The sequence below is a fragment of the Vicugna pacos genome, unplaced genomic scaffold, assembly GCF_048564905.1.
Source record: "Vicugna pacos unplaced genomic scaffold, VicPac4 scaffold_68, whole genome shotgun sequence".
NCBI lineage: Eukaryota > Metazoa > Chordata > Mammalia > Artiodactyla > Camelidae > Vicugna > Vicugna pacos.
In genome coordinates, this window is record NW_027328749.1 from 159471 (window position 1) to 231351 (window position 71881).

The 71881-nt window shown below is 42.3% G+C and overlaps 1 protein-coding gene across 2 annotated transcripts; it reads right to left on the reverse strand.

Moving 5' to 3' along the window:
• Positions 1 to 15449: 15449 nt before the first annotated feature.
• LOC140694632 (trafficking protein particle complex subunit 9-like) lies at positions 15450 to 50926 on the reverse strand. Of its 2 annotated transcripts, none has more exons than XR_012070210.1 (5): positions 50660 to 50926; positions 47952 to 48176; positions 41241 to 41364; positions 17769 to 17982; positions 15450 to 15643 (listed from the first exon to the last, which is right to left on the reverse strand). XR_012070210.1 is itself a non-coding variant. In XM_072957771.1 (5 exons), the coding sequence occupies exons 4-5, from the start codon at positions 41355 to 41357 to the stop codon at positions 17830 to 17832; spliced, it is 270 nt and encodes an 89-aa protein (XP_072813872.1). In that variant the 5' UTR covers positions 41358 to 41364; positions 41716 to 41860; positions 47952 to 48176; positions 50660 to 50926; the 3' UTR covers positions 17562 to 17829. The 2 variants fall into 2 exon arrangements, 1 of the variants encoding a protein (XP_072813872.1); XM_072957771.1 differs by lacking the exon at positions 15450 to 15643 and adding an exon at positions 41716 to 41860 and having other exon boundaries at positions 17562 to 17982.
• Between the last annotated feature and the right edge of the window lie 20955 nt (positions 50927 to 71881).

Sequence of the window (71881 nt, forward strand, 5' to 3'; positions counted from 1 at the left end):
AGCATTAAAGGTTTAGTGACATTTAGAAACACTCTGATTTCTCAGCATGTTTCTGAAAGCCGGTTTCAAGGAAAAGCGGTTTGCTGTGGAAAACCGAGTTGGTACTAATCATCCCCATATATATGAAAGCAGCGGAGTTTCCCTAGTTCAGAAACTCTAGGATTCCTACAAGCTAGGTGATGGTGTGCTTCCACACACATACAGACCTGAAAGCAGAGCATGTGGAGAGTCATTATTTCATCCAGCATAAAAGGCAGAGTGACATTTAGAAACACATTCTCTGATTTATCAGCCTATTTCCTAACGCCGCTTTCAAAGTAAAAGTGTTTTGTTGTGGAAAAACGAATTGGAGCCATTGCCTCCCCTTAGATATGCTAGTAGTGTAGTTCCCCAAGACCAGAAACTCTGGGTTTCCAAGAAGGTAGGTGAAGGACGTCTCCAACACAGTTTCAGATGTCAGAAGTGAGTATGTGGAGAGGCATTCTTTCATCCAGCATTGAAAGTTAAGTGACATACAGAAACACTTACTCTGATTTCTCAGCATGTTTCTCAAAGCCGGTTTCAAATGAAAGTGATTTGCAGTGGAAAACCGAGTTGGTGCTAGTACATCCCCATATATATGAAAGCAGCGTAGTTTTCCTAGGCCAGAAACTCTGGTTTCCCAACAAGCTATTGGAAGGACGGCCTCCACATGCATACAGATCTGAAAATTGAGCATGTAGAGAGACATTCTTTCATCCAGCATAAAAGACAGAGGGACTTCTAGACACGCATTCTCTGATTTCTTAGAATGTTTCTTAACGCTGGTTTCAAAGTAAAAGTCGTTTGCTGTAGATAACCCTGTTGGAGTTTGTGCCTCCCCTTACATATGTAAGTAGTGTAGATGCTCTAAGACAGAAGCTCTGTGTTCCCAAAAATCTAGTTTTACAACGGCTTCCACACAGATTGAGATGTCAGAAGTGAGCATGTGGAGAGGCGTTCTTTCATCCAGCATAAGAGGTAGAGTGACATGTAGAAACACTCTGATTTCTCAGCATGATTCTTAAAGCCGGTCTCAGGTAAAAGCGGTTTGCAATGGAAAAGCGCCCTGGAGTTTTTGCCTCCCTTCAGATATGTAACCAGCTTAATTTCCTGTGGCCAGAAACACTGGGTTTCCAAAAACCTAGATGAAGGAGGCTTCCACACAGATTCCGTTCCCAAAATGGTACATGTGGGGAAGCATTCCTTTATCTAACCTAAACAGCAAGGCTACAACTCAAGCACTTACCATGATTTCTCAGCATGTTTCCTAGAGTAGGTTTAAAGCTAAAAGCACTTTTTGCTCAAAAAACTTGTTAGAGCTTGTTCCTTCTCTTATATTTATAGGTTGGTCAGTGCTCTTAACACCAAAATTCTGTGTTCCAACAGGGTTGGCGAAGGATGGTTGGCACAAACATTCGGGTTTCTCTCCTCCTCACTCTTCTGCTAAGGGAACCATGCAGGTTGTCTATTCTGGAAGCCAAGGAAATTTTTTTCATTTAGGAGCAGCCTCGGAGAAAACTGAGGCCTGCTTCTGCTCCTTTACCCTGCTAGATTTCCTCTTGCTGCATTTCCAGATACTCACGTGTGAGTTCCTTTAACCAAGTAAATATTTCAAGGAAAATGTGCAGGTTTCCATAAGGCCACTACTTCTTTTATATTCTTGTTGTTTTAATACCTCTCTTCCATCTCTTTATCTCCAGGTGTCTCATTTCTATGTCCTTTGGTTGGGGCTGAAGGCTAATCAGCAATACTGTAGAAATTATTGCTTGATATTACTGAACTATTTTCTTTCCATGAATATTTGAATAATCATTGGATTTTAGGGACGATAGTTTCTTTAAAAAAATTCTGGTAATTATCTTGTGGGTGATTCTGATTCTCTTCCTCTAGAATTATGTTGCTTAATTTCTGAATAAGTGATGCTTTCACAGAGCTCAAAATTCCAAATGTTTGAGTGCCACCACTCTCCCGAAGCCTTTCAAACTTTTCCTTCGGGGCATTCAGAACTGCGTGTGTGTGTGTGTGTGTGTTTGTGTGTATGTGTGTGTGTGTGTCCTTCTGGAGTTAGTTTAGCCTGAAATGAGCAAAGGCAAGTACCCCCATTTTACACAAACAGCAGACGACTTTCACAATTTTATACCTTTTAAAAATATATGAACTGTAATGTTGTAGAACTTTACAAGAGGCAGTGACCTTCAGTACTGTCAGCAATGGAGGCAGAACAGTTGGAGGGACAAAAGGTGCTCGTGCTCAGTGGCTGAAGTCACACAACATCCACGGCCTCCTCTGGTTACTCTTATAGGGTGGGTGCTGTCTGCAGGCTTTCAGGGCTCTGCCCCCCTCCCCACCAAATATATATATTAGAAAAAGTGTTGAGCCTCAGTAAAAAAACAATAAAGACTTAGTAGGGGAAATTGAGTTTATTGTTTTTAAAAAGAAAAATTAGCATCCAGGTAGTTTAATTTCAGCTCCTAATAGACTGATGTGATGACATTGACAAGGATGCAGGTGTTTACCTGCAAGATCATGGGGCAGGACTGGAGACGCTGAAGCAGCAATCACCACACACAAACTTCACTGCTGTTCTTGAAAGCCTTATTGAATTACTTGATTTAAAATAGACCATAGATGTTAAATATCATCATTTGGAGAAACAAGTTCTTCTGAAATCTTATATACTAATGTAACTGAATTGGATAAAGAATTAGTAAATGTGTAATAAAGTATCCAAGGAGGTAATGATTACTGAAAACACCACAAATTGGAGAGGACCACAGCATAATGTGCATATATATTTTAATGATCTGGAAGAAATAGCTCAGCAGTGTACTCAAGACATCTAGAGATGATGTCAAATGTGGTTGTCCTTGGATAGCTTTCTGTGAATGTTAGAGTGAAGTCAGGGTCAAGCACGCAAGTTTAGCTTAAAAGCAAAAGGTGAAACAGACTTGTTTTCAAAAAGCTATTGTGTCTGGGGAGAAATCATCGAATCCATGGGTCAAGGGAAGGAAAAAACCTAGTGACCACGTGACTGTTTCAGGAGCTTGTAGTAAAATGACAGTTGACAATTGTGTAAATTAGATATGATCTTGATGTCCAACTGACCCAATGATCTTTAGTCCATGTGCCAAAAATATATCAAGGAATAAATACTGATCTATGTTTTGTCAGCTCTGTTGTCCCCCCTTCAAGCCTGCATTCTGATTGGGAAACTAAGATCTTCTACTGCAGGGAGGGGGATTTTCAAAAAAGGAGTGTCCCCCAAAGGAGAAAATAAAGAAAAAGTAGATGTACACTGTAGAGACACAGGGAGATCTGTTGAGCCAGATGACACTTGCTTTACTGTCGATTAGTAGGAGGTGCAGCTTTTTGATGAGTTGGGTACCATGTTGCTGCCTTTCTCAAGGTATTGCCCAAGGCTCATGAGAAGGGATGAAGTGGGGTCAAGGAATTAGCCTCTGAAAGCCCTTTGCCATGAATGTTGTCTCTATTTTCCACTTTTAAGCTTTAGGTTAGACAAGTTGCTGTGTCTTGCTAAGTGAGCTACAGACAGTAAGTACATCTTGAAGCACACGGCTCTTTCCTCCTCACTGCAGCAGAGAACCTCTGCATTGAAGCTTCCAGAGATGTCATCAGTGGTCATTTTTCATGTTAGGAATCAGTAAGGATGCTATGTCCACATGGATGGGGAGGGTAAGATTTCAGTCTCTAAAGTGGTAATGATGGGTTGACCTTTTCACTTAAAGAGTCTCACATCAACAAATGCGGGTCTGTTCTGGACCAAGAAGAAACAAATGTTTGAAAAAGAATAGCTTGAAAGGTCAGTGGGACATGCCAGGCATCTTCTTCATGTCTTCAACTACGGGTATCAAACATGGGTTTCCTATCCTGAGTGATACTGACAATTTGTCATGCTCTGTGCCTCATGTATACCGAAGGCTTTCCTAAATAAAATATCTAGAAATGGTATCATTCTTGATATCTGTTAAACAGGGGAAGATGAAGGAATTAAAATTAGTCCCTAATGTGCATTGATTGTTTTAAAGACATCAATTTTATAGAAACTTTTGAAGAATTAAAGAGACAGAAAATTGCAAAGCACCTTCTCCTTCTGGTAGAAAACTGTTCTGTTTTCCTTTTTTGATGAATGTGACATAGAATCAGTACTACTATTGTTTGTATTGTACTTAGTGTTAACAGAGTGATTCACAGATATTGTCCTATTTCTTCTGTGCAATGACCTCTGGGAGAAAAGATTTCCTAGTTATGCTTTTAAATGTCTATTTCTTAACTCTGTCTAAAACCAGATTGATTGAGCTCCATTTACTCAATTTAGAAGGCTGGACTGATTAATTGTGTCAGAACATTCCAGGAGGCAGAGGAAAGGAAGAGACAGGGGTTCTACACGATGGAAGCCGGTCCTGAAATGATTTGACCAGCAGTCTTATCCATTTTTCTCAAGGCTGGAAACAAAACACAACCCAAGACAAGGAAAACAGGGAGCCCATGTGACTCCAGCCTTGGCACGTAGAGTCACGGCTGTCCTCCTATGCCTTGGAGAAGAGGATGTTTTGGGTCTCTGTTTTGCTTATTCTCCACAGTGTCTTGTTTTACTGGCATATGCTGAAACTTGAGTTACATTTCATAGCATTAAAACAAAAATCAAGATCTCTTTATCATTTATTAACTATCTGGTAAATAGTTTTTGGTGAATTTTAACTTTATTATTAGGACTTACCGTGGCAATATACAATACCTAGTTCCCCAGATAACAGCAGTGGCTTACACATGCTAAACTTGAATTTCCCTCTTACATAAAGAAGTCAAGCAATCAGCACCGCAGGGCTGGTTGGCATGAAGGCCCCAGGGTCAGAGAACCAGATGCCTGTTGCTTTCAGCCCGTCAACCTGATGGCCCAAAGTGTCTGCCTGAGGGTCAACCATCAGGCCACATTCCAGGCAGCAGACAGGAGGGAAGAAAGGTGCTTCAGTTCCCTTTTGGGATGGTTCTGTGAAGTCCCTGGTAGCTTTCCTGCTTTTATCTTGCTTTAGACAGAGGGCTGAGAGACAGCTTGCTATGAGGTAAGCTCAGCTCAGGACCGGCCATCTCCCTCGAGGGGAGGGGAGGGAGGGGGCGGGGAGGCAGCACTCATCCTACACGTGGTGTAAGGCACCACGATGAGCCGCCGGGGGCCTCCGCAGTCCGTCCGTTGCTTCGGGCTGCACTGAGCGGCTGGTAACCGTTGAGATTTTCACGTAGAGGTGCGTGTATGCTGGAACAATTGCTCGGTTCATTTAAACTAGTGGCTACCAGAGCACTTTGGAGAACACATTTGTTCTCACCTTCTAGCCAGTGACCCTCCCGCCAGGTTTCTGTCCTGCTGTTCATTTCCATGTTATTTTCCAAGACTTCCGGAGGAAATGTAAGCAGCCTGATGCTCAAATGCTTTTCTGTGTGATTCCCCCCTTGTTCATTGAAGGAACTACAAATTGCCTAGAGAACAGTGGACGAAATGCCAAACCCCCATTTTTTTAAAGGTCTGAGATTTGGTGTTAGAAAATAGAAGAAAATTCCAGAAACACCCTTAAGAAACATTATTTCTTTCAAATGTGATTTGGAACAACAAAGGACAATATATTTTATAGCACAACATTTAAGACAACTGAATTGGCAGTAAGGTCACATAATGAAATGTCCAACAAGTCTTTTTATTTCTCCTGGAAATTCCTTGGTTCTTGGTGTAAATTTTTAATAATTAATATCAGCTTTCTATTCTTTCTCTTCCTGTAGTTTTAGAGTTAACGTGAAAATAGCTTGTTGTGTCACTGAGGAAGCCTCCTGGTCAGCCTTCTAGCTCGTGTGCGTTTCGGTGGCAGGTGTGCTAAATAGTAGTTTTTAGGCACTTGTGGGATGCCCATCACACCGGCACTGCGGGAGCCTATTTCTCACCCACGACCAGGTGAGACCCTCCTTTCCTCCGCTGCCTCGCCCAGGCCACCGCATTCTGGTTCTTTCTCACCACCCATTTTCATCAGATTCAGCCCTGCACCAGCAGAGCAAGTCTTGGCTTCTCAAAGACCAGGAACTTAGTTCTAGGTTTCCTGTTAAAGGAAAGTGTATAAAATCAGGCAAATTGATATGACTTTTGAGGCCTCAGGATCTCTGCATTTAAAACAAGAACTTGAGTTACAATACTATTCTCCTCCACTTTTGAAATTCTAAAGCTCCACACAATAGTTTTTTTTAATTAGCTAAAATTTTTTCTAGAATATATTTTCCTAAGATTCACAAATATCTGTTAATTTATATTTAAAGATGTTATGTTTAAGAAATTGAATGATTATTTACTTTTAAAAAGGAATTTAATTCAAGAAATATTTGATACTGAATGTTTACTATGAGTTCAAGTATGTAAGCTTAATTTTTGTGGTACTGTCGATAAACCACACAATGTGAGAGATGTGGGTTAAGGTTTATCTGGGGCAAAACGAGGACCAGAGCCCAGGTGACAGCATCGCCGAGAGCTCGGATGAACTGCTCTGAAGAGGAGGGGGAGCTCAACATTATATGAGATTTCAGTGAAGGGGGCTGTGTGGTCCAGTACACGTTTAGGCAGAGGCTGCAGCTTATCGAGGAGCAGGTGTCTCTGTTAATGATTTTAGTGCTTTTCTAGATAGGAGGAGATGCAAGAATTTGGGCTCATAAGATTTCCTGAAAATGTCTAACTATCTGAAGGCTTTTCTGCCCATTTTCCAAGAGCACAGAGCACCCCATTCCTGATCTCCACCCTTAACTATTTTCAGAGGGTGTTGAAGGTCAGCAGCTGCAGTGGCTCATGACAATCAAATCAGAGGCAGATGACAAGTGCCAATTTTTAGTTGACAATATGTATATATTGTAGGAAAAAATGTTACTTTCCAACCCTACCCGTGTTCTAGTTTTAGTTAGAGATCAACGGATAACTGTGTTAGATGACTTAGGTCAGATGAGGGGGCGAAGGAGTCGTCTCGTGAGCCGGCCAGTGTTCTGTCAGCCTCCTTGAACACATTCAAATTTCTTTCTGTTCAAACAGCATGCATCTGATTTTGTGAAGTTTGGAGCCTGTCCTGAGCACATGGGGTCTGGAGACGGCCCTGTTCCTGTGGTCTTTGTTTATTCTGTGAATTATGGTGTGAATCTTTATGTGCACAAGCTTCATCATAATTTCAAACTTAAAGGATTTACATATGGGAGATGGATGCCAAGTTCTGGGAATAGATCTTCAGGATAACAGCCAGGATTGGTAAAAAGTAGGGAGAATGGATACAGCCTTCAAAAAAGAAATGCAATTTTACACTTTCTGGCAGATAAATTAAAGTGCTTGTTGGGATTCTATCAGGAATGTTTAATTGGGAGACTTGCCTCCCATTTTCATGAAACAAAATAATTGTATTATTTGTTTAGTGCCTACTGTCTGGCAATGAAGTAGCCCCTTTTCATATAGTTTTATCATTTAATCTCCACAAAGAGTCCCAGGAGAACACACGTGTCACAGGTGAGGGAACCAAGATCATCCAGGGTAAGTGGCAGGAAGGAAGACCGGCTGTAGAGCTTACCCTCCTTCAGGCTGAGACAAGGACACCAAGGTTTATTGACAAGCATGTTGCTTAAGTGGTTTATTTAATACTTTGCTTCCTTGATGAAGTGGATCTCTTGAAATTGTTTATGTCTGGCTTATCTTCCCCTGTCTCTTCTGCCTCAGGTCTTCTCCTCGTAAGTAATATGAATTCAGCCTGAACTGAGTCAGGAAAACCAGAAAATTAAAAATTAGCCCACACAAATGTCTGCTCAGTCCTTGTAATTCAGTACTTCCTAAAACTCCTAGAAATGCAAGGAAGGTGTGTTACCTCGGGGACTGAGAGCATTTGAAGAGTGAGAAATGTAGTGTGATCTGGTAAAGGCACAGGCTCTATAGACAAAGATCCGGGTTTGGATCCTGGCTCCACCAGGTACTGAAAACATGACCACCCATAGCCTCAGTTTCTTCATGTGTTAAATGGGCTGATGGAGCTCACCTACAAGTGGTCAGGTCAAAATGAGATGGTACAGTGACTCTCAGGCAGAATGCTTGGCAAATTGCTGCTTTATAATGTCTTCTTAGGTAATTCCGTTGTCCATTGGCTTGCGAATACCTCCTCATTTGGTTTAAAAAAAATAGCATGCCTTAAGAATTTTAAAAATAAAGAATGAAGATTTACTGATTAATGCTCGGTGTATTTTTATGGGTCATTTACTAAAAAAAAGCAGGAGTTCTCTAAAGAGAATTTATTCAGTGTGCCTAGAATATGATTCAGTTAAAAATGATTTTCCTTTAAATCCTTTTCAGAAATTTTCTGTGATTTTTTATTGAATAGTAGTTGAAGTTTTCTGAGGAGCTGTTACATTTTGAAAAGTTTATTCTAGTAACAATTGATACATTAAATAATTGATTCATATCCCTGGACAGCATAAAGCCCTGGTTTTCTTTTTTAATATATATAATTTTAGGGGTTAGTTCTTTGACATTTTATTGGGTAGAAGTATTTAGTATTTCCATTTTACAGGCAGAGAAGATGAGTCATACGATACTCATTATACAAGAGCAGCAGAGGCTGATTAATTTGGGCAGAGGAGGAAAAGTGTGTGGAGAAAAAATCCTTGGTTCTCAAACTGGACAGATTCTGAGGTGCTGTGCAGCTGAAACGGTTTTGATTTTGCTTCTGGGTTGTCCTAGGTTTCGGCGCATGTGCCTGGAAAGGTCTCTCGGGCAAAGATGCTAATTTAAGAAGGTTGTCATTCTAAATGCTCTTAAGAGGATTAAGCAAATTCCACAGCAAATAAATGAACACGTGTGGAAGGTTTTCCACCCTCATGTAATTTCCAGAAAACAGACATGATTCACTTGTTATACCAAACACACAGGTATGTTAATGAGCCTGGCTCACATGACTGGACAGCTCGGAGGGAGCCTCATCTATTGGCGTGGGTTCCGCTGCAGGAACCGCACCTGGAGTTTTAATTAGAATTTATTTCCAGCGAGTGCTGCTCCCGCCTTTTTCTCCCCAAAGTACGGAAGCGCCCTCCTTGCCTGGCCGTTAGTGTGCAGAGCCCTGCGGCTAACACACTCCCCTGATCATCAGGAGGGTGATGGAGACAGTTTGCTTAGAAACACTTAGCTACACTCGCAGCGGGGATCATCAGTCACTTCTGTGTGTTCACGTCCACGTGCAGGGGAGAAAATCGACTTTTGCTGCCGACAAACGCTAATTGACCACCAGTTGTTTCAGAGGGACTGTAATGTTGAAAACTGGAGTCCCTTTCATTTTTATATGTTGGATGCAGACAAAGTGCACAGCGACACCCCCACTGTCAGTACACCCACCAGGGAGGGGGTCGGAATTTGGATCTGCATGTTTTAGTATTCAGATCCTGGCACTGGTCAGCTTACAGTGTTCTCGCTGGGTTTGAGAGACTGTTTCTGTAGTGATTTCTTTGGTTTCCGATGAATTTGCACATCCATCTCCTTCAGTCGAGTTCTGATGCGTTCAGATGGGAGGAGCATGTGAAATTGGGACGGGCAGAGAGGTGCAAAGAAGACTAGCCACCATCTGGTTACCTGTCATTTTTTATGGGCCAAAAAAATGCTTGTCTTGTTTTCTTTTCTCCTCCATCCTCCCCTTCAGGTCAGGGAGTCGTCTTCAAGAATTTCTTCTTAAAATATAAAGTAATGATGAAGGCAGTGTGTCTCTTTGGTTGATTTCATTTGACTTGGGTTCATTGTTAAAGATTTTGCTGGTGAGGTTTTTATGAGCCCTTAAAAGCTGGAAGAGCAGCACCACCAAGGAGAGAAAGTCAGAGAAACGAGTCAGCGGCCCCTGTGAGGTCTAGGGGACGAGGGCAGGAGGTGGGGCAGAGACAGCACCGTGGCCTCCCCTGCAGCCCTGAGGCCAACGTGCGCATGTAAAGCCAGCGTCTCTTGTCGCCATGTGTTCTACCAGGACTCCCACTAAAGGAATGCGTGGAGATTTGGGGAGGCCTTACCTTTTACCCTCTTGTCAAACATCTTTAATGCTGACTGTATTTATTCAAGATGACACAGAGATCACCTGCAGAGAGTGAGGGAGCCGTGTTTGCTTCCTGTCTTGCCCGCCCCAGGCTCACTCATCGGACACCTGATTCTTACAGGCACTGCAGTGCCCGTGGGGGGAGCTCTGCTCTGTGATTGGAGCTCTGCTCCTCGGGGAGCTGGACACGGGAGTGCTCACATTGGAGCCGGTCGCACCAGCACTGATTCCACTCCACATGGTGAGCCCTTTGTTTAAGTAGTAGAGGTGGGATCCAGAGTCTTCCTGTGTCTATGGAGTTCTCCAGTAAAGCGAACTTGGAGGAAAGAAAGAAAATGCCTACTGTTCCATGACTGTGTCCTTAGGGTTTAAAGCTCACTGGGGAACACACGTGAGATCTCATTCAGTAAATACTCTGGGGTCTTGACTCTGACTTGTCATGAATTTGGCATTCTCATAATGTTATTTCTCTTAAAATATGTCTAAGCAATCATTTTTGTGTGATGATTATGTGTGCATAAGTGTCCTGAAGAAACTGTTGTGGATGGAATTGTGGGCATCAGTGGTACCAGAAGGGCTGCTGGCCCTGGGGGCTGCCCGAACTCCACACAATTTGTTACCAGCAGTCTTTCAGATTGCATCTTATTCCAGAGCTCACCGGGGCTCCCATCTCTCACTATGTGTCTTGAGAGAATATTTGTTCAGAGGGGAGGTGACAGGGTGCTTCCAAGTCTGGGTTCTGGGGTTCCCTGTCTAAAGGTGGCACTAGCACAAATCCTTTATTCATGGAGTAATGAAGGCCCCCAGCCTCGTGGCTAATTGGGCCTCCCTGTCCTTCTTCATGTGAGGAGCCGGAGGGCTTGGGTAAGGCCCCCAAACCTGTTTTTGGTGAGCTTTCAGCCCTATCACACCACCTGGGTTGTCCCGTTTCAGTCACATGAGTTTGATTTTTACTGGTAGCTGTGACTCCTGGACAGTGCCTGGGACTTCCAGGTTTCTGCTACAGTAGGAACACTGAAGAAGGTTCACCCTGTAAGGTGTGTTCGGGGGCCTCGGGGACAAGTAGGGACCCACGGACAGATGTCTGGATGGGTGGCGATCAGGCCCGAGTCTTAGAAGAACAGAGATTCCATTACTGTTGTAACAGTGAACTTAAGGGAGGAATTCGGGAAGGTCTGATGCAATTGAGATTAAAAATATTATCTGGTTTTTATTGTTAGCAGTAGTGGTTTTTAACCCTTAGACCCAGTGCCCACTTTTTATAAGAAATTATTTGTAACCTTTCTTTTTTGGTGCCCGGAATTGAACATCATAGAAAGTGTAACCTAAGTATAAATATGATAAACAAATAGGTAGATGGAAAGATGGAGTACCTAAGTCCTTATATTATGGGGTATTTTATATTCTATGCTAATTAGTGACCTCTCAGGACAAAAGGCACATACAAAGGAAGTCACTGACAATAAACTATTTTTCCAAGCCTTACCTAACTGGGAAACAAGTGGCTTCAAAATGTTAAAACACCTTCCAGGCCCCGGGGAAAACTCCTTGTCAGAGTTACACTTGCTGATGGTGTCCTGTGCTAAGTGCAAGCAAATGCTGTTCGGAAGCTGCCCGGAGGCTGACTCCGGGGATTCCTTCTCCGTCGCAGCTGTGAGGGAGTCTTGCCTTTCCTGTCCACAACTACAGAGGCGATTTTAAATCTCTGAAAGCTGCCATACCAGTGTATATCACAACCCCCCAAGATATGTTGAATAAAGTAGAAAACTTTAAGTGTCTCCTTTAGGATAGAAATAGGCTATAAAATAAATCATGATTTAAAAATTCTAGTGCCCGAATAAGTGCTACATTACACTGGCTGCATTATTATGTTAGACAACTTCATTACCGCTTTTCATACCACATATTGTAGTTAGATTTTATTTATTTTTTTTTTTTAAAAAAAAAATCATATGATGCACTCTTGTGTCAGAGGTGACGAGCAGAGAGCAAGTGTAAAACCGGGAATCGTGATGCTGCTCAGTCTAAGATCGGCTCCGTCACTGCACAGATCATCTTAACTCATTTTACTGCACTTTTTGGAATTACATTTTCACTTGGAAAAACCCCTGTGTCAGTTAGATTTGTTAGTAAAACAATTCTTTTTCTTACCTAGAGCATCAGTGATGTTTTCAGGATGATAAAAAAAACTTGCCCATGGCATTTAAACAGTTGCTTTTTCTCGTAATTCATGGCTCACGGTCTCGTATTTGTCACAACTGGAGAACTGTGCTTTCTGTGTGCAATCTCTCACTGCTTTGGTGACGCAGGGACACGTGTCATTACGGGATGGAGTATGATAGTAGTTGTTTGCATTCTCTCCCTAAATCTGGAGTCCTGTGTTATGTTTTCTGTTAACTTAAAAAATATGAAGCTATTTACCTAAATAGCTAACATCGCACCAGTGATGCATATCAAATTGGTCCAACTAGGAATTCCAATATTAAATGAGATAGTAATTTCACAACCCACTATTCCAAAAATTTGGATTGATGGTTCAATTATACCAGGGACATTAGCTGTTTTAATTGAATCAATCATTGCTTTCTTCAATAAAATGTCCATTCCTTCTGCCCTTTTGGTTTATTGTTCTTCAGAGTTTCATTTGCTTTCTTTTCCAAATATATATGATTTTGGCCTTTGTCATTGAAAATCATTGCTGGTTTTGCTACCTCATGCTGGAAAGGAAGCCTTGTGACTGTTTTATAGTCACTGATTTCATGGTTGTATGAGTGCTTAATGCCACCTTGCAGGGGTGTGCAGAACTAATGAAGTGTGTACATAAAAGGCTTATTCTACACTGAGTGCAGGGTTAGTGTGAGCAGCCCACATCATCAGTATCATAATTAATCCATTACAATCATCCTCTGTTAATCAGTGTTATCCTTCTAACGTCTCTAGGAGAGGAAATGTAGTATTCTCAATGCAAATTTTGCCAAAATTTAGTCAATTCAACACCTTTAAAGCTTTGCTGTCAATAGGACTGTGTGCCTGGTATCCCTACTTTTGCTTCTCCTGACCCAGGACGTGGTCTCCTCGGCTGATGATCCACGAGACACTGGATTCTTGGTCCCATGACTCTGTGTGTTCTGGGACATCTGGGGACTTCAGCACTGTTTTAGGGGCTTTGGGTCCCAACTCTTCATAGCATTGCTGAGATGAGATCTGTGGGATCACCCTGATTCTTGAGTGTAAGGTGAATTTTTTTCTAGAACCAACACAAGCCAGCATGGCTGCACTGCTTTGACCACGTGTTGGGACAGCGTGTGCTTGTCAGTTCTTGGGTTTAAAATTTTCTGTTCTAATTTCTAAAATGGGGTATAGTGACAGATACACTCTATGTAAACAGAAGCTCTGTGGGGTTTTCAGCAACTTCTAAGAGTATAAGTACTCCTGAAGCAGCTAACCTTCCTCCCAAGAAGTGCGGAGCAAGCCGGCAAGTCCTGGGTGCCTGTGGCGGCCATGCTCTGCAGCCCAGGCTGCTCACTGAGGCGCAAGGAGAAAAACTTAAAAACCTACTTCCATGTTGTGTTTCACAGAATCTCAGAACTGAACATTTTAATATTTAAAGAGAGGTGATTATTTTTAATAAATTATTTTATTTTTTTTCCTTTCTCAGTATTATTAGGTAGAATTATTACAGTTCAACTCCACATACACATATTGCATGTAAATACATGTATAGAGTACACTGCATTTTTTAGTTTACATATATGTACTAATTATTGTTTCTAAGAACAGATTAGAGCTTTAGATTTTTAAACTTACATAGTTACCAGAGGAATAAAGCCAACTACAAAAGAATAATAAACAGAATATGGTAATCCAATCACAAAGGACAGTCAGATGTGCTTACACATATTCAAGAAATCAAAATAATAGTTAGTTCATTGGCGGTCTTATTATTATTGTTATTAAATTTAGATTCCTCATAAATGAAGTCATATGGCATTATTCTTTCTCTTTCCACCGCACTTCACTTAGAATGACAGTCTTCAGGTCCATCCATGTTGCTGCAAATGGCATCTTTTATGGCTGAGTAGTATTCCATTGTAGATATGTATCACCTCGTCTTTATCCAGTCATGTGCTGATGGACATTTGTGTTGTTTCCATGTTTCTTTTTCAATGTCCCTTCTGGCAGCAATTACTGATTTTAAATATTTTCCACCTTAAAATCCTTCCTGAAGGGTATGTGGTAACAGGAATCAAAAACAGTTAAAGCACAGGGTTGTTTGTGATGCGCCCTGGGGGCTTGGTAGGAAGGTTTGCGGAAAGGATTTCAGATTCTGATCCAACGATTCCTCCTATTGTAGCCCTGCTGACCGCCTCTCTCACTGCCTGCCCTACAATTCTGACCAGTCCCTTCTGTGAATCCCACTGTATTGTGCACAAATTTTGTCCAATTGGTGTCATCCCGTAGGGACCTTCGGTGAGGCACCTAAGCTCCTGTGTAGGTTTCTTCCATCAGCCCTTAACTTCCTTGGGATCCAGGACTGTCTCATTGCCCCAAGGATCCCTAATGCCTAGTGAGAAGCCTGATACAGCTGGTACTTAACGAGCACATGGGTCAAATGGAAAAACGTGATCAAAGAAAAGGCTCTCGTTTTTCAGACATGCCTACTTGAGTACATAGGGTAAAATGACATCTCTTCTGGGATTTGCTGTCAAATACTTCAACAAAGGACAAGGCAAAGAACAAAGGTCTGAATAAAGGAAATACGGAAAAGTCTGTGAATTCCTTAATCTGGGTGACGGGCTTATTGTTCTATTCTTATTGATGTATACTTAAGTTATTTTATAATTTTACTACCATTAGCTGAAGAGCAAGTATTAATACGTATTAACTGAAATCCTTAGAGCTGACCAAATTTACCCCACACAAAATCCTTAATGTCCTAGTAGTCTGTCTTACAGAAATCTTTTCCCACAAAGACAAGAAAAAAGGGAGACAGATCCGTGCAGTATTTCCACGTTGTCAAGAGACCCAAGACTGACACAAAGTAAGAGATTCGAAAAAAGATAAAGAGGCTGAAATCAATGTCCTGAAAACCTAGCCAGGAATTCTAAATGGCCCAACTTAACTAACCTCAGCACTGCCGCATCAAGAAAGGGGTAAAGAGCACCTAGTCGAATTTTTTTTTAAATAAATAAATAACGACCCAGTTCCTACCACAGGCAATTATGATAAGACTGAGTATAAATTCTAACACCAAATAGTGTACAAATTATAATTTCTACTTGATTCAAACTGCTTCTTCTTAAAGAAGAATCTGAATTCTTTTATTCTTAAGACATATTTGTGGCATATGACCTAGTGATAAAATTTTCAACCAGCTTGTATTCAAAAAGTTCACCAATGTGAGAGTTTATTACATCAACTATTGCTTTTTGGGAAACCCATGTGCCTTGTCACTCTCTTTCATAAGATTTCCTGTGGAAAATTCAATCCCTCATTCAGGAAAGGGCTGAACAAACGGTCTGATGGAAAATCTTCATACACTGCAACACAAGAAAATGAAAATGACTGTGAGCAGCCCGTGAAGCCGGCAGACACACACAGCGCATTGCTGTGTTCCCGCCTCGACTTTCTGTAAGCAGCAGGGAAAAGGTGCATCTCAAGAAATAGTCATAAACACTTTTCAGGACCTGAGCACACAATTTCACTTTCCGGGTTTAGTGGGCTTCCATTTAATTCTATGAGAAGTGTTTAAAACAACAGAACAACAGCTGAGATAGGGTTTAAAGTAACTTTTATGTCTTAGTGAAAATAAAGCCAGCTGATAGTTATCATTTTTTGATTATTTGATCTCACTCTCCTACTTTACCTCTCCAACCACCTCACAAAATGACGGTGAACGTCCCCTCCTGGGTCAGAAGGCTACGTAGAAAGTACCAATCACATAGAGGTGTGCTTTGTTGTTTTATTTTTCAAAAGAAACATGTTTCATTCATGTGACTTAATAATTAAGATCAAGAAACAAACTCTATTCAATAAATATTAGCCAACACATGTCGTCATAGCTGCTCATCAGGTTTGGCCCCATGTTACACACATTTACATGAACATCTGCCATGTGCTGTCATGGGACATGGTGAGTGGGGACAGAGTCTCTGCTCTCACAGGGCACACAGCCTGGTGGGGGGCCGGTGTTCAATCATTGCCATTTTTTAATGTACTTACAAATTATGGGAAATGCTATTTAAAAAGAACAAAATGAGTCAATGAAAGAGAAAAATACAAGGACTGTATTTAGGCTGAGGGAAGACAGGGAACCTCTTTGAAGGGTTGACACTCCACTGAGACCCAAAGGACAATGCCGGTGCTGCAGGTGAAGGACAGGGACACACTGAAATAGGGCTGATATCCAGAATATACCCAAATCTCTTTAAACTCAACAAGAAGAATGAATAACCTGATTAAAAAATGAGCAAAATGCCTGAACACACACCTCATCATAGAAGGAATCTAGATGCCAAAGAACTCTATGGAAACATGCTCCACAGCATCTGTCATCAAGGGGATGCAGACTGAAACAGCGAGGTACCACTGCACAACTGTCAGAACTGCCAAAACGCAGAACACTGACAGCACCGAATGCTGGTGAGGACGTGGAGCGACAGGAATTCCCATGCATTGCTGGTGGGAATGTTAAATGGCCCAGATACTTTGGAAGACGGTCTGGCAATTTTTTACAAAACTAAACGTACTCCTACCATATGATCCGGCAACTGTGCCCCTTGGTGTTTACTCGACAAAATGGAAACTTATGTCTACACACAAATCTGCATACAGATGTTAATAGCAGCTTTATTCATAATCACCAGAGCTCAGAAGCAACTAAGCTGTTTTCAGTAGGTGGATGGATAAATAAACTGTGGTCCAGCCAGAAAATGGACTATTATTTGGTGTTAAAATGGAATGAGTTATCAAGGCATGGAAAGACATGGAGGAACCTTAAATGCATATTATTAAGTGAAAGAAGCCAATCTGGGAAGGTTCTGCAACTGTCTGATTCCAACTGTATGGTGTTCTGGGAAAGGCAAAACCACAGAGACTAAAAGATCAGTGGCTGTCAGAGGCTAGAGGGGAAGGAGCAATGAATGAGGTGCAGCACGGAGCATTTTTAGGGTCACTAAGACAGACTACTCTATATGAGGCTGTGACGGTGCATACATGTCATTGTACATCTGTCCAAACCCACAGAGTGCACACCACCAAGTGTAAATCCTAGTGTCAAGTATGGGCTCTGGGTGATGATGACGTGTCAGTGTAGGTTCGCCCATTGTCGCAAATGCACGCTCTGGTGCAGGCGTCAATAGTGAGGAGGCTGTGGGGACAAACTGCAGTTCATACACCCAATCCAGCCCCAGGCACCGCTGTGAATAAAGCTCTGCGGGTGTGTGGATTGTTCGGCCGCTCTGGCGTCTGAACAGCAGAGCTGAGCAGCTGCACCAGAGATCAGGAGGCTTGCAGACTCTGAAATACTTACTTCCAAGCCCTTGACAGAGAAAATTCTGCTCAGCCCTGTTCTACACGAATCAGAATTCACCCTGATGAGACAGGACAGCAGGGCCCAAACCAGGCATGGTTAATGTGACTGAAGCAATGTTTTAGTTCCAACACCTTTGCTGAAGTCCTGCAGGTCCAGTGACAGAATGTAGCCAGGAAGCGTCTGCAGGAGGAGTCAGTAGCAGGTCTTCCCGCCAGGCTCTGGGATGCCGGGGGCCGCGCGCTGCACGGGGGCCACCCGCCTGAAGAAGGCGGACTTGCAGTGGAAGCCGATCAACTCATAGAGCTCGGAGAGGATGCTGCACTGCTGAATTCGCTCCTCAGAACGCTGAAGCACAGGGAGAAAAGCAACAAGCATCTGAACGAAACATGTAAGTGAACAAAGACCCAGAATAAAAGTTTTCCCTTAAAACAGAGACCCGATGACACAGGAAGGAAGAGGAAGGCTGACTTCGTGCACTGACGGGACCGGATGCAGAAACGCAGGGAAGCAGCGCAGTGCAGATGCTCCAGACCCCTCCGGGCCCCACCTCTCTGCGTTCAGCCTGTCCTTTTACTAGAAAGGCCTGTATTCCCTGAAACAGAGGAATCTGATAACCACACATGAGAAACAGAGAAGGGAAAGAGGAAAAGGAAGGGAAAGTAAAGGAACAACAGTTCATCTAGACCCTAGGGTTTGGACGGGACTTTCACCAAACACACAACTTCTCAAAGCACAGAGCACACAGTGAGAGGCTGACAGAGTGACTGCGACTTCTGCTCCTTAAGCAGCAGCTACCTGCCAGCACACGCTGCGCCCCTTACTGAATCATTACAATCATCTCAGAAACGATTATTACCCCGGCTCACAGGCAAGGACATCTGAAACTCGGGGAGGAATTATTATCATCCTGGAAAAAGTCCCCTGACCCAGAAGTGTCAGAGCCTCCAGTAGAACCTGGACTAAAATGCTCCGGTTCACCACAGGCCCTGAGGCTCAGGCTGAGGCCATGTCAGGTCTGCACGGGCCCAGAGCATGAGTCTGTGCGACAGGGAATGCTCCCACTTGAAGTGCCAGGCCAAGACACTCAAGAACCTATGAAATGGAACCAAATCCCCAAACTAATTTCCAACCGACTGCCCTGTCCGGGAGGACTGCTCGGCACATCTGCGCTGTCACCTGTGCACAGGCTGAGCAAGGGGCCCAGAGAGTGGCATGACGTCCCAGTGGAAGTGGCTTGGAGACCACTTCAACACAGGAGAGACTCTCCCGGATTCCAACGTTAACTCTCCATTCCATTTCCAACTGGAAAGTAAGTTTAGACTTGTTTTCCTCTCCTAGAAACAAAGAGAGTGGTAACATCAGCAGGAAACTCAAGACAGAGGAAGTCTCCTGGCCATCTGGAAGGATAGGCCCGGGAGGGAACAGAGACAGGGATCAGAAAGACCCGATTTCCAGTCCAAAGTCTGCACGTCACTCGATTTGACAGTTACCGTATTAATACAGGTGATAAAATCTAATTATGATTCTTGGGAAAACTAAATGAAATAACGTATGCCACTAGCATAGGTCTAAAATCCTCCATGAGTATTCCAGAAATGGACGTGATCGTGGTTAGTTACTGTCTGCCAAGTCTTGGGTGCTAAGACCACATCAGCCAGCCAGAGATGTGACGGAGAATGCCTCACCAGCCAGCAGCCTTCTCCAACTTGGAAACTCATAGTATCTGAAGAACAGGCAGTGGTGGATGCTTTGGGACACTCTGGAGGTAGCACTCCAGTGATGACATTAAAAAGCTGTGGAGAATTTAGAGGACCATGCAGTTCAAATACAGAATACACATTCCATGTCTACCCACATTGATCTCTAGCTATGATGATTCAGAGAGGAAATACATATTCAAACTTACAACAATTTCCCACATAAGTGCATCAAAACTATTTGGAAAGAATGTAACTTTCTTTAGATCACAAAGCGGGGATTACAAGGTTTGTTCTAAGAGCCCTACTTGTAAAACATCTGCTAACATAACTGGGTCCACTATCAGTCATCAACATTCGAAGAGAAGGATGGAAAAGAACAAAGCCAAGCTAATATACTCCAGTCTTTTGTTGGGTTACGATGTCACAGAGGAGATGGACAAGTCGTCAAGGAGCCACTCTGCCGTGATCACGGAGCCGGGGAACGGGATGGGCGGCAAGATGTATGACGCAGCTGCAGCTGTGCCCACGCTTCTAGGCAGGTACCCAAAGTCACCTCGACAAGGTGTCAAACGCTTGTGCCCACGTCATCATCACCTGACATGTATTAAAGAGAAATGAAAACCTATAAACGGCCAATACCCTTGGTGGGTACACTGTCCAAAGAGCAATGTCACAGTTTGACAACTGACCATCTCAGTTCCCTGGGATTCATTCTTGGAGAACCTTAAAAACCACTCCTCTGTCCTCAAGAAGTGCTGCCTACTTGCCCTATATTTGGCTCAGGGATACAGCACGTTCACGTGGTCTTTAATGTCTGCACAGCTTTGACTGTCTTTCTCCAGGTTCACTTGTCCATTCTGAAGAGGCCTGAGTTAAGTCCATCCTCTGTAAGATCAATTCCCTCCAGTGACAAGTCATCGAGCCTGCAATTAAAAGCCAACTGAACAGGACTGTCCTCAGCTAAAAAGTTCACCCACCCTTCACTGCTTTCTTAATCTCCTCTCCTGGCTAATTGCAACAGACTAACACCTCCCTCCACCCAGCTCCCCAACTATGACAAACAGAAAGTAAGGTCCATCAAAGAGGAGACAACTCCATAGTCACCTCTGAATTCCTAGCATATAGTAATGACAATAAATAGAACTATGATTATGGCTTCTTTCCTTTAAAAGCTTTCTGGTTATTTAAATGAGACCTTGGAAGAGAGGTGTTTGGGTCCAGTATCTTGATCCAGAAGACTCTGGAGGTCTTTTTTGGAATGGCTGTTCACTGATTCATTCAAAACACAACTTCTCATTCCTGGAGAAGCTGTGATTTTCGGCCAGGAGTTTGTGGTCACTCTCATGCCAGAACAGCTTTAAACTAAATCCTTACCTTGGATTTGTTATTTTCCCCTGTTCCAAAAAAAATTGACTTTCCTTATTTTCTTGCCTTGAGGAATGTTTTTTTTTCTTTCTTTCTAATTCACCCTTTAGTAAAGCAGGCTTCTCAGGATGTGCTTGGCCTTACATAGGAACAGCCATCCAACTCCCAGTGTCAGAGGCCTGGGGCTCACCTCCGACCCTCATGTCAGGGCAAGTGAAACTCAGTTCAGGAGCCAACCAGCACCCCGGGGATTCTAAGGCTCGTGTATCTCCGAGAATTTCTGCTTTCTGGTTTGTCTTGGCTTCTGAGGATTTCCCCTCACTTTCTTGACAATTAGCTGTGCAGCATGAAAGATGAGGAAGGAAGGTTTTATTTCTTAATCAGCATTTTAAGGAACTTGTGTAATGAAGGTTTTCACAAGTTTCTAGAATCCTCCATTGCCAAGACAGAAAACACACTAGATATTTTCTAAATTTAGGAATCATGTGCATTTTTTCTTTGCTTTAGTTTTCTTAACTGCTAACAGACATTTTTTAATTAAAAAAAATATGGCCGCTAATAGGATAGAACATTGAAGGGGCAAACAAAATTAAAGGGCAAAGACAGAAAAATGATAAGTACTCTACAAAGTTAATAGAATACATACACTATGGATCAGATCAGCAATTCTCAGCAACAGCTAATTGAAACATGACCATGAGGTAAAACTTCTCTCCTGTCAGGAGATGGCCAACAGAAAATTGAATTAAAACAACAAATTAAAATTCTAAGTCTGGCGAGGTATAGAAGGCTACCAGCTACATGTGTCTTCTTCTGGAAAGGAGGGAGGCTCACCAGCCCTTTACTGTGGGGCCTGAGCCCAGGGGAGGGCGGTGAAATGAGCTCTGTAAGTACCCAATTAGCAAAGTGAGTGATGAATAAAGAGACGTGAGCTTTAATGACAGAGATGATACTACTATTCACTTGTCCTGTAAAGTATGTCTTCACGTTCAGTGATCAATACCTCGGCGTCCTGAGGGATTGAGATTATAGGAAAATGCACAGCCCGGGCCCAGACCTCCTCTTTGAGCTCGTGACACTGCACTTAGATGTCTCAAGGGCACCTCCAACTCTACCTGCACAGAGCTGACTTCACGGATCTCCTCCCATAGCCGTCCTGCCCAGGAACCCTGGTCGGGAGGGGAAGGTCTCACTGCCTCTTCCAGCTCAGGTCCATCACTCACAGATGGGCCTGGACCCCTTCTTCAGGGCCCAGATTTCCTCAGTCACTGAGTCCCACCACCCACACCTGTCCTACCAGGTACTCACTGGCACTCACTCAGCACTGACTCTGTGCTGGGGTCCATGCTGCACACTGTGCACATGTTATCTCACTCAATCTCCACAGCAGTCCTAGGAAGTGGGTACATCACTGCTTCAATTGATTAGATAAATTGTTTCACTTCCTTGAGTGCATCGTTCAAAGTGACACGGCTACCGAGCCAAAAACCTGGGACTGAAAACCACTTGAAAACTGAACACTGCTACACCTCGCAGCCACCCTACTCTGACTCATCACATCACCTCCTGCCGAGCCTACTAAATGTTTGCAAGCATTTTACAAGCACAAAAGTGATCTACGAGAGCACCCCACTCCCCTACTTAAAATCTGTCAATGACGGTCCACTGCCCTTAAGGGAAATCCCCACCGCGCCTGAGCACAGCCCAATGGCCCGGCGTCCTCCTTCCCTGAGCGGCCGCGCTGCCTCACCCACCACGCAGCTCTACACGTGCCGTGTCCAGGACAAGGATGCTGACTCCGTACAACCTGGGGCTCTTCTCACTCGAACAATGATCACCCTCTTCAATAATGACTCTCAGAAAAATGTTTTCTCTGGATGAATCAATATCTTTTTCCTTACAACTTCCAGTCATTGATAATGAGCTTCCGCCAAAAGAGAGAAGAACTATTCCTCAGTCTCCTTATCTGAAAAGTGGGAATAACAAGGAAATATGTGAGGTTTTAAGAGAAATAATATTCATGTGAGGCTGAGTGACAATTCCCAACATACACTAAGCACTCAATATGTGCTTACTTAATATTAATAAGAATAGATTCCATTCCAGCAAACTTAAATCAATGTTTTATGGCTTTGTCCAACAGACTACAGACAAACTGTTGGACGAACCCCTTTGAGCAGATCAGCACAAGCGTCCTGGGAGAGGTAAGCGCTGGCTCCAGTTTCAGGGGCAGCCAACCAGCACTACGGGGCGGGGGCAGTTTGCTCAAACTCTTACATGTTGCTTGAGCATTTAGTTGTCGTTATTGAATAAAGACAGGTGTTCTTTAGTCAAAGCTCCTGAAACATAAATCTTCAAAGATTGATGCAAATTAGGTTTCAAGTACAACATTCTCCCTAGGAATTATTTGAAAATCATAGTCTTAGCTCCTCTGCACATCAAAAGGGCATGTTCTTAATGTATCTGACTATATACACTGAAAGGATTGTTTAAAAGAAATTTAGATGAAGCCATCCTAAATAAGCTCTCAGTATTATCTGCACAAAGCCCCACCCAAGGGTCTCATTTCTCACTTCCATGTAGGTGTTCAGGTTGCTTAACCTGGGTCTTGCTTTCTTATAACACGGGTGAGGGAATAGTTGTGGATAGATTTATGTAGCAAATATATACCTAGTGTATTTGCTGTGTAGGAATCCTAGAAATAAACAAATTGATATATAGTCCCACCCTTAAGAACCTCAGTCTTTCCATTTACAACAGCATTAAAAATAAAATGGGAGACACATTTAACAAAAATTTACAAGGTTTGTACATTGAAAATTTTGAAGTCTCACCGAAAAAAATTTTAAAAGATCTACATATATGGAAGACATCCCATGTTCAAGGAATGGTAGACAATATTGTTAAAAATATTAAGACTCCCCAAAGTGATCTACAAATTCAATGGAATCCCTATCAAAATTCCAGCTGTCTTCTTTGCAAAAACTGATCCCAAAATTCATATGGAAGTGCAAGGGACCAAGGTCAGCCAAAACAATCTGGAAAAAGAAGAGCAAAGTTGGAGGACTCACTTTAAATGTTACTACAAATCTATAGTACTCAAGTCATTATGGTACTGGCATAAGTTTGGATACGTAAATCTATGAGACACAATAAAAACTCCAGGGGGGGAAACTTACATTTACAGTCAGTTTTCCACAAGAGTGCCAACAACACACCATTGAAAGAATAGTCTATTCAACAGATGGAGCAGGGTCACCTGGGTATTTGCAGGCAAAAGAAAGAATCTGGAATCTTGAACCCCTATTGTATACAACAAATAAAAATTAATTCAAAATGGATCACAGAGAGAAACGTAAAATCTAAACCTATAAACTTTCTAAAAGAAGACATAGTATAAATCTTTGTGGTCCTAGGATAGGCTATGCTTTCCTAGATATAATACCAACAGCAGAAGTGATAAAAAAAAAAAACACAGATAAACTGGACTTCATGAAATTTAAAACCATTTGTTACAAAGGACATCATCAAGAAAATGAAATGAAAGGGGAAGGGGGTAGCTCAAGTGATAGAGTGCATGCTTGGTAAAAAAAAATGAATAAATCTAATTACCTCCCCTATAAAGAAATTGTTTTAATGTTTAAAAAAAGTAATATGAAACGACAATCTGCAGACTAGGAGAAAAATTTTGCAAGCATATATCTAATAAGAGACTAGTATCCAGGATATAAAACAAATGCTTACAACTGAACAATACAAAGAAAATCGACCCAATTTTTAAATTTGCCAAGGATTTAAATAGATACACAATTGGCCAATAAGCATATGAAAAGATGCTCAGCATCACTAGCCAAATCGAAATCAAAATGAGATCTCATCTTACACCCACTAGGATGTTTATAATCAAAACATGGGCAATAACAAGTGTCCGACAGGAGGCAGGGAAATGGGAACCCTCATATGCAGCCAGTAGAAAGAGACAACGGTGCAGCTTCTTTGGAAAAGTCTGGTGTTTCCTCAAAAGGCTAGAGTTATCATATGGCTCAGCAATTCCACTCCTACATATAGTGTCATCCCTCAGTGTCCTCGGGGGGTTGGATTCAGGAACCCACCACCCTGGATCCCATAATCCAAGGATGTTCGAGTCCCTTTACAATCAGCCATCTGGATCCATGAAGTGGAATCTACAGATATGGTGGGCCAACTTTACAGCCAACAGAATGAAAACATATTCTCACAAAAACTTGCACATCAATATTCATAGCAGTATCATTCAGAGTAGCCAAAAGTTACAAACAATATCCATCCATCAATGAATGGATAAAGAAGATGATCAAGAATAGTCCCACAAACTTTTGGTCATTGAATCTTTGACAAAGGAGCTGAGAAAATACAATGGAGTAAAGATAGCCTCTTCAGCAAATGGTGTAGGGAAAACTGGACAGCTGCATATAAATCAATGAAGTTAGACTACTCCCTCACAGCATACACAAAAATAAACTCAAAATGCCTTAAAGATTTAAACATGTAGGCAAGACACTTTAAACCTCTTAGAAGAAAACAGGCAAAACATCTGACATACATCTCAGCAATATTCTCCTAGAGCAGTCTACACAAGCAATAGAAATACAAGCAAAAATATATGTGGGATCTAATTAAACTTACAAGTTTTGCACAGCAAAGGAAACAGTAAGCAAAATAAAAAGACAACCTATGGAATGGGAGAAAATATTTGCAATGAATGAGACTGACAAGGGCTTAATTCCCAGAATATATAAACAGCTTTTACACTTGATAAGAAAGAAAAACAAACCATTCAATCCAAAAATGGGCAGAAGATCTAAACAAACCTTTCTCCAATGAAAACATACAAATGGCCAATAGGCACATGAAAAAATGCTCAATATCACTATCAGAGAAATGCAAATCAAAACTACAATCAAGTATCACCTCACACAAGTCAGAATAGCCATCATTCAGAAGTTCACAAACAATAAATGCTGGAGAGGCTGTGAAGAATATGGAACCCTCTACACTGTGCTGGGAATGCAGTTTGGTGGAGCCATTGTGGAAAATAGTATGGAGATTCCCCAAAAGACAAAAAATTGACTTCCATATGACACAGCAATCCCACTCCTGGGCATATATCCAGAGGGAACCCTAATTCAAAAAGACACCTGCACGCCAATGTTCACAGCAGCACTATTTACAATAGCCAAGACATGGAAACAACCTAAATGTCCAATGACAGATGACTGGATAAAGAGGTTGTAGTATAAATATACCATAGACTACTACTCAGCCATAAAAAATAATAAAATAATGCCATTTGCAGCAACATGAATGGACCTGGAGAATGTCATTCTAAGAGAATTAAGCCAGAAAGAGAAAGAAAATTACCATATGAGATCGCGCTTATGTGGAATCTAAAAGAAAGAAAACAAAACAAAACTAAACAAGACCAACATCTACAGAAAAGAAACAGGCACAGAGACATAGAATGCAAACTATGGTTACCAGAGGGGAGAGGGTGTCGGAAGGGATACATTGGGAGTTCAAGATTTGCAGATACTGACTATGTATAGAATAAACAGCAAGCTTATACTGTATAGCACAGGGAAATATATTTACTAACTTTTAGTAACTTATGTTGAAAAAGATTATGAAAATGAATACATGTATGTTCCTATAGAACTGAAGTGTTGTGCTGTAAACAAGAAACTGATGCAACATTATAAACTGACTAGACTTCAATGAAACTATTTTTAAATACACCAAAAACAAAAAAAAAGAAAAAAGATATTATTAAACCAAAAGAATAAATTAATGTTTCAGGCTACAACATGGATGATCCTTCAAAATGTATGCTAAAATAAGCCAGACACAAACGGACAAATACTGCCCTTTTAGGTGAAGTGTATCTAAGTGTTCATTGTACTACTCCTGTAAATTTTCCGGAAGTTTGGTCTATCAAAATAAAAATAAAGTGTACTATTCATTAAAAACATTAAACGATTCCTCACAGGAGGACTTTAAATAATAAATGAAGAAATGCATGTAAAGGTCCTGGAACAACACTTTGCATGTCCACAGTCACTGCTGTCACTGTTACTCAGAGGGTGGTGCCAGCGCTGATGAGAGCTGCCTCCACTCACTCCCCTGCAGACAAGAGTGAGGGCCTGGGCTCTGACAGGCAGGGGAACCGAGAACCTGGGTCAGATACAGCCACGCCCCAAACTCTGCGGTACCCAACTTTCTTATACAAACTGCTACATGTAACGTAAACACGCTACAGGGATGTATCTTACAACACAGGGAATACAGCCAATGTTTTACAATAACTATAAATGGAGCATCTATTGTACACCAGAAGCTTATATCATATTGTAAATCAGCTATACCGTGATAAAAAACTAAAAAATAATTTAAAAATTGTATCACTTTAGTATTCAATTCAGTTTTTAAGTAACTACTAAACAGCTTAGAATGTATAAATGCATTTAAGTGTGATAAGATTGTTTACATATATATTTACTTTCAGCCTCCTGCTAAAAGAGAAATTTAACATTTTTTAAACACAGCTTAACAACAGTAACAACAAAAAGACAAAGGTGAGAGTGAAGAGAAAATGGAGATTCAATACTTAAATGAAACCAGGGGGAGGTAAATTCATAAAAACGGATGCCATGAAGTCAGGGTAAGTGTTAAAGGCCGACTAGAAATTCAGCTGTAAGATTCCTGGCAGCTAAAGCAAAAAGAAAAAGATGACGGGGCGGGTGGTAGAGCTCAGTGATAGGGCGTGTGCTTAGCATGCACGGGGTCCTGGGGTCAAGCCCCAGGGCCTTCACTAACAGATAAATACACCTAATTACCTCCCCCCCCACAAGAGCCTCAACGAAAAGATAAAGAGAAATTTCTTTCCTAAAAAACCTGATATTAAATTTAGAATAAATACTTAAAAAAAAGAAAAATAGAAAAAGATGAGTGACACAAGCGATAATGCCCGTGAGATATATCTGAGGTGGCTGCTGGAAGGTCCCCATGTCCCACGAGCGAAAATCTGAAACATTCTTCTCACCACACAGAGTCATCCTCAGCCCACCCCACACCTCTCCCTGTTAAATGCAGGAGCACAGGCAGGGTCAGACCTTTGCTCTCTCTGTGTCATCACAGTGAGACAGGATGGAAGGGGGCAAAGCACAGCCATTCAAGGAAGGCCACAGCAATTAACACCAAAATGGTGAATGATTCAACCCCCAATAGGCCTTGAGGCTAAGGATGAAGAGATTTAACTTCTAGCAGATCTTGAGCTTCATTATACACCCATTGTAATAGTAACATGGTGAATAACACACCCCCAGGCACAATGGCAGTCCCAAGACTAGCCACAAAAGGTCAAAGGGTGGGAAATGGCCAACTCCCTGGGAATTCCATCCCCTTGCCCTTAGGCTGGTCCTTCTACTTAAGAGCATATGAAACCACCAAGCCCAGGAAAACCAGCAACACAGCACAGCCTCGCGGTCACCCCTGTCTCTCCCTCTTCGGAGAAGGCCCACACACTGTCTGTGGATTGGGTACCTACTTTTAATCTGAGCATCAAACCCCCACACCTCGTGGTGTTTCTCTTGCCGTTCAACGTATCTCTCTGAATAAATCTACCTTTACCCAACACTGGCTTGCTCTTGAATTCTTTCCTGCACGAAGCCTAGGACCAACATCTGCCGAGGCACATCCCAGGGGCCCAACCAAAGCCTGGGACACAGCCCTTCTCATGCTCCACTTATTTTTTCTTGTATCAACAGGACTGGGTTGTAAAGGGAGCTCTGAGGCCCCAGCTAAGGGACAGAAGCAGCCCCCAGGGCTCGAATTGGCGGGCAGCCTCTCCCCCAGCAGGGACGCTGGGGTCGGCCCGGTTGTCTGTGGTTCCTTGTTGTGCTGACTCCCCATCCAGAGAGCGTTCTCCCTAGGCCTGTCCCCACAAAACCCTTCTCTCCAAAATACAAGCACATCATGTCACAATCCTCTTGTTCAACCAGGAAATGCTCAGCCCAATTTTTCCTTCCCCAGTAAAGAACCTAACTGTCCTCCCTCCCATCCCACCATTTTTTCTTTGTCAGAACTCTGCACTCTCCTCTCACCATCCTGAACTCAAGTGCCTTGCTGGCTGAGACAGAGATGTTTCAGTCTCACACAGCCTTCGTCCTTTCACTTTCCCCTTTCTACCTTAAAAAGCCTTTCCTAAGTCTCCCACCCCTCTGATTCTGAACATCAAAAAGTGCTGAGGTTACAGTCACTATCTGCATACCTCCCAAGCTTTGGCTAGGTTTCCTTTGCAAGGTCTTCATTAAGGAGCTGCATCAAGAAGTTTAAAGAGGTTATTCTTACATCTGAGCCGAGAAGCCTGCATAAAATTGAAATGGCTTTGAAGAGAGTGTAAACCAGGGACAGAGAGGTCGCAGGTCCTAGTCAATAATGTCATGAGGCAAAATGTTCTTCAAAGGCTCAGAGTGGCTTCTGAACACGGAGTCGGCAGGGAGGAGGTGCCAGGCAGTGAGGAGGGTGAGTGACACAGGGTACGCTCCCCCAGCTGGGGAAGAATTGGATTTTTTTCAATTTTTCCAAATAATTTCTTACTTCCTTTTTCTCCTATTGTCACATACCATTTCCTACGAATTAAGAGAATCAATGTCAGTCATTTGGGCCACTTGGGAGAAGCTACACGATGCCATTCACAGGGTTGGGGCATGACAGCCAAAACAGTCTAAGTTGAAAGACCAATGGCCGTATTTCCAAGGTAACCACGGGCATGCAACAAACTCCCCAGTTTCAATGACCTCATCTCAAAGGTGGGGCCAATAAAACTACCAAGCAAGGTGCGTGATGATTGTGGCCGACATCTGTTTACTAGCTAAGTGCCCGTGACAGCTGCCGTTAATGGGGAATGAGTATGATCAACGAGGCCCAGTCTACCTGGTCACACCTGCCCTGCCTTCCTGCCTTGGTGCAGGAGCGGAGCTTGTTTAGCTGAGATGAACGCCCCCAGAGCAGCCCCGACGGGAAATCTCCCAGCTCTGCACGGCGAGGCGTGTTCCTTTCCTTCTCAGAGCTGATCACAATTTGCAGTCTTCTGTTTTTATGTTTATCCCTTTTGTAACTGCCTCCCCTCCGGAGTTTTTGCTCAAGCAGCACAGGGCCAGGTGTGTCTTGCTGCCTGCTGGATATTCTGGGCTGGGAGACAGCCGAACCCACATCGTGCTCTGGTGCTGAATGGAGAGGGCAGAAAGCACAGGGGCCCATGCTGAACTGAGGCCCTGCACCCAAAATTATGGTCTGAGTTTAGGCAAATTACACAGTCTTCTTTACCCTGAGATTCCTCATCTGTCCATGAAAAGAACTGCCCATGGCACACAGAGTTACAAGGATTAAAGGAAATCACCAAATTCACAAACTATTCAAGGGGCTACCAGTGCATCCTCAACAGACAAATGCTGCCTTTACGGCTCTGACACACGCCAAGCGGGAAAGCCGCACACAGTGAACACTGCTAAGTGCCAGTGTGTTAAGTGCTTCACGTGTGCTATAATACTCTTTACAACTTACAACAATCCCAGGAAAAAACGAATATTATCATGCCCATTTCACAGATTCACTAACAAGTTAAGAGAGGTTACATACTAGTCCAAGGCCCTATGGTGAGGAAATGGTGATTTAAAAATGAATCTGGGCCCAGGCCTGGGCTCCATCTCTCTCCCATCCACCTGACCACTTGCCTATGAAATCCACCTGTCCAATACACAAGTTTGCAGCCGGCCAGCTCTTAAATGCAATGTGTGCCACCGTTTGTCAATGTTGGTTAATTACCATTAACTGTTCTCAGAAACCACTACAGAAAAGAAAGGTGGACTCACGTCCCTGCCCACAAAGAAGAGGAATTCTGCCATGCCTTCTCCTGTAATGTGCAGAAACCCTTCCCTACACCACTAAATCCAAATGTCTGCTTCCTCCATGTTTATGTTTGCACACGGCTTATTAAAGTAGAAGGAACCTGCAGTAATTCGGTCTCGGCTGCCTTCCAAGGTTGCAGATTATCCATAATCAGTCTGTGAGCTAAAATACTACAATGTGAATGAAAATATTGCAACCATGTCAGTAAACAAAGAATGCTGAAACCAAGTCATCAGCGGCTGCCAACACACCCCAGCAAGGACAGGCCTGCAGCCCAGCCTCTGCAGCCACTCACCATGGTGCCCTCTGAGCAGACTCAGAATAAGAAAGGACAGGATACTGGCCCTAGATAGCTAGGTGCTTGTCTAAAGAATGAATTCCGAGTCCAAATGTTTGCTTCCTCCCATACATAGAAAAGCACTAAATTCTTGAACTTGAGATACCTGGCTTTCTTTAGATAAGAAGCAGTCTTTTATTGTTCCAACTTCCTGGTCTTTGTTGTAAAGCTCCTATATATCCTAGCTCCTCCTCAACCTCTTGGGAGCAGTCCCTCAGGGTGATCTGAGAAGATGTCATCTGGCCTTCAGTCCTCCTGCCAAATAAAACATAACTCTTAACTTTTAGGCTGCACATGTATTTCAGTCAACAGTTTTGGAAACCATAAAGGGACCCAGAGCAGATTTCTCTCTACCTGAGCTCCCCGAGTAGCCGGAGCCTTGGTACCAGCAGTGGCCCTTTGTGCCCATCCGCCTCCTCGGGGAGTCCAGATGAACCTGGGTGAGTCTCTCCTGGTTCTAGGATCTCCCATATTGGTTGATGATCCTGAGATTTATTTGGCGGTTTTTCCAGGTACCTGGCCCTCCAGTTGAAAGATACTGGGGGGAATTACCCACCTAGTGGGGACATACTGGGTGGGGCCTGGTTGAAACATAACGGGAAATAGCCACCTTGAATAGACGTCCGAAGTGGGGCTGGTGGAAACATACCAGGAAAATACTCACCCAGTGGAGACGTCCTGAGCGGGTCCAAGTTGAAAGACACTGGCTTCAGGACTGAGTGGTTAGGTAAGAGGCTGGTCTAATGTTTTCCTCACTTTGGTTACCTCCATTGAATTTTTCGGGATAAAAGTAAAACTCTTATGAGGAACCTTTCAACTCCAAAAATGGGACCCTCCTCCTGGCTGGTAACAGCTTTCTTCCGTGACAGAGAAACTTGCAGGAATGGTAGGGGCAAAGACTTCATGCCATAGAGTTGTCCCTGTGGGAAATCTTACTAGCAATTTTATTCTGAGAACCCGACCTTACAATGGGGAATAGAATTAAAAAAAAAAAAAAAGTAAAGAAAAGAAAAAGAAATAACAGATTGCCAGCCTCCACCTAATACCCCAGCCAGGTTTATATACGTACAAGACTTACAACATTATTTGGGAATTAGAAAAAAAAAATCTCACTCTGAAAGTAACTAACCAGGCCTGATATAAACAGTTTTTGGAATTCTGAAGTTATAAAAACGAAATCCCCTTTAGGGGAAACTTGGATTTCTCTTCCTGTGTCCTTGAATTGTAAACATTTTATCTTTCTCCGAGTGTTTTATATGTGTGTATGTATGTATATATGTGTTTCCTTTTTTTAAAGGAAACCTTGGACTCTGCCATGCAAAAGGTACAAGTATTGTGTACATATGGTGGCCACGCAAATAAATTGGGATTCTCAACAATCCTTTTGTAGTACTAATTTTCAGACATTTTGCCATCTTAACCTTTGTTGCATCAGCCTGGGCCACAAAGGCCTCTAGCTTTTGGAGAGTAAACTTTTGAATTTTATTTAGGCAACACCCCCACTCTCATGTGGAAATGCATCTTCATCTTATTGGTTTAAAATCACGATCTACATATATATAAATTGATGGCCATATGATGGATCCTTTAATTTGGAAAAACTTTTAAATTGGTGAAAGTTGAAAGAGCTCTCATTATAAACAGCTGTTTTATTGGTACCTATTAAAATCAAGTTTAAAGGTAGAAGAATATATTTAATGGTTAACCTAAGAACTTAGTTTAAAAAAAACACTGGTTTGAAATGCTACATTTGTGTTTTTCCTTTCCTATCAATGGTTTTAGAGATGCTAATAAAAACTTAGAATAATTAATGTTAATTAGGCTGATAATTGGAAAAACGATTGTAAAAATGTCGGAAAAAAAGATAAGGGGCTTATCCCAAATGGATAAATATTTTTAAATGGTTATTTTGAATGAGATAAATAAAATGGACATTTTTGGATTTAGATACTAGGTTTTGATACTACACTACGTAAAGTTAAGAAAAAGGGCCAAAGGGATCACCTACTGCCCCCAACATTAAAGTTCAAACAAGTCCGTTTTATTTAACACAGTTTAAAATATATGTATTTATAGGGCTAAAATATAAATATATATATATATATATATATATATATATATATATATATATATATATATATAGACTGAAATACTTGATCAATGATTGGAACAACAGACCAAATAGTCAAATTAAAAATTGAGAAGGCCCTAAGCCCTTTGGCTCAAACTTGGGGATCCTAGAGACTTTTCTATAAAATTAGATACAATGCACAAACACACACACACACAAAAAAGCATCTGGCACTCCTTCTAGAAATAGGAATTACTGATTAAACCTAATAAATATAAAAATTAAAGGTATAAGATTTAATAAAATTGAGATAAAAGTTTCTAAAATTGGTATATTTAAATGGGCTTTATATAAACTTTCTGCTTAATTGTGTTGTGGGATAGATATGTTTCAATGGAAAAACGCTTCCCTTCTTGGTATTATAAGGCTGGGCCCATATCTGTCCCTCAGAAAATATTAATTGTACAAATAAAGGAAACCAATAGAGTTACATGAGCCGTCCAGTATAACGTAAAACTAAAAACTAATATTCAGTGGCTAATAAAAACATATAATAAGAGGTTTACCCTGGGTTTAACTTATAACTCAAGGAAAAGAGGCCTTACTAAATGCGTTATGCAAGCTTTGGAAGACATGATAAAGTAAACCTTAAAGTTTTAAAACATGGAATTCTTTGTTTACAGCTCTTCTCACTGATACAAAAAAGCAAATTAAGGATATACAATTGGGACTGGGTGACAGAGCAGTTCTCTGGGGAACTGGAAGCGTGTGTCTTTGTCTTGCAGATCAGAAATGTAAATTCACCAAACAGTGACCTAGGACTGAGCCTAATTAGCTCAATGAGATAAAACTTAAGGCCAAGAAATTTTTGGCATTTTAGAACTCAGAACTCTGACGGGTCCTTCAGACTTTGTCAAGAAATCTTAAATGTCTGTTTCATAAATAGTAAGCCTTAGTGATTTGAGCAAGCAAATTCAGCTTACTCCAGCTATTATTATACCTATCTTATAAGTAAGTTTCAAAGTGAAGCTATGAGATCTCTAGCTTTTGTCGTTTTATAAGCCTGCATGCACATTATAGACGTGAGATATTTCTACAGCTAAAAAAAAAAATCAAAGTCAAAGAGCTCTGCTTAATTGGCATAAAAAATAAGAGATTACAAATGAAGTATTTTTAAAATAGAAACTGACCAAATTGAATTTCAGCTTCACGTGAACTGGAAAGTATTCAATATTAAGATAATATTTGATATTGTTCAGTTTAAGTACGTTCTAATTAATATAAACATCTTTAAAGTCATCAATATTAACTATAATACCTTTACTGTACCTAGGTTTAATGAAAGTCAAATAAGATCCTGTTATATCTGTTGCAGATTTGTCAAGAAAAAAATAATAGAAATGTGGTGTGGTAAAATTTTAAGTAAATTAAATGCAAATGAGATGAGAGCTTTGGGTTCATTTTTAAAATGTATGCTTAAGATAATCTCTAAATGATTGGTATCTTTAAATTCTAGAGATGTGCTAAATTAAGTTAACTGATAGGATTTTACTAAATAGCTATGCCATTTTCAGATAAAATAAGATTGAAATATGAATTACTTAACATGTAACTTCTTCTTACAGAGAAACTAAAGGTGTTTAGAAATATTAATAAATGGTTGGTGCCACCCTGAAATAGTCTCTATTATTAAGGGAATGATCTCAGAATCCTAGGAAAGTAAGAGAAATGTGTAAAGGAAGATATAAGAATGGAATTATATTTTGTTAAGGAAAAATAGTGACTTTCTCCTGAAGCTGGTTACTTCTGAATGGAAGAGAAAATAAGGGACACACTAATATGAGTATAGAAACTGTGGAAGGCTTGTGGAAGAGGAACCCTGAGGAAAGAGTTTTGTACGTGGTCGGAATTGGCTAAGTTTGCAATGAACTTGGGCAAAGTAAATGAATCTTAGAAGCAAGCTGGTACAAGACTAGATTTGGTTTTTTCACTGTTAAGAGGACAAAATTTTCTTAAAATGTTAATCCACTTTCAGTAACAAATTGTAAAACTTCTTATACCACTTAACTGATCTGTTCTGCCTTTACCTTTGAAGTATTTTCTTGTTAATGAATAAGTACTTCTTTACAGTGAACTATAAGTTTATCTGACCAAGTGTTCTCAAATCTTTTAACAAGCTACCCAAATATCAATTTCCAATTAAAGTTCTTTTAGTCTCCAGTTAAGTTTGGGATGCTACAGAGGGCCCCTGAAACATCCCAAAGAGAGATTTTAAACTAGTAAGTTTCATTTGGCATGTTAAATAACATGGTATTGTCAACTGAATAATAAATCTTCCTAGGTAATATTGTATGAGAAAATATTATTAACATAGATATTCTAGAAATTATATGGACTCCCTAAAATTCTGGTATATCTGAAATGTTACCAGTCATAATTCTGGTTGTAGTGATCAGGTTTCTTTATTGATTATAGTGTAACTGTGTTTAACCATGATTTTAAATCTTTTGTCATTTATAGACAGTTAATTGTTTTCTTCTGATGGTTTTGCAAAATGCTTTCTCTTCAAGGAAATTTACTGATTTCTAATAAATTTCAAACTATAACACTGAACTAAACTGGGTATGAAATTTTAAAGGTCTAATGAAAACTCTGATTAAATGAATTAATTACATGGGACTGAGTAAACTGGTGAATATGGTTATAATTTTTGATTTTGTCTGAAATACTCCTGGCTTTTAACCTGTTTCCCAGACATAAAGAAACTATTCTCCTTAAGCTAGTTATGATTCACAGCAATTTGATAAATTATACCTATGTAATCCGACTTGGAACAGTTATCTTTTCTCTCTATCTGATCCCTCAAGAGACTAAAAACTCTTAGGTCCCCAGTGGCTCTATCAGACAAATGAGGAAGATCATCCCCTAACAGATATAGGAATCTCAAGGTATTTTAAGGATTTTAAAGAGAAAAGGATTTACCTAAATCTGTAAGGCAGAAACCCATGACAAGCCCTTGACGTGGCTTTCTTGGCCTTAGGAAATCTTATTAACATTCTACCCTGAGACTCCTTATTAAAAGTTCCAACACAGCCAATTTAAAAAAGCCTATATGATCAAATAATCAGACTTAACTTGTAAACAAGTTAATCTTCATTTGGCTATATTTGAGAAAAATGAGGGTAACTTTAGAGAGAAAAAAGATTATATTTTAGAGGATATTAAATTCTAGTTTTGTTAATTGAGGTCTATATTTACTAAGGCACTTCCCAGATCATTCCTTGCTGTTATGTCACATTGCTGTAAAGTTTAATTGAATTATGAAAAGGATACTCTAGGTTTGTTTCTGAAGCTCAGTAATCTATCCTTGGGTAAAGTTCCAATGCCCCATGACCTGCAGCCAGGGGATTATACATACTGGAACAGGCATGACTTAAAAAACTGTCTCCATCCTGAATGGAAGGACCCTTTATCAAGTACTCTTAACTAGACCATACAAACCAAGGCTGAAGGAAACGGACTTTCAGATTCATTTCCTATCAGAAACAGACCCTACAGTGCACTGGCCTATAGAGCACTGCTCACCTTAAAATAATGCCCAAATGGAGTAAAAGCTACCAGGCCAGAATGAGAAGAAGACGACATCTGACGTAGACAGCTGACCCAAGACAACGGACCATGCCTGTATACCAATTACTTTGATAATTTCTCCTACCTTTGATTATGAACTACACCTATTGTTAAGTTTATGGTAAATTACCTATGTCTAGTACTTCTGTGTTACTTTGGTGGGTTTCCCTACTCAAAGGCTCTAACTAGATAGCCCTCAGAAACGTTATTCTAAAAAGGAAATTATAGTTCTCTTTAGGCCACTGTTGATCTTACAAGGTGGGTGACCTCACCTGGCCAAATAATACCTGCTCTGACCCTGCCCATAAATATGAAATTTCTCATAAGGTAACTCAAACTCAATTAGTAACACAAGAACAATTTTAACCCAAAAATATAACTTCTCGGCTATTAAATTCTTACTCATGACTTTATTAACGTTACTAGCTGTATTACTTATATCCTGTCTATTTTATAAAATTGTTGTCTGTTACATTTCCCTATGTGTAACTAGGCCTACAAGATTGATGATGGCTAAACATCTTGAAGAAATAGATAAAATTTATAGCCCTGCATAAAATAATTGTTATAGTGTGATTCTAGGTATGGGAATGACCAAGGAAGGGCGAACATTTCCTGGATCATAATACACTAGTAAGACAGGAGATCCAGAGAACTTTTAGTATGAACAGGGCCTGATAAAAACACCTAACACCTTGAATGGCAGTTCAGAAGATTCTTCACCTGAACTAGGAATGAGCCATCCTAGCACCGTGGGACAAAATAGGTCATGAAATGTCTCTCAAAATATTGGTCGAATTTAGGACCAAGGGGGAGCACTGTGAATGAAAGTACTACAATGTGAATGACAATACTGCAACCATGTCAGTAAACAAAGAATGCTGAAACCAAGTCATCAGCGGCTGCTGCCACCCTCCAGCGAGGACATGCCTGCAGCCCAACCTCTTAGCCACTCACAGTGGTGCCCTCTGAGCGGACTCAGAATAAGAAACGACAGGACACTGGCCCTAGATAGCTAGGTGCTTGTCGAAGGAAGAAATTCAATGACCAAAATGTTTGCTTCCTCCCATACATAGAAAAGCACTAAATTCTTGAACCTGAGACACCTGGCTTTCTTTAGATAACAAGCAATGTTTTATTGTTCCAACTACCTGGTCTTTGTTGTAAAGCTCCTATATATCCTAGATCCTCCCATACACCTTGGGAGTAGTCCCTCAGAGTGATCTGAGAGGCTGTCATCCCGGCTCGAGGCTTCCCCCCAAATAAAACATAACTCTTAACTTTTAGGCTGAACGTTTATTTCAATCAAATCCCAGAATAGACAAAACTCATCAATTCTGTCATGGAACACACGGGTTCAGGAACCAGAAGCATGTTCTAGTCCCAAAAACTACGGGTTCCTCTTTCTACCTGTCATTATACAATCCCACCAGAACTCATTACTTTGCTGTCTGCTCATCTGGCATCCAAACTCAGAGAAGAGTCAACTCAGCAGTGCGCCCTACTGGGGAGAACCCCCCGCAGCAGCACTGCGGGCTGCCTGCCCTAACGCACGCTCTGCTGACCCCTAGTGTCCTCCGTGGTGACCAGGCCAACAGAGCTGTTCCCAACAGCTGCAAAGTCCCACAAGTTAAATAAACCATTTTGTTTTATACGATATGTTATGTATATACCCATCTCTGAAAACAGCTTTGCCAGAAGCCCAAATCTTCAATATTATTCTGCAAAGGCAAATCCGGTCCCCAAGGGAAAACATGTCTTAAGACGACGCTAAGGCCTCCAAAGTCCTCTCCACGACCATCAACCAAACTGCCTGCAGGTCTGCAGCTTCAGCAGGCTACATGTCTGCTTTTAAAGCAGTCCCTTCCTGTCCTCGTGTGCTACAATGTCCCTCTACACCCTCCCATCTCAGGGTAAGTGCAGCCGCTGCAGAACCTTGCAGGGCAGCACTGACAGGACTGGACACAGAGGATCAGAGCTAAACTAAGCCTTCTGATGACACGAGCTGGTCACTCTGTCACTTTACACATCAAGATATATAGAGAGAGAAGTGGGGTGATATTGCTCAAAGTCACACAGCTAATAAGTTGAAAAGTCTATAACTCTGCTACTCCCTCCAGCGAGACGCCCCAGTTGGGACGCCCACAGGGTTCTCTTGTGCCTGCCTGACCAGTCCTTTCCTGTCACTCATAACCCACCACAGGGTCAGACACTAGCCTGCCTTTTTCAGCATCTTTTCCCTCCAGTCTCTCAGGAACAAGGCTGTTCGGGCCACTGTATGACTTCCAGCTCCCCAAACCGTCCGTGCTCAGGCTGGTCTTGCCTATGCATTCGGCCACCTGTACAGAGGATCTTCCTCCCCTGCAGGAGGATGTTTCCACTCTCCGCAGGGACACCAACTCAGGGGAGCCCTCTTCTCCCCCTCAGCATGGCAGGTGTCCCAGGCCACATCACGAGCTGCCCCATTAGGACTGTGGGTGCCAAGGTCTGCTAATCAGACCAGCAGCCTTAGAGCCAGGGATCATGCCCGGGCCACCCTGCAAACCTACTGTCCGCCTCACAGCCCCCAGCCAGCAGGTCACCTGGAAGTCACAGCAAGTGCCCCACCCAATCCAGAAGTCTCTTCATTTGCCAGCACCACTGATGACTGGTTTCCAAACTTTGGTCAGTTTCGCACAAAACAGCAGCTTCCGCTGTGAAGCGGGGGGGCTTTCGCTTCTGCGTCCCATCCTTACTGGAAACGTCAAGGGAAACCAAAAGGCCTTTTCTCAACCATTTTCTGATGACACCCTCCCACCCACAATACTCACATTCTCAACAGTTTGGGTCCACTTGATCTTGTTTCCCTTATGCTAAGGGGCTCAAAACACTGCAGGATTCTTTCTCTTTTGAGGGTATTTGTACTCAGTTTATCGGCTTAATCTGTTTTTGTCTCTCTCTTCAGTATCCCTAACAGTTGCCACTTCTTACTCCTTTCAGCAGCCTCCCTCCCAACATCTAGTCTAGGAAACCAGCTGTGATGAGGGGCCCGGGGGCAGTCACAGAAGATGCAACTAAGGCACAGAAAGCCTACAAAATTTGCCCAAGAAGATCAGCCTCAACCCCCAACATTGTGTGCCCCGTCCCTCTTTTTAACTCTTATGCTAAGCAAGCTAACTTTTTGTAGATTATGTTTATAAACAGATGAGGTATCAAAATACATACAAGGACAAACATCAACTCTTAGATGTTCATTAAATACACTATTTAGTTTCCATTTATTTTATTTCTATTAAAAAAAATTAAGAACCTCTGCAGTCAATATAGCAAAAGTTTACAGGGCTTTAAATCCAGAATATAGAGGTGTTAAGTCTGTCATTACTCATACTTATTTGTATGTTCACAAGACAAAATGATTTGAAAGTCTCTCTCCTCTCCCCCTACACACTACTGGCTCTCACCAGAGCTCCCAGATCACACATCTAACAGCCTTTCACTTTACCCAGAGCTGAACTCTTTAGTTCCCCCCCGGAACTCCCTCTGCAGTTTCCCTCCTCAGAGCACAGCATGACAATCATTTACCTCATTAATCCACACAGAAACCTGGGCCTTACTCCATCCTACCTTCACAGACAGCATTCATCCTTTCCTTTTAACCATCTAAACATGTCTTCATTCTGTTCACTTTTACCCACTGACCGTCCCACAGCTCAAGGGGAAGCCACCAACACTGCCCACCTGGACTCACGAGTCTCCCAAGTGGCCCCACAGCCGCTCTCCCCTACTTGAGACAAATGGGATTGTGTCACTCCCGTGCTTTTAGGACTCTTTTCAAACCCGCTCTTCTTAGAAGAAACTCCCAGTTCTTCACCTGGTGAAGGTCTTTACCATGAAACTGTCAGCTCAGGGAGGGCAGGACACGCCCTCTCCCCTCGGCCCCGCCCTCTGGCAGAGCATCAGCTTCTGAGGACCTGCTGAGCTACACCAGCCTGTTTTCTAAACCTGGTCTTGAGTTCTTGGCAAACTGCTTCACTTATGTACACAAATCCAAGGAAGATAAGAAAGATTTTAGATGTTGAGCTAGACTATTGATTTGGGGATTTTGCACTAGCAACCTGCAAGTACATGTTCTAATGATTCTGTATTCTTAAAACCATACCCAGATTTAAGTAGTATTTGTGGAATATCTTCGAAGTAAGAGGGACTGTACTTTTACAGGCTTTATATTTTATAACATGAACAACCCACACAGGGTCACAAATGGAACTGCCTCACAAGTGACAAGACATGTGAGAGGCATATAGAAACAGGTCACAAAGATGGTAAGAGCAAAGTTGTTTCTCCAACCCCCGAAAAAATTCCTCAAAGAACAGAAAACTCTGAATTTTGAAAGTAAAATACTATCATATAAAGAAATAAAATAAATAATCCTCTTCATCAGGGATTCAAGATCTGACTCCAGAATTTTTAGCATGTCATACTGAATCCTAGCACAGGAAAATCAGATGGACTAGTGGTGAGTAAGTTTCAGAAAAACTGCAGTAATTCCTCCACTTGTAAGTGGACATACACTCACCTGTCGAAGGTGAAAGTAAACCGCATTCTGGAGAAATTTGGAAGCTTCCAGGCTCTGCTTCTGGATGGCAAGGACACGGACAGCTTCGAAGCATGCTTCTAACTGAGTCACCAGCATTCTTACACTGCAGGAGGTAAAGGAGGCCCTCAGTCAAGAGCTTTGGGGCCGTGTCTCACAGGCCGGGCCTCGGGGACTCAATGCCCAGCAGCAGCCCGGCCCCAGGCGAGGACCCGCAGTGTGGCCCACCCAAGCAGGTGGGGCACTGTGCTTGAGAAAGCCCATCCCCGATGTGGGCAAGAGGGGCTGGTGGGGTTGTTTGAACATATAAATGCTCACAGAAATACACCTACACATAATCAATTGATACAATTAACAGGAGCAGGCTATTTAATAAAATTTCAATGGTCAGTGGTAATTTTATCATTCCTTTTCGTTTGTCCCCTGCACTCTGAGACAGGCTTAGGCTCTCTCACACCTGCAGCTCTGATGCAATAGTTGTGAAGTTATTTTACTTTGCTGCAAGTGTCTTCGTTCCCCGTGTCGCTGTGACTGTCGTCTCTTACACAGTCAGATGTCTTCCTGGATCTCTCCCTGAGTTCCTTGCTCCTGCTTTTCAGATCCTAAGATAAAGGGCAAGGGAAGACACATGACCAGAAAAGGCACTGTGGACTTGATCAAAGTCCTCAGTGACCCCTATGTGAGTGCTGCCCACCCCTTACATTCGATTCTCATGGTTCTGCCCAGGGTGACATCCAGACAGGAGAGCGTCCTGGGCCAATTAAAAGCTGTGTGGCTTGGGTGCGGGGACGGTGCAGGAGCTGGTTCCAGGGTCGTGCCCCTCCCCACCTCTACTCCTCTCTTTCCTGAGGCCCAGCTGCCTATTCCCCAGGCTCTCTGATCTTCTGTCCCTCTCTTCTACTCTACACCAAGCCCTTTTCCTCTTCCTTTATTCCCTAATTATCCCCAGCTGGAATGATTTTTCAATCACAGTATCTGAAAAAATTTCCTGCAGCTGAAAAAGAGGTCTCCAGAGGTCAATGCCCATATGCTGGTTCCTGAAGGCAGCCCCTGGTTAGAGGGACCCTCACCAACACTTACGGGGCATCAGACATGTTGCAGGTTTGACCACCCCCAACAATAGTTTGCTGTGACCCCAAGGCCCGAACAGCATCCCTGATCACAAAAATGTAGTTGGCCCACTTATCTGTTATTAAGAACCAAAAATAAAAAAATTGTTCATGTTTCTTACTAAAATTATTTATGAGGTGGAAAAAGAAATTGTAATAGAAAAGAACAAATTTGACTCCATGTTAGAAGTGTTCCTTGGGCTTTAACCGTGTGCCCTGTTTTCTAGGCTCAGACTTGCTAGCTCTGCACCTTTTGTAAAAGAAAGTTGCCTTTAGCCTGAAATATCCAGGAGAGCCTATTCTCCGGGCTCTGATCTTTAAGACTGTTAGCTCTTCTGCACTTAAATAGGGATGAGAAGTTGTAAAACAGAGAATAAACTTTGTTTTTTTTTTGGAGGTTTTTCAGGGGCACCATGATTTGATCCACATGGACAGCTGCAAGAACAAAGGATTCCAAGGACAAACAATTCGTACAGCAAGAAGTTTGCAACAACCAACCACACCACCGCCTCTTTTTAGTATAAAAGGAGCCGGAATTCTGACTTGGGGAAGAGGGTTCCCCAGGATATCAGTATGCCATCTTCTGGGTCTGCCAGCTTTTCAAATAAAGTCACTATGCCTTGCTCCAACAGCTCATCTCCCGATTTATTGGCCTGTCATGCAGTAAGCAGAACGAGATGGGACTTGATAACAAAATGACTGTATTGGAGGTAGTATGTCTCCACTGTTTCCTCATTTCCATTATGTCACAACCTATCAATTTTATTTGCTGTTTAACAACACAACCAAAAAACCTATCTTGGGAATTGATTCCATGGAAATAAAATTATTTCTACTCTTTCAAAACTGTTTTTCTTTTCTATTTTTTTGTTTTGCTTATTGAAAAAAAATCAAATCATTTTATTTCACATATTTTTGTTATAGCTACATATATTAAATACTACAAAGATATTTAAATTGCAATAAAAATTGCTCATATATTAGTATAAAGATTTATAAACAATCAATGCGGATTAGGAAAGGAATGGCTATTTACTAAAAATCCACTGCACATCCAGTCTTTTACAAGCATATCCTGTAATATAAGCTCTATGATCCAGGGGTCCCCCACCCCTATTCTCACTGCCGAGTTCCTTAGTAATCAACTACCAAGGCACCACCATTGAACCACACGATCAGTATTTTAGGTATAAATGAGGGAATTAGCTCATTCAATTCTATAACAAAAACATTAAAATAAATACTGAACCTATTTACATATAAAGAAAATTGGACACAAATAAGTGCAGTTTCTTCCCCAAGGTCACAAAGCTAGTAACTGGTAAAGGCAAGATTTGAAAGCGTCTGCCTGATTCTAAAAACTAAGGTGGAAATCCCATTCGACTGTGGAGGGTCCAGTAGCACAGCCTAACACCCTATCATTGTTCAAATATAGCCTTAGACAGCCTGAGACAGCACCCCATTCCTATGGAAATCGAGGGCAAGTGATAACAGTAAGGATTTTATATCCGGTAGTTTCTTAGGTCTCATTTATATAAAGTGTCAGCAGGTCAGCAGAAAAACTCTGAGAAATATGAGTGGATCCAGAGCTTTTTGCTGATTAGAAACTCAGTCTATAAGGACAGAGTGACCTTCCCATGAGAGGCCACATGGATATAAACTAAAGGCAGCTGAGCAATGAAAACTAGCAAGACCCTGGAACCCAAGCAAGAAGGATCCCTGCCATCCCACAACCATTTGCCTCTTCATCTGCTTGGACACGATGGCAGAAGACCCAGGTCTTTGTCCAAGTTACACTTTAATGGATTCTCACCCATAAAAAGTTATGACTCTGCTGTCTCAAGCCCATTCCAACTTAAATATGATGACACCAATATCTCAGCAAAATGTCTATGTCTTCACTTACTGTGTTCTATTAGGAGAATATGTCTATGGCCACAAAGCAGAAATCCAATTGAAAACACCATGCACGTAGCCGGGTGAATGTCTACATAAGAGACTTTGTTCTCACGCTCACTGAATGAAAACTCAGAAAAAGTGGTCCTCCTCCCTCAGCAAGTGGGAGGTACCCTGATTGTGTGTGTGTGTGCGTGTGTGTGCGTGCACGCGTGTGTGTGTAAATCAAATACAATGAATTCTGGGATGTGTAAAGATTTTTTTTATGTTAGTATCATTTCATGAGGATGAGAAAACCTTTAAAGTGATTTGAATCTAGTGTTCTCAGAGAGTCTCAGGCTCTTTTGGTGGAGGAGGGGAAAGGAGAAAGGAAAGGAGGAAAGAAGTAAATGAAGCTAAGGAGTAAGAATACTGCTAGGGATAGGCAAGACATTAATTTTGTTCCTTCTTGCATCACACACAAATTAGGGACTGGCTTTCTCCCATGCCTTGTCAAGCACTGAGTTGCAGAAGAAGAGGCGACAGCCCATTTCTCACTGAGCTTGTGACTGTACGTGGCATGTTACAGACACAAATCATTTACCCTGATCAAACACTCTAGCAGCAGGCCGTAATTCTCCTATTTTGAGAGACAAGAAAACAGGAGTTCAAAGAGGGTATATAACTTGGCAAAAGTCTGAGGACCAGTAAACAAGAGAGGATGAATTCAAACTCAGATCTGAATGCAGAGTCTGAATTTCCAACTCTCAGGACTGGAAAATCCTTAACGCATAGGTTACCCAGCTTCCCTGCAGTGTTCCTGGCACCAAGCATTTCCCATGGCACTGGTCTCCACTTCTCACAGACACAGTGCTGTGTCCAGCCAATGACCTCCATCGGACCTTGATCATCTACCTGCCACGCGCACCAGGCTTCTCCATAAAGGCAGGAAAGCTGGCTTTCAAGTGCATACAAAGCTATCCCTGGTCTTTCCTGGACTCTTCTGTGGCTTCTCCAGCCTAAAGGCAGCCATGAAACTGCTCACAGTTTGTACATGAACCACACTACCTCTCTCCATCTGTCTCCCCACGTGTACTACTTAGCTATGACCATTTTGATAATCTTGGAAACAAACTTTTAAAAACAGAAAAGAAAGCATTCTGGAACAAGTACTTAATAATTACAATTTTAAATGACAAGTTACAAAGTGAGTATTTACAAACCGAATCTGCCTTCCTAGGTGTCAGTTTAAACAGTTAAAAAATGTAATACCAAAAAATTCTCCCTTAAAAAATTAACAAAATCCTCAACAATAATCTTGAATAAACTCAAAATTAATGCCCATGTTCTACATGGAGAAAACTACAGGACTGTACTGAGGGGTAAATTAAGAGGAGTGAATGTATGGACATCAAATATTGCATGGAGGAAAGCAGTTTTGTAAAGACGTAAGTTCCCCTAAAGATAATTCAAAACTTACTAAAAAATCCCATGAAAACTCTTACCTGTTTTTTTTTTAACTTGAGCAAATTATTTTAGAATTCTTCAGGAATAATAAAGTCATAATACTAGCCAAAAAAATTTGGGATGGAAGAAAAGAATGAAAAAACATTGCACTGTCAGATATTAAATAAATTTTTACAATATGTAAGATATAGAGCTGGAATAAGAAAGAAAGATTTACAGAAATATACCATGAGCTCAAAAAGAGACTCTAGTGTTCATAAGTATTTTGTACACGTGGGATTTCAAATCAAAGAGCAAAGTATGAATTCAATAATTGTTCTGGGACAATCAGAGAATCCCCTGCAAAGAACAAATTCTATTCCTGTCATAATGACCACAAGAAAAATTACAGATAGTGATGTAAATATTAGAAAGTACTAATAAGAGCCAATACAACCCTTTGCTCATATTACTTCAACTTCTCTTCACTAGAACAATTACCATTATCATCTCCATCTTAGAGATTTAAAAACCTGCAGAAGAGATTTGTACCATTATAAGAAAGTATTTCTAAGAATAATACCAAAGTTAAAACCCAAAAGGAAGACATTTAATACCTTAAGAATACGTTGGGCCACAACAAAAATAAACCTACTGAACAAAATGAAAGGCAAGAAATGACAAGAAAAAGCTCTGTGATACATGTTGATGAAGACAAGGGGTTAATGTTCATGACATACAAAGAGCTGTCACAAAGCAACAAGAAGCTCCCTCACTTAACTGTGTGCAACGGACAAAAGGGATCATTCACTTTTAAAAAGTCAGATGGCTAATGAGTGAAAAATACTGAATACCTCACTGGTCATCAAATGCAAGCTAAAACAATGAAAAAGCACTTTTGCTCATCATATTGGCAAATATTTATAAAAGATATTCTAGCTAGTATCCATCTGTGAGAGAACAAATTTTGAGCGACATTTTGGAGGACGACATGTCAATGGATATATAAACACTGAAAAACGTGTGTACACACAGACTCAACTCAGCTTCAAGGAATCGTTTCGTTTAGAAAAAAAATCAGTTCAAAAAGATGTATTCATCAGGGCATTTACACAGCACTTTTTACAATGCTGGGAAGAAAAGCTGAAGTGAAATCATATCCAGCGATATAGAACTGGTTACAGAAATTATTCTACATCTATTCATTCCCCACTGGAGAAGGAATTTCTAGAGTCTCTTGAAAGGAGCCTGTGATGAATGTAAATGTCACATCCAGGGACTAAATTTCAGGAAGCCTTAACTAAAGGAATACTCATACAAGATTACAGGAATGTTTGTACAAGAAGGATGCCAGTCAAACATCATTACTGACAGTGGAAAATGGAGAAAACTTAAGCGTCCACCATCAAGAAAATTATGCAGTAAATCACGGCGAGCTGTGGGCTCTGAGGGGGCCGGTGTTTCGGCATGGTCCAGGGCCTTGTCCACAGCACTCTCTCACCAAAGGTGTCCTTCCAAAAGAGACCACACCTGCACATCAGGAGACCCCTTCCACTGTATCTGAAAGGACCGGGTGAATCTGGAGTGGGAGGACGTCTATGATATACCCCTGAGTGAATAAAGTGAGCTGTAGAAAACATATAGTATGGCCTTAATTTTCAATAAAGCATATAAACACACACATATATATAGATTTCTCATATACGTGTATGTATGTACATATGTATGTATGTGTATATATATATGTCCTAGGCATAAAGGTCATGAAATATATACACATTGTCAACAGCTTTTACCTTCAGGAAATAAGGGGAAGGGAGGTAGGGGACTTTCGGTACCACCACGGTTCTCTTTTCAGTATTTCAGTAAAGTATACTTGGAATTTAAAAGTTTATTTTAGTCTGAAGTAAAATGGACGATGCCTCCACAAGACAGAATTCTATACTGGTCATTAAAAATCATGCCAGGGGAGATAGAATATTGCAGAAAAAATATAAAAAGCCGAATGGAAAATGGAGTTCTCCACACAGTAAACAGGCACAGAGTGCTCGCTGGTTTTTATGACAGAGGTGATACACACTGACGAAAAGGACAAAAATAGACGTTAAAGTGTTAATTATTATCTCTGAGTAGTGGGACCAGGATAGCCTCTCTTACCCCTTTTTTCAGACTTATTATATTAAAAACACATTGTTTTTCATCTGAAAAAAAGCATTTTTAGATGTCTAGTACCACACATTGGAGAAAATACACGAGTACTTACAGAAACAAGTAACTAGGAGACACCGCAGTAGCGTCGCACAATGTGGAACGGGCGATCCTGAATAACACCGCGCAGTTACGTAAGGACCCACAAAGGGAGAGCACCTGCTGTAACAGGACGCGGTCCCCTTCTATTTGTCAGTTGTGTCTTCAGGGCTGAGGCAGTTCTGAGCACGGCCAGTGTCACTGCTGGTGTCTGGATGGATGCCACTGGAGGTAGGGGCACCTGCAAGCCGAGACGAAGAACAGAAATCATCCTCTGCTTTTTCTGTCTTGTTTCTTTGTTACTTTATAAGAGAGGCATAAATAAGATAAACTGTGAATCTTCCCTACTGAAATTTCAGAAATGAAACCGTTTTTAAAGTCTACACAGCTTATATTCTGCCTATAACTGTCTTTTAAAACAGCATCATATTTATTAAATGTTAATTAACTCAATTAACTCCCTGTTGAAACCTTCTATTAAAGAACATGAAATGCACTACGTAAAAGCACCACGCCTGCAGTGACTACCTTAGCTGTCTTGACGGCAGTGCAGTCAGCACCCACCATCCCGTGGCCCTGAGCTCCTGATGCTGGTAAGAGCACGCTGCCGCCTCAGATGGAGAGAAACTGTGAAAGCATTCTCTGAAATGTACAGCACTGACAAAACATAACTGAGAAATCACAGGCTCCTTTGAGGCTGTCATTTTCTGTTTCTGGCCAACCCCGGTCAATGAGCAGAACCACCCCATTCCTGAGCCATGGGACTCACGTGGGAAGCAGTTTTGGAGAAATTTCCAGATATAGAATGTAACCAACTATACATAGAACTCTGACAAAAGAAACGATGAAATACTCTGATTTTGGAAGACAGTCAAAATATTCTCCTAAGCCTTAGTAGCAGGAAAGACTGGGCTTCTCCTAAGCCACTTATTTATTTCACAGCCAGTGAGCATTTCCCATAAACTCTGTTACCCTGTGTCTGGTGGGAGCCTCAGGCACACTCTTGCTGTCCATCTTATAAATGACAGGGCAGAGGTGTGTGTCTCACGTCTGCAACCCTCAAACAGGCTCGCCTCCTAGCCTCACTGTCTGAACTTGGCCCTATTTTCTCACCTGTTTATTTGGTATCTGTTCTTCTCTAAGCTGCCTGAAATGCTTCTTGGAACAAGTCAGAAGAACGAGTGGGTAGAGAAATGGACAGATGGACAGGTGAGAGATGGGCAGACAGACAGAGAGACTCCAAGAAAAGGGGAACAAAGAAAATTTCCTATGCAAAACCCTCTTCTAGTCTGGGAAGAAAACCACCATGGAGAAGTGTGAAGAGGCAGGTAGCTTAGGACTGTTTCTTGGATTCCATGAAATGTCACACCAAGAGACGAGAGGGTAGAAATATAAATAATAAAAGAAAAAAGCATGCATGCTTGAAAAATATATCTACAATATGTACTTACTAAAGAATACATTCAAATAAGCAGGGCCAAATAACACAATCCTTGGGTATTTACAGAAGTGGGAATCCCACCTCCAAACCACAAGGCATCCCTTTGGAGCACTGAGAGTCTACACGGGGCGGTCATAAAGCCGTCTCCGCAAATCCATTCTATCCTGCACTTATGAGGAACGAGCAGCTGTGCTCGGGCTGCCCACGCGCATCATTTACACCCCTCAGCACCTCTACGGGGGAGGGACGCCTAGCGAGCCCCGTCTCTGCAGGACAGAAAACAAGTCCGGGAGAGGCTAAGCCGACCTACCAGTTCTCCAACTCACAGGGCTGGTCACTCCAGAGCAGGACTCGAACTCGGACCCATGTTTGTAACCACAGTACTACCGTCATTTATGTGCTTTTTGTGTGTATAATTCATTTGTTTCCGGCATGAAAGGATATTTAATTAATGTTCGGTTGTCTTGTCTATCTCATTAGCTCACAATCAATCTTTATACTGTTCAATTGTACTCTTTTCCCCTGGAGAAAGGAACGGAAAGAGCAGGGGTCAGAATGAGGAGGGGCTCCATTCTTTATCTGGTACCTCATCTCATCCAAGTCCCCAACGAGGGAGAAGGAGCAAATGTTCTCTTCATCTTTTAAAGAGAGGGCTCCACTGAGGGTGACTTTCTCAATTCCAAAACCAAGGCTGGGGGCAGGGCACATGCAGCAACAAGAGCAGTATCACCTGTAGGAAGGCGAAAAGAGCTCACGGGAGGGCTCCGGTGGTGTGACTCATTTAATTTCAATCGATAAAAAATACCACAGTCTAAAAATACTAGCATGCAATGGATTTGTTCTTTCTTGATATCTAGCAAGTTTCCACAGCCCCCATGTAACATTATCATGTACCAGTGAAAGGAAGAGTCTACAGACAGGGAAAATCAATGCCACAGGCAGGCTGAAAACCAGGCTGGAGGAAAGGAAGAGAAAGGGCATAGTTAAGAAGAGGGGAAAGGCTGAGAAAAAGACATCATCACAAGGACTCTCAAGCATCATCCAACAATCATATAATCATTCATTCAAGAGAGAGTTACTGAGGTCTTATTTTGTGGAAGATTTTACAGAGGGCAAAGCAAGAGCACAGCGTCCATGGTGGCAGCAAGTGGCGGGGCTCAAATACACTTCTGATCCCGGTACCTTGCACACTTGTCCTCAGTATAAAGGCAAAGAAAAAAAAGTAAAATAATACTCTGTAAACTCAACGCATTGCTGAAAAAAATTAAAGAAGACCTAAATACCTGGACAGACACACCACGCACATTCCTGGATCAGAAGACAGCGCTCTTGAAATGGCAGTGCTCCCCAGAGCGATCCATACATTCAACGTGGTCTCGATCACAATCCCAGCAGGCTCCTCTGCAGAAACTGACAGCTTGCTGCTACAATTCATATGGGAATTCGAGGGTCTAAGTGACAAAAACATACTTGAAGAAGAAGAACAACATGAGAGGACCTGTAATTCTCAATATCAAACCTTACAACTGTATCTCCAGGTGAGGTTAGAGGCCATCTTTAAGTTATTATTGTTTTTATCCTTATTTTCCAAATTCTCTACAATGAATATAACTGTTACAATATGAAAACTAAAAAGTAACGTACCTTTTAAAACATGCACACCGATTCATTCATTGGGAAAAAAATATTTTAACTATAAAGAGTTAAACAAATATCTAGTGAGAAAGGACTACTTAAAAAAAAGTGAGTTTAAATTTTTCATAAATTGAAAACTGAAAAGCACAAACACATCAAGTTTCTAGGGAGACCGATGCAACATATTAATAGTTATTTCCATAATTCTAATTTAACAATGAAAACTCAAGAAAGGGAAAACTGTGATTGACAGCCAACTGCAAACACATGGAGAGCAAAGGCCTAGAAATCACAGTTCCTTTAACTCTGCTACTGACTCAATAGGAGAGGAAATTCCTCACTGAGGGGACAGTGGAATCCCATGCATAAGAGAGGATACACTGTACAAACTGCACTAGAATCGGGGGTGATTTTCTTAGAAGAATTCTAAAGTTACAACATTGCTGAAAAAGTATAAAAACACTGACAGACAGATTAAAACACACAGTCATATATATTATATAGAAACATATGAAGTCTGCTCCCATGTTGCATAGAAATACAAACATATTTGTTCATTTATGGGCACTGATTACTTTATCCCAGGTAGAATATTTCAACTAAAACAAATAATCAATAATACACTCTTCTTGTCAAATTTAGTTGATAAGTTACTCTGCTATGTAACCATAATGTGTATAAGATAGATCTAAAGTTAGTGAAAAAGAGCTTTGTATGGTTTCTTGAACTCTCCTCAAAATTCCAAGCTTAATTTTAAAATAGAACTGAGCAGTATTTCTATATGCTCTTTTCCCTCGTGAAATGAACAACACAGTCTGTTGTCCAAATACTGTCCTTACAATGATTCACGAGCACCGTATCCTAACAAAACTGCTGGACAGCAAGGCACTATCCAGACACTGTGACCAAACAAATGAAACACAAAGAAGACAGTGACCATATTCTGGAGGGCTTATAATCTGTGTCAACACCGGGGTTTTTATTTGATTGGGTTGATTGGGTAGCAAAATGAAATCAATCAGGTACTTTCTTCTTTGAGCATTCTGTAAGTCATGACTGTTTTTAGTGTCATGAGCAGGAGAGACTTAAGCATGAATTGATTGGGTCAACTAGCAACAATCATCACTCGAGGGTGAGTAATAAAGAAGTTAACTGATAGCAATGCTTCTGCCTACATGAGACCTAAAATAAAGCTACACTGACCTCTGCAAGGAAAATGAGGTGATGAGGTCCCCAATGAGAAAACAAACTAACAAGAAATCAAAAAAGGAAAGACTTTTTCATTAACAATTCCAGGAAGGAGTGGAGCATGGAGGGGAAGAGCACAGATGCTCGGGACAAACATGAGGGTCTGAACTCCCACAACACTGGGTAGCTGTAACACTGATATGTCAGTGAAATTTTCTGCATCTCAGTCTCCTATCCACAGACTGGGAAGAACAACAGCACCCATCTCCTAGAACGGTCCTAAGAATTAAGTTATTTTATATATAAAAGTTTAAATAAAATACCTCGGATTTTAAATATTACCCCAAAAGCACAAGGAACAAAGAAAACAGAGATAAATTGGAGTTCATGAAAATTTAAAACTTTGCTTCAAAGGACACCATACAGAAAGTGAAAAAAAACACACAGGAGAAAATTTTTTCAAATCATTTATCTGATTAGGAATTTGTATCTCCAAATAAGAAAAAAACTCCTACAACTCAACAATAGAAAGGCAACTCAATTAAAAAGTGAATAATGGATCTGAAAAGGTATTTTTCAAGGAAAATATACAAATGGCCAATAAGCACAATCAAACGATGTTCAATATCTTTAGCTTTAAGGGAAATAAAGTCAAAACCACTAGGAGAAACCGCTTCACACTCACTACAATAGGTTATAATTAAAAAAGTGTAACAAGCAGTAATGAAGACACAGACTAATTGGAGCTCGCAGCCCTTGCTGGTGAGGACGTAACACAGCGTGGCCACTTTGGAAAACAGCCTGGCAGGGCCTCAGAGAGTGAAATGTTTGGTTTCTGGATGACCCAGCAATTCTGCTCTCTGGGCACACACATAAGAGAACTGAAAAGAAATGTCCACATAAAAACTCCTACAGGAATATTCACGGCGCCATTATTCATTACAGCCAAAAAGCAGAAACAAAAAAAATGCCTATCACCTGATGAATGGGTAAACAGTGGGTCCCAGCCATACAGTGGAATATAATTCAGCAATGGCAAAGCATAGAGTACTGACCCAGGCCGCAACGTGGACAAAAATTGAAAACGTTACTCAGTGTGAAAGAAGTCAGTCACAATAGACGGTTCCATTTACTTGAAATGACTGGGTTTACATGAAATGTCCAACACAGGCAAATCCACAGAGAGAGAAGAGTGGCTCCTTGGGGCTGGGGGAGGATGGGGAAAATGGGAAAGACTGCTTATGCGTACGGGGCTTCCTGTTGGGGGGATGAAAATGTTCTAAGATTCACTGGGATGCACAATTCTCGGCATAGGGTAAAAACCGCTGTATATGTTAATGGGTGAATTGTATTAAAACTGTTAAGAACAAAAGCCACCTCGGGCCAGTACCTTCCCATAGTAAATGCAAATTGCGAGCTTTTATTACAGGAAGAAAAACTGCCCTCAGCATGAAAGCAGGAGATCAGCAAATGTGAGTTAACCGAAATTGGATAAGAGCATTTCACTTGAAACAGTTGCTGAGTGTACATGAAATATTCACAAATAGGAAAATCAGTTTGACATCACGAAGAAGCATTCTGCTTCAAATGATGATCAAGGATTCGGCAAGCCCAGCTGCTAGAAATGACCAGAGAAGAAACCTGGTTCTTCAAACAAGCACCAGAGCCAACAAGGAAATGGTGGTGAGGAAAGCAGGTGGCCGAAAATCTGGAACAGTTTGCTACAAGTAATTACTCCACTGAAAATTCAAAAGTAAAATGAAAATGATGCAATGCTGTGTTGACCTCGCATGAATGGGCTTCCTCCGGTGCTCCACAGTTCTGTTATCCCGAATGAGAGACTCAGGAGTATCAGCATGGCTCCTGGGAGCCCCAAGTGACTGCCCACCAGCACGCTGACCACCATCACATCTGCCAGGGTTGAATTGTAGAGAAGAGACCAACTTCTGAAAGGCACAGGAAATGTTGACAAGGGAAGAAAAGGCTGTGGTCAGTCCTGGGATAGAGGCCCTGTGAGCAGAGGCCAGAAGGCTGCAGGTGAACCACAAGGAAGCAGATCTCAATTATGTTCTCTCTCTCCCTCCGGTAGGAGAGATAAAACTGCATCCTTCTCACCTGGAACTCTGAGTTCTGGCTGGCAGAAATCTTACCGACACGGAATGATTATTCAAGACAGTGGAAAAAGTCCAGAAATCGATAGGGAGTAGGGAGCCTACTCCACGAGCCTCTCAAATTCTCCCATATTTACTGTGTTTAATCAAAGGAAATAGTCATTAACAGTTGTGTGATAGTAAGCAGGAACTTGGGCAAAGTCTGTATGAGACAGAGATTGTAGAATCCACCAGGAGTGCATAGTCTTAGTGTATCTTTAGGGAAGTCATGGGGTGAGAGGAACAAAATACATTCTTTAGATATGTGAATTACAAAGCAGACAACCAGACCAGCCAGGTCCTTGTTGTGGGGGTAACAGACTATCCAACAGCACACAAGCCCAGCTTTTATAGCTGAGGTCCTGGGTCCTTGCTTTGCAATGAGCAGAGTGCTATCTAAAACCTCAACTATGCAAGCAAAGCATTGTCTCTGCTCTTTAAGGCAAGGAGACAGGAGTGAGGATGCACAGGCCCCTGCTTGCAAAGCAGTTACTAAGCATATTTTTTCTTCTTAAAGTTGACAGGCGGCTGGGGTCTGTTACAATTTGTTAACCCAATCAAGGGCTCCCAAATGGAACCATTATGGAGAACACCCTGGGATGACAAATCCTGGTTTTGGGTCATTTCCTGCCAGCTTCAGCCACTCTAGCAGGGTCTAGGCACATCCCTGAATAATGATCCCACAGAACCACCCACATTCTTAACTCCTGGTGCTTGAAACTTAATTTTAGCTCTACACAATTTAAGTAGAAAAGTTTCAGAAACAAAAGATATTATATAATTTTTATAGCTCATCATAGGACTGATTTTTCTTATTGCTCTAAGCTGCTGCTACTTGGTAAAGCACCTAACTCTGCAGGTGAATTCAATACTTTCCATTGTGCATAACTAGCCAGTTTGGTCTCGCTAACTTCTATTGGTCAAATACCGATACACTTAATTGATTTCATTTTTCATCAATTTCAACCGGGAGGAGAGGGAGTGTCACTCTTTTCCTCAGCCCACCCTCAATTCTTTTATCATCAGCAACTCAGGCCTCCTGAAAACAAGACAAAGCATTTGTTTCCCTTCTTCTACACTTTCCACAAACCCAACAGAAAACATCAGCCTGAAGATAGAATTCAACACAAATGTTAAAACAAAAATCTATAAACCTGAAGTATTTCCATCTCCGAATCATGATACACAATGACATGAGAATAAGTGTGTCAGGCACAAAGCATGCGTGAGCCTAACCACCTGATATATATTCTTCAAAGGAAGGAAGGTTTTCGTATGTTTTATTATCACTCTTTGTCATTGTTTCTGATTAAGCCAAAAAATAGTTTATGAAATAATTTAGCACTGCAATAACAGATTTTTGTTGTATCAATTACAGAAGACATTCAGAGGGGATGGGAAAACCCACCTCTGTAAAAAATGCAAAATATCTTCCCCTGTTAAGAACACGTATACAAAATGCAACAGAGAATTCAAATTCTTGTGGAGAGGAGCAAAAGCCACAGAACCAAAGCAAAGTAATACTATGAGTGAATTCAAAATTCACTGGACAAACATGCTCAATGCATTCAATGAATTTTAAAGGCACACTGCAAAACATTCACTTAATGATCTGCAGGCTAGAGGAACAATTTCACTCTTTAACAGACAGCAGAAACCAATAGGGTGCCCCACCAAACTACGACCAAAGAACAATCAGGTTTTTAAAAGTTCTGACAAATCAACATGTTCTAAAGATCAAAATCCAAAAATTTTAAACATTCATAATGTTTCACCATAATGTTCACCACAATGAAACAAGCACTTAAAAAAACAAAAAACCCAAAGAAACTAAGCACATAGATCATGTACCTGGATCAATGAGCACTTCATGTACCACTGGAAGAAAGAACAGGCTATAGCCTTTTACTTGAAAAATAAAACTACTTTCAAAGATAAACGCTAACACACATTTCATCATTCATGTTGTCTTGAAAAACCTGAGGCCCTTGTATCTGATTAGAAAAGCAATTCTGAGTAATAGTATGTTACATTTCAGTGCCAGTTTGCTTTAGAAGAAAAGAGAAAAGAAAAGCTACTGTTTCTCATATCCTGCATAAAGTGTGAAGTGCCTCCTTGCCTCTTTCTCCTCCCGTTTTCTAAGCTCATGCTCCACAACACTTCAGAAACAAGTATGAGAACCACTTATTCCCACCAATATGCCAAATGACAAAAGAAAATCAATTTATTTTTGTAAATATATGCCTATACCTTGAACTGGAGGAGAAAGGTATCAAAGTCTATATGGAAATTATTTCTACCTTCCTGAAATCACACACACAAACGTTCACACAGACACAGACACATACCCCCTGGATTACTGGGCACTTCAAAAGCTTAAGACTTACAACTTCTAGAAGATAACTTTGTAGTTAGTTTAAAATACAAAACTGTCAGCTTTTGAAAGCCTTGATCATCTGCTAAACCATCCAAATATCAAAGAGACCCAATTAGCCTTTTCTGTAGAATGTAATTTCCCATGATGGCAAAACAGACCCTAAGAAGTTCTGGATCCAAGTCTTGTGTTTATCACTAGCTACGATCGTTTTTAAGCACATTAACAGATTCAGAAATGTATGTCCCAACAACATTTATTCTTATTGAAATAGTATACGTGTTCAATTGCCTATACAGAGACTAGGTCCCATGATGGTGTTTAAGAGCTCTTTTGTGTATTGCAATGTGTATTTTTAAGTGCAGACAAGGAGAGTGGCTATTACTCAGTTGTAGAGCACCTGTTTAGCATGCACAATGTCCTGGCTTCAGTCCCCAGTACTTCCAAAAAATAAATAAAAATAAGGGCATATTTAAAAATAAGAATAAAGTTATAAAAAATACAGACTAAAAACCACTGCAATGTAAAAGCCACAATTACAATAAAAAAAAAGTGTTTCTATCAAATATTGACTATATGCCAATCACAGAGACAACCAGAAATCACACCTGATAACCATCACGTGTGATTCTCAGCAACCCTACTAAGTAGACATGGATGAGAAACCCGGCCCTGCGGATGAGGAGACGGGGCTCGGAGTAGCCGGGGACGCTGACCGTCCTGCTCCCCGGGACACCGCGTCAGCCCAGGGCAAGCGCTGACGGAGCTGCACAGAGGGGACTCCCAGCTGCATGGAACCTTGGGGCACTGGGGAGTCCCAGAAAACACTAAAAATTGTTCAGTGAAAAACCAGCTCAAATATATTACACTGTGCCACATCCTTTAAACAGGGAACATGACTGAGACCGTTTTGATGCCTCCGTGTCCTTTCTGTCATCATCAGTTACTTGCCCGCTCAGCGCAACCAGTGATTAACTGGACCCCATATGAACTGCACTCAGATGGAAGAGCTTTTAAAGTTGTTTTATGAAGTTTGTAGGACTCTGTCTATGCCTCACACAGGTGGTCATCCATCATTTCTCACCGGTGTGGATGTACCACCTGAAATCACTCCTTTCTGCTTTTTAAAGTCCCTTCATCTACTCCAGACTTTTCAACAGCAAAGAAGAAGCTCAACCACACACAGTGGACAGCTTCTCACCAAATGGACTTGAACAGCCCATCAGACTTCCTGGAAGCCCTTTTCTTCTATTAAACCCACTATCAGGTACTTCATCATTTTCTGATTAGTGGACTTGGCCTCTGACTGGCCTACTCAGAGAGCTCCCAGCCTCACATCCGGGTGTGGGATAGGACCCTGCTGTTGGGGGAAATCAGTGCGGAAGGCGGACATACTCCAGTCAGGACTGCATGGGTAGAAGTGCCACAACGTGCTCAAAAATTATGCAGTCAGCACCCCTGGGCTCCCATGGACTGGTTTCACATTAACCAAACTCATGAGACACTGATGCAAGAAAACCAGAAACTTAACTTATTAATGTAACAGAAGATGTGAAACTATGAACCAGGCTGCAATATCAGAGCTCAACCATGAGTACATTTTCTCCTCAACGGCCTAATCACGGGCAGGCAGTCACATGGCAAGCATGGACAGAAGCAGAGCAGGAAGGGTTTCTAGATTAACACAATGGACTAAATTTCTGTTATACGAAAAGTTCTACTGCCTGGAAAACAATTAACGCTTATCACGGTGCACTCTTCGTGGACAGTGGCCGATACTCGACTGTGAGCACCTGTGTAACTCTCCTTTCTCTGTCTTTCTGGGCTAAATGATGCACAGAGGTACAGAGATCAAGGCATGCAGGTACATCTAAACAACCAAAGCTCATCTCTGTGAGCCTCAAAACCAGACAGCCAGGGTTAAAATACCAGCTCTGCCACTTACTAGTTTTCTGACTTTGGCCAAATTACTTACCCTCTGTGTGCCTCAATTTCCACACTGTAAAACTGGGATAACAATCAAACCTTCCTTACTCGCTTGTTGAGAAGATTGAAGGATTCATTTCTGTAAAACTCTCAGAAAAGAATGCAGCACATTTTTGGTGCTCAACAAACGTCAACTTAATATTAAAGTGATTTACAAGTCTCCCTTCTAATCATCTTCTGTGTTTCCTGGCTAGACTAAGTCCCAAAGGAAATCCTTATTTCTCCTTTTATAAACTCTTGGGGAGCAGCCTTCTGTTCCATCCCACCACCAGTTTAAACTGAATTAGGGGATGCCTCCTCCCCACTCCTCTGGGCCATGGAGAGTGCTTCTCCCTTCACAACCCTGACCCCTGGCCCACAGCTAGCCCTCGTCACACTAACAGAGTGAGTTGTGATTCCGGGGAGACAAGCAAGGCATATGAAACCCTTACTTTCCCTCCAGTGTTGGCCACCATTGGGAAGCAACCGGGATGCTCAGCTCCATGGCAGGACAGCCCTGTGCATGATGGGGCACATCCTCTCAAGGGAAGGCTCGCTGTGGCCCAGAGATACCTGCGACAGGGTGAGTCTCTACTTCTGGGACACAGAATCATGACACGCATTTTCCCAGAGCCCTGAAGTTCATGGAGAACGTGGCTTCATCAGTAACAAAGAACACATTTATCGCCTGCCTAGTCTTTTGTGTCATCTCTCAGTTGGCTGCTGGAGACAACATGTGTATAAGTATTGGATCCCCTTAAGCCCCAACATATATAAAGTAACAAAAAATTCTGTGGCTTAACGTTGGTTCAGGGCGACTGTGTAACAGTTCTAACTCTGCTAAATGCTAAATTATGGGTATAGGAACTATGGAACCTCCTCAAATATCTTTCATCATAAAACCAGCTTTTCTTATTTTCCTGTTTCTTAGTAATTGCCAAAGACCATAAATGATGGCTTCACAGAAAACAGCAGCTAAAGTTTAAGAGCCCTCTTGACATACACACTGTGGGAAACACTTTACATAATTTCTAATTCTCACAATTCTACAAAGCAGATACCAGCGTCCCCATCTCACAGACGAGGGAAAAACTCAGAACGAACTGACTCAGGCTCACGTGGCTCAGTGGCAGCACGTGCACGCAAACCCAATTCAAAACACTACACCCCTTCGTATATGTACCAAATCACCTCCCACCAATTAACAGACAGCGGCGGGGTCAATACTCAGGGAACTCAATACACTTTTCACCTTTAAGGTGTTCCAGAGGCCACTTCTAGCTCTTTTTTAAAATCCTGGCTCACTGGTTTCTAACACTGGAAGCAAAGTCAGATTTTGCCACTGTTTGCACAGCAAGTCTGAAATGTTCACAGCGAGATGACAGAATAAAACTAAGATATAAGCAGAGTAATTTTTACACGTAGAGAGACACAATGGAAATTGTGCTATTCTGAAGCGTTAAGCAAAGATATCAAAATAAAATCACGTTGTTTAAGCCTTCTTTGACAAACAGGAAAATTAAGACTGTAAGAAGGTGCATCTGTGCCACCTATGGCTAAAAAGACCTTCCAGGTTGCCGGGAAAGATGCAACACAAAAATTGCCTGTAGGATCAGAAACGAGAATCAGGTAACTAAAAGCTTACGTACCACATACTACACTTTGATTCGGGGGAAGGGAGGGGTATACAGTATTTAATCTGATATTGCTAATAGTCCTGAATATAAACAGAAGACATAGGCTCATGGAAACTCATCTTAAAAGAGGGAAGAATACAGTCCAGCCACTTCATTTTACAGGAGGGGAGACTGAGACCTGGGATCTGTCCTCCTGGCAATCCGCAGCAAATCTCTCCTAGGCCTCATGTCTTGCACTGTAGCAAAAACCAACAGATCTGTACTACGCCTACATTCATAAAAGTCACGTCTGTATTTTTCCAACAGCAGGTTATCTAAGTATCTTGCAAAATACTTCTCAAAGAGCCAGGATATCATACAAGTTTGTTGAAATACAAAAACATTCATTTACAAAATAAAACAGCATGAGCTTTATTCTCTCTATTAAAAAAGTGACACGTCAAATCAATGTTTTGATATTTTAAACCTGTTAAGAGTGCAGGAAAAAAAATCAAAATTTTCTTTAATCACAAAATAGAGAAGCTTACTCCCTGAAAATGATCAATGTGGACTTTCCTAAACTTAATGGATCTGTTCAGAGTCAGACGAATTTAAATGTCTGAGTGGATGGTTACACGGCAACATGAATTCTGAGTTGCAACAATACATATGCTGAGTAAATAACCTTCAAGGTCATCTGCTTAAGGCAATGTAACTAGTCCCTGTCTCACTGGAATGTTACAGATTTCATTAAAACTTCATACTGCACTAAAAAAAGAACCCTTGTTTCTTTAAACCATTTTCATATATATCATATATATACATATTGAATATGCATCAGAAATAAGCCACCCTCTTTAGTATTCAGAGTTGATCCTTCTAAACTATCTGTCATTGTGACAGCATATTTTTATTAAGCACCTCTTGGGTGCTTTGTATACAAGGCGTCTAACTCTCACAGTCAGACAAGGTAAACGATAGTACTCAAATTTCACAAATGACGAAATGTGCTTAAGCCATGAAAACAACTAACATATTCATCATCAGGAAAGAAAAGAGTAAGGATTTTACGTACAATAGTCTCTGACAATCTTTTCTTCCATACTAAGACTACATAAAACCAATTCAGTCTTTGTAAGTATTTCTGACAATAAGGGCCACTAGAGAAAAACAAGTAACATCATTAGCAATGGTTGGATTTTCAAAGCCCACTTCTCTTTTGCACTATAATTACTTTTAATGTTTTGCTGTTAGTGCTTACAGAGCACTAAATTTAAAAAAAAAATACTAAATTTTTAAGTAACTACCTGAAAATAAAACATTTGTGAAAATGTACAATTTTAACTTATGCCACTCTGTCTCACTTTCTCACTGGTGTCTCTCCTTTCAAGGCCTCATCAGGCTGAGATCACAAAAATCGGTCATTTATGGGCTCAGAGGAGTTCGGGAAACAACTCAACGGGAGGATGATTAGAGGAGCAATTAAGAATGCATCCTGTGCAGCCAGGGTTCCAGCACCGAGCTACCCACCGCCAGCTGCGTGTGATTTGGGACAAGCTGGCCCATCTCTCAATCCCTCAGCTGCAAAAAAGGAGACACTGATACCTACCCTCCAACACCTGCTATGAAGTAAAACTTGAGGAAGGTATTTTAGCCTTAGGTAGGTGACCACTTACAGTGAGTTTGGTCATTATGATGATGAGGATGGCTGTTAACAAATTAAGCTAGACCAAAAAGGAGAAATCACCATAAAGGAGAATCATTTTAAGTCAATGAGCATTTCCTTTTGGATGGATTGCAGAATATTCTATTGATTTTTTTATTAAACCAAGTTTTGTCCATTAATTATAGATTTACAGGTTCATGGACAAGTCTCCAGAAAAAGAATTAGAGGCCTCTAACCTCTGAATATTAAGAAAGTAAAGTTTAAAAAAAATCAGGGGGGAGATTATACCTCATTTGGGAGAGTATGTGCTTAGCATGCATGAGGCCCTCAGTTCAGTCCCCGATAACACCATTTTAAAACTTTTTTTTTAAGAAATGGAGAATTACAGCAAAAAATGGAGGAATACAGAATTTTGTTAGAGACTCAACTCAGATTTAAGATGGGGAAAAAACATCTATTTCTGAGTGTGAAGGAAAAGCCCAGCTGGGCTAACAAGCTAAGTCACAAATCTAAGTGTGATAAGTGTCATTTTACTGATATAAGTTCTGCTGGGCTAACTTGTAAATCTAAAGTTTAGTGTCAGTTTACTGGGCTAACAAGCTAACTCGTAAATCCAAGCTCAACTAGCGTCAGTAACGTGATCTGTTCCAAATTGATAAGCTCCAGTGTACTGATTCCTTGCTTTATGTTGTTTCAACCTTATTGGCTAATAGCCCCATACTTGTAATTAACCCTATAAAACCTCATGTGCACGTCTTGGAGGTGCTCAGAGCTTCGGAGCAGAAGCCCCTCTGAGCCCACCGGCGTAATAAATCTGAGTACTCCAACCCTCCGAGTGGTGCTTGTTTCTTGGCTGGCCTGTCATTTCCGTAACAAGAGGAAATCTTGAGAACTATGTAAACTGGATCTGAGATGTCTAGTCTTTTAACATTATTCGCGAATTCATATTACCAAGTCTTAAAACTACCTGATAACCCACAGTGGTGATAGTGATCGTAACAGCTGCCAACGCGGATCGAGCTCTGGCTAGGGCTGCTGTTCTGACATCTCTGCCCCTGAGGCCTCACCAGGCTGAGAGCACTAAATCCGGTCATTCATGAGCATCTCGTGTAAGTCCTACATTTGTGCTTCTCACTCCCCCCTCACCAGCTCCTCTGAGGGAAGCACTGTTATCATCTCCCCCACCCGCAGATAAGGCCACTGAGGCACTGAGACTAAACCAGTTCCAAGTCACATCGACATTAAAGGACGTCTGTATTTCTGCTGTTTTGCTTTTGACAAAGGAATCTGAGATATCAATTCAAGGGAGGCTGTTGAATAATCAAGTCTGTCTGGTCTTCACCTCAAAGAGCAGATACTATAAATTCCTGATGTAGGATGAGGCTGCCGCCACAAACTGACTCAGCTTGGAATTAATATCCAAGATGATGCAGTGGATACACGTAAATATTCACGAGTGTCAACTCCGCTCACGGGTCTGGGCCCTTCACTGTATGAACGGGGGTGAAATCCCCACCCGTGTCAGGGAGGAAAGCACGCATCTTCCATGTCTCACTCAGGCTTCACGGGCTGTTTCCCCCCACAGACTGTGCTCAACGATTAAAAAGCTCTCAAGATTTTTACACCGTGCAAAACTGAAAGACATTTCTGCAGATGGAGCAATTTCTCAGGCATAAACCTATTTTGCCTACACTTAGCAAGGGGGAAAAAAGAAACATGACTCTGCAAAGTCTCTGATCCTCACCACTCACAGGAGTAGAAATGCCACAGCACAAGATGACACTTCACATTGCAGGGTGAGAAAAAGATAAAGCCGCCCCAACAACAGGCACTCCCAGAGACAGCACTCAGCAGTCTTCTGCACACTCACGGTTGTGCAGCCCTCACCACCATCTATTTCCAGAACACTCCATCATCCCAAAAGAACCCCCTGTCCACTAGTAGTCACTCCCCATCCCCCCTCCACCAAGACCCTTGCAACCAACACCTGCTCTCTACCTCTGCATGTGCCTATTCTGGGCATTTCAGATCACTGAAATCAACAATATGTGGCCGTTTCTGTCTGGTTCCTTTCACTTAAAATGCTGTTATCAAGGCTCGTCCATTTTGAAGTGGCATCAGCATCTCTCTCTGTTTTTTTTTTTTTTTTGAAAACGTTAAAGTTTATTAGAAGGTGGTAAGTACTATCAAAAAGAGTAGAGTGGAGCATAAGGGATTGGGTTTCAAAGGGAAAAGGGCGGGTTGAGCAGTCAGGGTGGACTTCCCAGAACAGGTGGCCTTTTTCATCTTCCCCTTTATTTTTTTTTTCTTTTTTATTCACTCTTACGTCTGAATAATGTTCCACTACATGGAGATACTACATTCTGTTCATCCATTCAGCAGCTATGTATGGACGAAGTCCAGAAGAATGAATGTAAGAGGTGAGTAGCAGGGATGGCATTTAAGCAAAGGGCAAGATTTTCTTTAAAAAAAAAAAAAGCCAACAAACAGAGGCACAAGGAAATTCAGTGAGTTTCTGAGCAAAGTGAATGCTTGCTTCGGCAGGACTACCGTGCAGGGCTGGGGCGGATATTGGAAGGAATCACGGTGAGGGAGTAACCTGAGAAGACGCCCCACTGCAAGCAGCTCAGCCAGTTCTCCTCCCTCATCCTGTATTTTTAGAGCCATGTTTCTGTGTTTCTCTTACTTCAAGTAATAGCACTTTAACTACACATCTGATCATCTACATCAGACCACCTTACCTCCAAGCCACAGAAAATCATTCACTGACCGGAGCAGCTCCAGGACATAACAGTGATGGATCAGGGAGTCCTGCAGCATTCCATCCTGCAGGCACAAACCCCACATGTGCCCCGTTGATGTCCAGAAAATAAAATGCATGGAAATTTCTCACTGCTGGTACACGACATCTGCCCCTAAATTGCCCCAAAATCTTGCTGGCAAAGCACTACTCAACCCTCTCACAACAAAACAAACAAACAAGCAAACAAACAAACAAAACAGCTAAGAAGGCAAATATAGGCCCTTCCATTGAAAACCAGCAACCATCAATGTTAGTATCTCAGCTGGAATGCTCCTGACTTCAAAAACCACTGCGCAGTTACTTTTTAAACGTGAAAGGCACATATGAATTCCACGTAGATGATATTACAGAAGGATTTTTCTTTTCAAAATTTCCAGTTGCAACATTAGCACAAGAAAGTTTATGTTTCAGCTTTCAAAAAATCAATTATCTTCCACTTTCTTAATGTTGATCCTATTATTATTTTTTAAAGGGAGCTATGCTGCATATTATAAACCAACTCTTTGGCTTCTGTAATCAAGACCTTTATGACCTCACTATTTCAGAGCAAACTAATGATGCTTTGAGAGGTGGGGCCTGGGGCGCTCACTAACAGCTCTTTAAATACTGATAAGGATGTGCTATTAAGTAATGCAAACGCTGTAACTCCACATTAACTCAGAAACCAAAGAAACTACACCAAAGCCTTACTTTATCATTTTTATATATTCCTATTCTTTTGAATATTAATGTTCTTAAAAGATATGTTTTTTTTGAGGAAGACAACAGCTGTATTAATTTTCTTCTCACCAAGAACGCAATTTTTATCAAGAATAAAACCCCTATGGAATTCCGAAAGACGGGACGTTTCTAGCTAAGTGAACATGCAGAACAAACCTAAATCCTATCAGATCTCACTCCAACGAGCTCAACAAATTCCTGGGCTACCCTGAAACTTAGCTCTTCTATTCCAAATGTTGGCTGAGCTAAGATAATCACACAAGGCAGGGAAGGAGAGAAGAGGAAAGTCCACCTAGCGGCCTCCATCTTTTTACTTCCAGCCAAAAGGCGCCGCTAGGGCGGCCCCGCTAACAAGCCCTCCCCATAAGGAAATCCGGCATCCACACTGCCCCTGCAGTTCCCAAGCAGCCCCGACGCCCCTCTCCCACGGGTCACCTCCCAGCCTGTGAATGGTCTTCTAATGACCCCCCCAGTTGGTGGCACCCTCCCCCTCTTCCCTGCTACACACACACACACACACACGCACACACACACAGAGCCAGGGCAGCCTGCCCAAAGCACAAATTTGATTACATCATCCCCACTTCAAACCCTTCAGAGGCTCCCTGGTGGAGTTCTAGCCGCACCCCCGACACTTCTCGCCCAGCTTCACCTCAGTACCCAGGTCCCCAGAGACCTCAGGGGCCCACTGACCTGCTCCTACTTCCCACTTGCCTCCAGGCTCATTTTGAATGTTTCTCAAGGAAGCCTTCCCTCCCTCCAACCTCCGCACTTTGTTCCTCTCTTCCAAGAACATTCTAGGTTAAGTCAACTTCTGACACTGCTAAGCTCCCAAGAAGCAAATACATTTTGCTTACTAATGTGGGTCCACCCTCTCTCCCCTAGACACTCAGAAGTGCTAGTGTTATGAATAAATGAATGACGGGGTGGGTCTCAAAGGGAGAGACATACCTGCTGTCGCCCGTCCCGACCCTACTTTCTGTAGAATATCAGAAGCAAAACCAGAAGTACCTTTCCTGAGGGTCACTTCCTGCTGACACCCTTCACTGCCTCCTGTGACAGGTCTAGTAAAACCCAAACTCTTCCAAAGCCCTCCACCCTAGGCCATCTCCAGTGTCCTCCCCAGCAAGGCACCCTCCACCCTGGACCACACAAGACACTCTCCCCGAGTCCCCACCCCACAAGCCTCCAGGCCTCTGCCCAGGCTGCACCTGCCACGTGAGCCATCCTCTTGATGCCTTCTCCTGACTGACACTTACTATGTCCTCACAACTGAATGTACAGCCCATTTCTTCCAGGAAGTCCTCTCTGATAATGTCCTTTAGGTCTTGGCTGGGCTCCCTCTACAGCAGCACTGCATGGTGACCAACTGTGTGTTTGCCCGCTCCTTTGAGACCACGACCTCTTGGGGGCCATGTGGGAAGGAGTGAGATTACAAGAGGGGTGGGAAAAGCAAAAAGCATAAATCACAGCCCAAGTCCCAAGTTCAAGGATCCTTTCTCAGAAAAAAAGAATAAAATATTTCACAAGAGTGCAATTTGGCTACTATTTTTGTGGCTTGTGGACAGCAAGAGCTTGGTGTTCTAGTCCAAAACCCAGGTTAAATGCAAAGAAATGTATATATTCATATCCAAATGAAACCAGAGCTGCTCAACAACAGTTTGCAGTTAGAATTGAAAGGATCTTTGATAAAGGCAATCTCTCTCTCTCTCTTCTTTCTTTTCTGGCATCATATAATTTTAGAAGTATTTGCGTGACTAAGAGATGGCTACAGCCCGTGATTCTGCACTGGAGTGTTTGCGGCTGAGGAAGCCCAGATTACATTCACTGTGTAAATGCAATCACACCAACACACCGACAGGCGCCCTGGTGGTGGAGCTGATGTTCCAAAGCAGGCAACCTTATGTTGTAAGAGAACTCTAAATAGAAAGTAAGAAATGCAATGTTCTGTACTCAATTTCATTCGCTACATGGGCCATGAACTGATAGTACATCTTGTCTAATGAAATCCAAAAATAAATTGTCAACGTCGATTTTCTTCATCTGACCGTTTTATGCTAACTTTGGATAAGAAACCCTCACTTCATATGGAAAGCTCAGGCCTAACCTGCAGCACAGTTATATCCCGTGGAAGAAAGTCTATCAAGGGAGAACTGGAGAGTTTCCCTTCAGAAGCTGCTAAGTCTGGTTTTGCACCTGTACGTCATTTGCAACCACGTCATCGTCAAAGGAGTAAGACCTTACCTCTATGGGCCGAAAAGCACTGCGGTGCTTCCAAACCATCAAAGAACACTGAGCTTTGTGAAACAGTCCTGAGGCACATGAATCGCACTTTTTCTGAAAGGCTCCAAAACTGACCCCCTTCACCATTCCAGGTACAACAGGGAGGTACCAGAATTAGTAGAGAAAACATGCCCTTGAAGTCTGACAAGGCCCTGCTTGAATCCTGCTACAGCATTTACTAGCCGCTAAACGGACCAATTCCTTAACCCCTCTGAGAAGGCTTCCCAATCTGCAAAAGGGGGCTGCCACCGACCACCTGGGAGGCATGGATGTGAATGCAACACGCAAGTAGGGCGGCCGACTGGTACCTGACACGGGGCCCTGCTAGTTTCCCTCCACTGCCCTTCTCCCCCTTTAAACTTGCTCTGTTCCCCCTGGTAAGGGTCAAACCAATGGAACAGACTGCCTGATTCTTCTGTGTATCCCCGGATACATGCCTTACCCTTAGGAGGCCAGAAAAAGAACTGTCTCCTCCCCAGTCACTATCAATGTTCTTAAGAGTCTGAGATTTTTTAACTCTAGTTTGCAGGGAGACTATTCCAGAACTGTCCAAGCACCATTCTCCAGGTTGGCTCCTCACCCAGCGCCCATCCCTTTTCACCTCAGATCCTCTGTCTGATTGCCTTCTGTTCATGGGAAAGCAAGTCCGGTAGGTTGGGGACTCCCTAGGCCTCCCTCCCTCCCTCACAGGTGAGTGTGACTACCTTCTCCCCACTCCCCACTCCAACTCCAGCTTCTGAAGAGTCTCCCCTCCAGGACCCTGCACCCTCTGCATCGTCCCAAGACGCACACACGTGGCCACAACCTTCCCTTCAGATTTCTTCCTGGGTGGCCCTCCCCACCCCCTAGCCCCTTAAGGATAAATGGCATTGCTCTGAAAATCGCAAATGCCACTGACTGACACACCAAAGCTGAATGGTCTGGGCTTTCCTCCAACCGAGGCACAGCCTTGTCCCCCCTCAGCCTTAGTCTGCACATCTCAAGATGAGCTCAGCCCCCTATACGGCTGTGAACACCAGCTGAGAATGACGACTCCCAATGTGTATCTCTAGTCCGGCTCCTTCACCTGAGCCCCAGGTTCATAGACCCGAGTGCCTCTTTGAAGTCCTAACTTGGATGACAAATGGCATCTTAAATATCCCTCATGTCCACCATTTACTCTGGAATTCGATTCCTGGCAGGTACCTCCCAGGCTCCCCATTTTAGTAACAGCTCCAGAACCCACCTAGGTGTTTGAAGTCACATTAAATTTCCCCTGTTCCCTCCCCCTAGCCCTGCCCTGGAACCTGTCTTGTCATTTCCGTTGCTAAGCCCATCTCAAGACTGGTTCTGCAGGGACCACGGAAAGAACCCCACAAGCTCACAGCATGGTGCAGTGAGTCACAATCCTCCAAAGGGTGCTCCCTGGAGGGGGAGGCATCTCCTGGCTCGGGGCACCTCAGAAGGCACTGAATTCTCACAAAGGAGGCCCAGGAGAAGGGACTCAAAGTTCTCCCGTGGTCTGAACTTTGAAGGGCCCGAGGTCTGGGGGAGCTCCTAATTAGCAGACACACTTGCCAGTGAGCAGATGTGGATGGAGGAACCCAGGCAAGGCTGTTCTCACTCCGACCCCTGGGCCCTCGGGAGCCACGGGAAAAGCCTGTGTCCAGGGCACAGCCCAGCCATCAGAGATCCCAGCCTGCATTTGCCAACCCGGACAGCCTAGACTCCTTCTACTTGCGACACTTACTTCTGTTCTGTTCCCCCCAAGAATGTGATGGACTCTTTAAGAAAGTCTGGCCTGTCTCAAGCGAGACCAAGTCAGTGAAGGATGAAGTGCCGACATTTGGACCACAACGTGAAAGGAGAAACAAGGCCTCATGGTCAGCATGATGGTGGTGGCCAAACCCTTCCCCCGGGTGAGATGAAACATGGTGGGGGTGAGAATCCAAGGTCCTAGGTCGGCCAAAGCTTCTTCCTACACGGCTGACTGGGGTGTTGGACACTCACTACCGCAAACTAACGACACGGCCGTCAATGGTGGATGTCAGCTGCAACAGACAACGAGTCAGCTACTTACTGCCAACATGGGTTAAAAGTAAAGGCCGGTGTAGGGAGGCCTGCATGGCTGCTGAGGCAAACCACAGACCCGGCTCTGAATGCCCACTGGCTGAAGCAGAGTGGAACCTACGGTCCCCTTTAGCGGTCCGTTTGTCCACCAGATCCAGGTGAGCCAGCCTCTTCGGAGAAGGCCATGTTGTCCTGATACTCAGAAAAACCAGCCTCATACAGGGAACAAAAGAGTGGCATGGATTTTAGAACCGATACTGCCCCTTTATGAAGGCAAAGTAAAGTAAATGGCACGGGGGAGTTGAATGCAAAAAAAAAAGTGACTGCTTCCTCCAACAGCTGTTCACCCCCGAGACGGCCACTTACTCACCAGTGACCACCGGCCAGGAAGAGCCATCACGCACGTCACACAGCGACAGCCAGGAACCGTGTGCTGAGCACTTTTGTGTAAAAGCAGAAATCGAGCAAGATGCTGCAGACTTTGACTTTCCAAGTTTAAATACTCCATGAAAAGAATCCCTCAGCAGCAGCCTAAATCAATTCGCATCTCACTTCTTCAAAACAAACAAATAAATTTAATAAGGGCACATTTGTCACTAAATATAAGGAGGACAAAACAGATTCCTCAAAGCAAGGATTTTAACAGGTATCAAACACCAATGGGTGATGTGCTAACAAAGCAAATATTCCAAAAAATTAGAAAATAAAAAGATGACTAGGATAATACAAGGACCAAGGCAGCTGTTAAGTTTTTGCTTTTTAAAGCGATGGAGACAGCATGGAGGGCGATCTAGCTATTTCCAATGCAGGGTGTGCACAGCCCACCTTTTCAGACGCAACAACATGCTCACAGGGCAGTACAAGAGAAAAAGGAAAAAAGAAAAAGAAAAGGTGAACAAGCGAAAATTAGAAACACACAAGAACAAAAATGACTTTGACAGCCTATACAAGAACTTACGTGAGTGTGATGAGGACAGGGACGTGGGGACGGTGACACCCACACTCACCTCCTGCTCCATTGAAGGCAGGGGCCTGTGGGGAGCGGCGCTGCCGGGGGACACCAACGTGGTCAGAGCCCCAAACCAAAACTCCACCTACATGTGTCTAGATAGCTTTTGAGCTACAAAATGTGGCCGCATTTCAGGCTGGACACTTTTACTCACTCCCACCAAGAGTAGCACGAGAGAATTAGGCTCTGCTCCTGTACCAAAGCATTGTTTTATAAATTAATGACTGTGGAATAGTAAAAGGAACAATGGAGTAAAAGTGACTGGAGAAGAACGTGCTTGACCCGAGCTCACTGGCCGCGTTATCTCCCTGACGTTCAGATGCTGGCTGGACGCTTATTGTACCAAAACAGACCCACCAGGAGGGAGGTTTAATGCACTGCTATATTTTGATGCCGAGAGTCATGCCTGGTACACGAGGTTCTGGGTAAACAATGGTGACAGTGTCAACCACTATGCTCTAAGCACACATCCAGTTACTCCGCCAAATCCCAAGGACAGACTTCAAAAGGCAAAATCCAGCTGGCATTCTCTGGTGGGTCTGCAGATTCAGAGCCAAGCAGTTGCTGAGCAAAAATGTCACCAGTGACTCCTATGACAAAGAGGAGGCACTGGCCAGCAGGCTGGGGCAGGGCCCCAGGCTTCCACTGCTCACCAACCAGTCTGTCCAGGGGGAGAAGTTGGTCCCTGCTTACGTTTCTCCGATGCACCTACCTTGACTAATGCCTGGGGGCTCAGCAGGAGGTGACAGGTGAGGTGAACGGAGCCAGTCTGGGAGAAGACCGGTGCTGGCAGCTGTGCCTTCAGCAGGGCTCAGGCTCCTAAAACTGCCACCTCATCTCCAAGTAGCAGAAGGGGAGTGCGGACATGTAGATCACAGGGCCCTGTGAGGACAAGTACAGATCATGGCCACGACATGCCTTGCCCCTTCCTTAAGCCATAGAGGAATATACGGGGAGGAACTGAAAATTCAACCAGAGTTCGCCAGGCACCACACACAGGTGGGACTCGGGTCCCCTGTGCCTCTCACTCACAGGGCTGGTCTGGAC

Excerpts from the sequence above, each read along its gene's own strand:
- LOC140694632 (XM_072957771.1), bottom strand. The coding sequence starts at position 41,357 with ATGCTGGTGACTCAGTTAGAAGCATGCTTCGAAGCTGTCCGTGTCCTT. Across the intron at positions 17,983-41,240 it reads TTTACTTTCACCTTCGACAG|CGTTCTGAGGAGCGAATTCA; the intron begins GTGAGTGTATGT and ends CCTGTGCTTCAG.